Below are 68,705 nucleotides of genomic sequence, written 5' to 3'. Positions count from 1 at the left end.
TCAGGAGGAAGGGGTTGGAGGATCTCTGAGAATGTGAGGCCCACCTGAAGTCCACAGATCAGGGCTACATAGAAAAACCCTGTCTTGAAACAAACAAACAAACAAACAAACAAACAAAAAGGAATAAGGCAGAGTGATAAACAGCCTTCTGCATGCATGTGCAGAGGCACACACACATGCACACTCAGAAAGATAAGGAAAACCCACACAGACATGGGAAGCCAACTGGTACATTTCCCCAGTTCTCCGAGATGGGCATCTTGGCTGGATGAACTCCTTTACCTAGCCTGATGTGCCTGTGCATGTAATCACAACCATCTTCCTTTCCACCTGCTTTCCTGTCATCAAGGGGCTTCCTTCCTCCCTGCCTCCTTTGAGGCCAGCTAGATCTGGGCGATGCTCTGATGGTCTTCACCTTTGACCACTCCAATTCTTCCAAGGAGTACTGACAAGCTGACAAGTTATTCTTCTTAACAATTCCCTGTCACATCTCCCACCCGCCCCCAGCAAAAGCCGTCTTCATCTGCATAGGTGAGCATATATTATCAGCTCTCCCCTACTTCATATGCGGGTTTTTTCCCCCCACAAATCAGACTAGTGGCACTTGGGAGAACAATGAGATAAACAGTCGTGAATCATACCGGAAATCTAAACCAAGCTGCAGCAATGGTAAGGACCCTGGAAAGCAAAGAAGTTAAAAACAAAATAAAACTGCCACTATAACAAAAAGATCTTTCTTTGGAATGGTTATCTGATTGTAGAGTAAGGAGTAAGGGAGAGTTTAAAAACTGTCAGACGAACAAGGTCTTGAATCAATGGGCCAGCAAGTCAGTCATTTGGAATGGAATGGGATGGAACAGAAAAGAATGAATTAGAACAGAGCCTGAATAGATCTGCGTCATGTGAGATTGGTAAGCGGCTCTCTTTAAACTTATGATTCACAAATCTATCTTCAGGCACAGAATATACACATAAAACATATTTCTCAGTCTAGAATGCGTCACAAAGTTTAAAAGCCATAATGGGCAATCTATAGTCTGAAATAGGAGGGGGGTAACAGCCGGCAAAAAGTGCAAGGTCACTGGGACCTGCGGCCGCCAAGGATGGGCCGCGACGGAGGACAGAGCTGGATGGCCATGCACCGGGTGGACACGGTTCAAGGAAGATGGGCGAATATGTGGTCCCGGATTTAGTGGTGTTAAGATCGGCACAGGGGTCGGGTGGGTTGATGGTGAGATCAGGTAGAAAGGAGGCGCACCGTGGATGTCCGACAAAGAAGCACCCCAAGCCCGAGCTACAGAGCTGCGGCCCCTCCCCAGCACCGGGCGCGACCCCAGGATAGCCGGACCAGGCATCGCTCCGCTGGTCCGACCCTCCCGCCCGTAGGGGCCCGTCCTCACCGACCGCAGCGGGCCCTGCCTCTCCCGCGGGTGAGCCACCCGGTCCTTCCTGTGAGTGTCCACCAACGCAGGCGCCGGCCTAGCAGCCGGAGCTGCTCTAGGAACCACGACCCCGCCGCCCGCTCCCGCTGCCAACTGCCCCCTGGGGAGCGAGCCCGTGCCCGCGCGCGCGCCCCCGCGAGACACCGGCTAGGAAAGCCTAGACACTACTAGTGAGCATGCGCATCAGAGGCGCGGAGCCATTCCGGAGGCGGATACCACTTCTCCGGGTCTTCTGTGTGCAGTGTCAACTTGACACCCTAGCCACTCAGCACCAGGGGCGGGTCTACTAACATGAAGAAGGCGGGACAAATCAAGGTCCCGCTACTGCATCCGGGGTGGCGGGGCGACAGGTGAATTTGTAGCAGGGATGCGGTCTGGGTGTCATCACTAAAAGGATGCCAGCGGTATTGATAGAGGGCAGGACCTTTTATAGGATTTGGCTGCATTCTTACCAAGTTGTAATGTTGGCTTAAGTGAGCCTTTAGGTTTGTGACCTTAAGAACTTTTGTTTTTACGTTTTAAATATATTTATTTATGTTTTTTATTTACTTATTTATTTTTTGAGACAGGGTTTCTCTGGGTAGTCCTGGTTTTAAAAACATACTTCTGACATGTTTCAAGTGTATATTTTAGGTATTTAGGTGTTCTGTCTGCATGTGTATTTGTGCACCATGTGCATTTCTGGTGCCTGTGGAGACCAGAAGAGGGCATAGGATCTCCTGGAACTGGGGTTGCCCAGAGTTGTGAACCACCATGTGGGTGTTGGATATCTGCCTGGGTCCTTTGGAAGAACAGTCCGATGGTCTTCATAACTGAGCCATCTCTTCAGTTCCCAAGAATATTCTTATGCAGCACGTTGAAGCCACTAAATATCCCCCACTCCCAATCCAGGACAATCTGAGATTTGAAATAGTGACAATAACAGATCGCAAATGTAAATAAGAATCAAGGAGTTTGATTTATTTGTGTGGCAAATTCAAGTCCATCCTCAGCTACATAGTGAATGCAAGGCAAGCCTGGGCTACATGAGACCCTGGATCTCAAAAACAACACTATAGGTGAATAAGTAAGATGAAGAAAAAGTAAAGGGATTGTTGTTGTTGCTGTTGGCTTTGTTTTGTTTTTCAGAATGTAAAAGCTGAGAGAGAGAGAGAAAGAGAGAGAGAAATGGGAAGCCCGGTGTGGAGGGGCAAGCCTGTAAGCTCATAATTGCAGAGACAGAGGCAGGAGAATGAGGCCATCCTGGGCTACACAGTGACTCCTGGGAAGCTGATTCTACATAGAATGTCTCCATAAACAATGTTAGAAAGATGGCTTAGGCAGTGGCTCTCAACCTTCCTAATGCTGCAACCCTTTAATACAGTTCCTCGAGCCGGGCGGTGGTGGCGCACGCCTGTAATCCCAGCACTCTGGGAGGCAGAGACAGGCAGATTTCTAAGTTCGAGACCAGCCTGGTCTACAGAGTGAGTTCCAGGACAGCCAGAGCTACACAGAGAAACCCTGTCTCGAAAATACCAAATCCAAAAAACCAAAACCAAAACCAGACAAAAACACAGTTCCTAGTGCTGTGGTGACCCCCAGTCATAAGATTATTTTCGTCACTACTTCATAATGGTAATATTGCTAGTTATGAATCATAATGTAAGTATTTTTGGAGATAGCGGTTTGTTGAGGGAGTTGTGACCCACAGGTTGATCTTGCAGACAACAAAATTCAGTTAGGGGATCCGATACCCTCTTTGGGCCTCCTCTACAATCAGGCATGTACATGTTATCGACACATACGTGCATGCAAATGCTCATACACATAAAATAACCTGTCTCAACTAACTAATAAATAAATAAGTAAATAAATAGACAGAGACAGACAGACAGATCTTTGTAAACAAAGTTGAGTGTGGTGGCCACATCTGCAATCCCATCCCTTGAGGACTTTGAGACAATCTGAACACAGAACAGTGCCAGTTTGGCCCGGCATGATGGCCCACACTCACGCCTAGCTACTTGGGAGTTAAAGGAAGAACAATCAGGAGTTGGAGGACACAAGGGGCCCTGTTTCAAAAGCCAAGGTTTAAGAACAGGGATGGTGATAGCTCACCTGCGGCCCCACTCTTTGGGGGGGGGGGCAGAAGCAGGAGAATCTCTCCCTCAGGGAGGACGCTTGCTCCGCCTTGTACCTTTCTTGCTGAGCGGTCCTGGGATTAGCAGGCTTCCACATTTGCCTTGCTGTCCCTTCACCTCAGAGTTGACGAAACACCAGCTTCATGCAACACCCCCCACCCACAGGTCTGCTGTTACCCACTCGTCTATTCCGTACGTGAGCAGAGCCATAAGGCATCTGCAATGTGGTCACTCAAATCTGGGCTCTCGGCTCTCCCTCCCGTGCACTCTGTGCTCCTTAGGATCTTCACACTGAGAAATTCAGTAGCCCAGACAGACAGAGATCCCTTCCCTGGTAGCGTTAGTTTATGTAGTGTGGGAATGGGGCAGGAGGTGGAGGCAATAAATCTTATATACCATAAGGTGGAAGAAGCCGCGTGGGCTTAAGGAGCCCTTGCTCTGGCGGTCTGCAGCGCAGAAGCGACTGACAGCGGTAATCCAGGACCGCACTCCAGGGGGCGCTCACGACCCACGCACTTTGGAGAGGCTGGAAGGTACAAGCGAGCGAGCGCACCTCCATCTCTGTGGTCACCAGAACAACTGTGAGACAGAGTCTCTGCAGTGGAGATCCAAGTGTATTGGAAAAAGCCTGTGTGTATGTGTGTGTGCGTGTGCGTGCGCGCGTGCGCGTGCGCGTGTGTCTGTGATATCTCTTGGGCTACCTTGCACTCTTGTGAGGATTCTGTGCGCATCTTTGACAAGTCAGGTGCAGCTCATCCTTCCTCTGTGGTGCCTGTAGGGACGAGCCTGGGGCTCTGTGCCTGGGAGCCACCCACCTGAGGGTCTTCTAGAGGGCAGCCTTAGGTCAGGAAGGACAGTGGCTCATGGCAACCACGGAGAATTCTTTTTTTTTTTTAAATAGATTTAACTCTTTTTTTAAAAAATATTTATTTATTTATTATATGTAAGTACACTGTAGCTGTCTTCAGACGCCAGAAGAGGGTGTCAGATCTCTTTACGGATGGCTGTGAGCCACCATGTGGATGCTGGGGTTTGAACTCATGACCTTTGGAAGAGCAGTCGGTGCTCTTACCAGCTGAGCCATCTCCCCAGCCCTTTTTTTTTTTTTAAGATTTTTTTTTTTAAATGTATTTATTTCATGTATGTGAGTACACTGTTGCTGTCTTCAGACACACCAGAAGAGGGCATCAGATCCCATTACAGATGGTTGTGAGCCACCATGTGGTTGCTGGGAATTGAACTCATGAGCTCTGGAAGAGCAGTCAGTGCTCTTAACCACTGAGCCATCTCCCCAGCCCCCAAAGATTTTATTTATTATAGGTAAGTACACTGTAGCTGTCTTCAGACACTCCAGAAGAGGGAGTCAGATCTTGTTAGGGATGGTTGTGAGCCACCATGTGGTTGCTGGGATTTGAACTCAGGACCTTTGGAAGAGCAGTTGGTGCTCTTAACCGCTGAGCCATCTCTCCAGCCCCCATGGAGAATTCTGACAGAGGGAATCTGAGGCCCCTTGTGGAGGGAAGGGTCAGGCAGGAGGTCGGGTTGTCCTGGGTCCAGGGAAGGAGCTCTTAGTGCCACATTTCAGGCGACCAGCAGCACAAAGACAGACTAGAGAGCCACTATGAGTTGTGAGGAGAGCTCATTTTCCAGGCCAACGGGAGCCCGACCATGACTCGAGGAGTTGGAGGCCTCAAGAGAGCTCAGGTCTAAGAGCTGAGGCCGGGCAAGCTCAGGTCTAAGAGCTGAGGCCGGGCAAGTTGGGGATAGGAAGGGAAGTCGGAAAGGACCCAAAGTTCTAGCCTACCTCAGCCTAGCAGAGGTGGCAGATGCTGACAGTCCTTGAACTTGGAAGGCAGAGGCCAGCCTGGCCTACAGAGGGAGTTCTCTGAATGAGAAATCCTATCTGGAAAAAACAAAAATAAAAACTACCCATGGTGGGAAATAGCACATAGCTTATTTTATTTTCTCTCTTTTTTTTTCTTACTTATAAAAGTAATGTATGCAGCAGCAGTTGCCAAGGTTATGGGGAAGTGCTGGGGGCCTTGGGGAGCACAACGGTCTCTTCAGTCTCTTCTGGACTTGAAGAAGACACCCCTGATCCTCCATTGTCCTCTGGACCATCTGTATCTGGAAGAAAGACAAACAGGTCAGCTTGGTGACAGAACAAAGGAGGGCTGGCGAAGGCTGGCCCTCGGCTCCCACTCTTCCTCTGTAAGCTGGGGGCCACTCTCACCCGAGCTTCTTAGGGGTCAGTAAAGGGCCAGATGTGTTTGCTAACTGACTTAGAGAACTGCCACAATGAGGACACTGTTTGTAAAAAGCCACAAGTTCATTTCTAGGAAACAGCTGAGCAGGAAGTGACTGGATAGATAGCCAATACCTGGCCAGGGGTGGGGCAGAGACAGGGACAGGACAGACGCTGTCCACTGATCAAGAGCACCTGCCCTGCACAGCCCTGAAAGGGTGCTATCCTTCCTTTGTGTGTCATCTGGAGAAGTGAGCTTTGTTCCAGTTCTCACAGAAGCCACAGCACTGCGGAGCCTGAATTTACTCAAGAAGCAAGGCAAGGTCTCCCGTGGCTGGAAGGGCCCTGCATGATGTCTCTATACCCAACTCTCGGGGGGGGGGGGGGGAATGGGGGAGATCGGTTTCCGAGCCCGAGTCAGCACCCACCCCTCTCCTTCTGTGCAGGTAGCCTCGGGGTAGTGAGGCTATCACCCTCTCGTGGGGCTCGAAGACCCCTTCCTCCTGCCCCTGTGCTGGTGAGAACCAGGTGTGGGCACAGGGTGCGCCCAGGGCAGGGCTGACTAGTGGGAGCACTCATAAAGAGCTAGCTCACCAAGGTCCTCCTGGATTCCCTCACACTGCTGATGCTGTGGGCGGGAGGCTGGGGATTCTTGTGGTCCCCAAGGAACCCCATGGTTGTCGCTATGGGCACTCCATCTTGGCTTGCCTGAGACCTTAGCCCCAATGGTGGGTATGGGCAGTGTGGCTGTGAAACTCTATGACCTCAGGCCCGTCCCATTAAGTCTCTCCCACTGCAGCAGGATCCCTTACAGCCCAGCTGACTGATGGTGGGTAGCACAGGGCCCCCTCCTTCCTCTTGCTGGTTGAGTGCATAGCTGAACCTCCAGGGGCCTCCTGTGCAAAGGCAGAACATGGAAGCCCAGGACTACAGCTTTTCTCATCCCCAGCATCTCAGGGCCTGACAGGCGCCGCTTCTGTTGGGAAGAGATCAGTTCATTTGTCTGCCACTGAGTAACCCTAAAGGTGTGTTCTAGTTACAGCATCTCCCGCCCCAAGCCTGGGGGAGAGGGGGAACTGCTAAAGACTGACCTCCAGCCACCCTTATAGGTAAAAGTCATGCAAATGGACAAGAGAGACAATGACAGAGATGTTCACACGGACAACAGCCACACAGAGAACACACAGAGGAATGGATACAACGTGTGTGTATACACACACACACACACACACACACACACACAGGTTAAGGAGCCCCCAACTTCACCCGGGGTGGTGTCTTGTATCCTCTGTGGGCCTCCAGGTGCTATGGGCTTAGGGCTCTCCTAGCTCCAGTGACTTTGGGGACTGAGTACTGGCACTTCTATGTATAAGAACATCCTGTGGCCATCACCTCTGCTTTCTTTCCCCACCTCAGCCCCACCCACAAGTGTCCCCACGCTTGGCCACTTGCTGGTTTTCCCCACTCCCTTGAATGCTCAGAGGATACCCGCCAGCCTCTTTTGCTTGTCCCCACCCAATCTGCTTCCTGACACCGTGCTCCTCCAAGGGAGACCTGAGAAGACCTCGGGGTCCCAAGAACTGGACATGGGGTTAGCCTGAGCTGGGCGTAGAGAAAGAGGGTTTGTTTTCACCCCCACCGCCCACCCAGCCACACTGGAGGAAGGGGCACAGCCACGGTGGAGTAGCCAGTAAGGAGTGAGGCTAAAGCTGCCCGTCACCTCCCCTCATCACCTCCCCTCATCACCTCCCCTCATCAAGCCACTGCAAAGCAAGAGGAGAGGGTCTGAGTTCTCCCAGTAAGCCCCATGGCCTCATCGACCTGCAACTTGGAAGAATATTCCTCTGCTGCCTCCTGACAGTTCCCTGGAGCTCTGTTCTGTCCTTTGTGGAGGCTTTAGTATAGGTGAGGCTGGGGCAGGAGAGAGGGGGCAGGGGTGAGGAGTCCCTATAGCTCCTGTTGGCCGGGAGTCCTCAGGCCCAGTGAACAGAGATGCAAGTCTACAAACGTGAGTAAACTGACTGAAGAAACTGAAGGCACTTTTTGTTACTGGCTATGAAATGCTTGTGGAACATGCGGATGGCGGCCCTCCAGCCTCTGGGAACACCCATAGGTAGCCAAGACCTTGAGGGTGGTTCACAGCCTCCAGCATGCAGTGCACCGCAGCAGGCCTCCTCAGCCTCTGACACTCCCATGATGGAGCGAGGCAAGCACGCCACGCAGAGGGGACGCGTCATGAACCCAAAGGGGCAAAGACACTTGGCAAGCCTAGAAGGGGTGAAGCCAGGGCCCGGGGCTCGCCAGGGAACACCCAGCCGGCACCTGCTCGCTGTGCCCCCCACTTCCCACCTGTGCTCAGGGAAGTAGAGGAACAGGTGTCTTTGAGGGAGGCAGCGCCAGCGGCGAGAGCCTCACCCACCAGCGCGACAAGAGCCTCACCCGGGTTCGGCTTGCAGCGCTTCTGCTCGGGCTCCGGGGGAGTTGCTTCAATGGCCCGCTGAGCCTCAGGATGAGTCTTGAGGAGGGCCTTAGCCAAGGTGGCTGGGCCCGGCACTCCCAGGGACATGATGCAGTGCACTCCTCTGCGCTTGGCCCCAGCCACTTTGGCGCTGTCTTTGGAGGCTGTGAGCAGGACCAGCTTGGAGAATTTTCTGGGCTTCTTGGGGGCTGCTGGGACCACGTCTGTGCCAGGCTGGGGAGTTGGCTCCTGGCTGGCCTTCATGCTCTCACCCTCCTGCTCACTGGGCTGGGGCTGGGGCATCCCGGGACCAACAGCCTGGCCCCCGGGCCACGCACGCTCTGCCCTGGCAGATAGACCTCGTCTCCTCCTCCTCCTCCCTGGCCAGGAACCTGGGAGTCCAGAGGCTCCGTCCTAAGGGAGGAGGCAAAGCAGTCAGCAGAGGAGGATGGGGTCCTTCCAGATGGATCTGGGGTAACAGCTGGAACGAGGGACTCACTCCTAACCTACTGTCTTGGATGTGCATGAACTCATTCCCCTGCCCCCGTAGCAATATATTTAACATCTAAAAACATGTAAGATAGACTTATTCACAAGGTAATTTCCCCATTAGTCCATTACTCAAAAGAAAAGGGTCTCTTGCACACCATTAAATGCCAGAAGATAAAAACGCGAGCTGGGCTTGGGGGCAGCTCAGTGGTGGGGCTCAAGCACAGTGACCAGGCCCTGCTAGAGCCCCAGAACTTCAAAAGCAGCCAAGCAGCACGTGAATAAGATCAATACAAATCGTTAGAATAAAACTAGGCATATGAAAATTTAGGAGCAGGTATAGCAGCACACACCTTCAATTCCAGCATTTAGGAAAAAGAGGCAGGCAGATATCTGAGTGCCAGGCCAGGCTGATCTATATAGGGAGTTCAAGGACAGCCAGGACTATTTGACACAACTTTGTTTTTTGTTTTTTTTTAAATCCTACTTTTAGGCTGGAGATATAATTCACAGCACTTATCTAGCATCCTAGGGGTCAATCCACAGCCCGGGGATGGGGAGGAGATCTTGTTTCAGACTTACAGACACAACATGCGTTGACAAAGAAAGAAGTGACCCAGAGAGCTGGCGGTATGGCTCAGTGAGTAATGTCTTGATGTGCAAACATAAGGAGCCAAATCTGGATACCCAGCAATCACATGGAAAGCCCAGTGTGACAGCCTCTAGAGCCCCAGTGCATGGGGGAGGGGAAGAGTCAGGCAGACCCCAAGGGATAGTTTCCCTGCCAGTCTACCCCAAACAGTGAGTTCTAGGTTCAAGACCAAGTGGAGGTAGAGGAAGATACTCACATGCTAAGGAGAGCACATCCAAGAGCACATAGACACATGCACTTTGCACGTATACACACACTACACCACACATGTGTAGACCCAACAGAGCAGCCCAGACATCCCTTGGATGAAGTGGTATGATGAGGGGTCAGGCACTCTGCCCCACTGGCCTTCCTGCCCAATCCAGCACAAAGAAGCCTGAGCCAGGAAGGAGATCTGAATTCAGTCTTGACCTTCGTTTCTGGAACCCAATGGCCTCCCTCCCAAGAATCACCATCATCCAGCTCAGCAGTGTAAGAGCACTGACTGTTCTTCCAGAGGTCCTGAGTTCAAATTCCACAACCACATGGTGACTCACAACCATTTGTAATGAGATCCCATGCCCTTTTCTTGGGGGGGTCTGAAGACAGCAACAATGTACTCATATGTATAAAATAAATAAATAAATCTTTAAAAAAAAATAAGAATTCTAGCAAGCAGAATTCTAAAGAGTTTGCTCCTTCCTAAGATGGACCTTAGGTCCCTTGTCACCTTGTGACTTCTTGCCAAGGAATCAGGAATGCTAAGAATAGTAGGTGCAAGCCGGGCGGTGGTGGGGCATGCCTGTAATCCCAGCACTCTGCAAGGCAGAGACAGGCGGATTTCTGAGTTCGAGGCCAGCCTGGTCTACAGAGTGAGTTCCAGGACAGCCAGGGCTATACAGAGAAACCCTGCCTCAAAAAAACCAAATCAAAAAAAAAATGGTAAGTGCAGGGGGGGCATATAGCACACTGAGGGATCGAAATCAACATTATCTGTGATGAGTCACACCTGTGTTGTACTAGGATAAAGCCCTTCACCTCTGTGGGACCCTAGGAAATCTCAACCCCACATTACAGGCTGTTTTGCAAAATGTCTGGCTAAAGCTCTTCAGATCTGCCAAGACTGCAAACTCTGCCTGTGGTCCTGGACGGATTTGGGGTGATGGTGAGAATGAGAGATCTCACCTTCACTATCACCCTGGATTGTTTTTAAAAGAGTTATCTCTATAATTTTTATGTTTATTATGTGTGCCTGTGAGAGTGAATGCCTCGTGGACAGGCACCCTCTGTGGAAGAGGGGGTCAGATCCCCTGGAGCTCAAGTTACAGGAAGTCGTTAGCTGCCCAACACGGATGCCGGACCCAACGTGGGGCTTCTGAGAGAGTGGCCAGTGCTCTTTCCACTGCTGCGTCGTCAGTCCAGACGCTCATCTTCTCAATCTGCAGCCTAAAAACTCACTTTTAGCAGCAGCCACATGTTTAACATTCAAAAGATAAGATCCATTTACTCAACAAGGTAATTTTTGAATTATTATTACTAGTCTAATACCCAGAGAAAAGGGATCAAAGTCCAGACTTCTCACTATGAGGCGGAGGCAGGAGGATCAGGAGTTCAAGACCAGCCTGAACTACATGAGACTCTGGCTATAAATAAATGCATATATACGTAAAATACATACATATATACATACATACATGAAACCAGGTTTGGTGGCTCACACCCAAAATCCCATCACTCAGAAGAGTGAAGCAGCCCAGTCGTCATGCATTTCGACTTCCATTAAAAAAAAAAAAAGAAAAAAGAAAAAAGAAAAAAGAAAAAAGTGGCTGAGGAGACAGCTTCTGTCTGTGGATAAACAGTTCTGTGGGCAAGACCATGTGTTGCACGACATGAGTCCAAATTCCCACTACCTATGCAAAAGCCAGGCCTGGCTGAACATGTCTGAAACCTAGCACTGGGAAGTAGAGGCATTCAGATCCCTGGAGCTTGCTGGCCGACCAATCTGCTTACCTGAAATGGTGAGCTACTGGTTCAAGTGAGCCACTCTGTCTCAAGGGAACGAGGTGGAGGGGGGAATGTGGGACACACACATTCACTATCCTCTGGCCTCTGCATGTGCGCAGAGGCGTTGCACATCTACACACACACACACACACACATACGTGCACACACACACAAATCCCCTTCCTCCAGCAAAGAGAAGCGAAGCAAGAGTAGGTGTAACCCAGTTGAGAGCCTGCCCACACTCACTCCCCAGCCTTGCAAAGTGCAGCAGTTCCCATGGCTGGGTCATGACTATGGATACCCAGAAAAGCAAAAACAACTCAAGACCCAAGAGCACACAATGAGCAGGAGTCGTTCACACCTCTTCGGGTCTGTGAGGGGCAGGTGCCATGGCGCACACCTATAATCTCAGAAGTAGGAGGATTTGGATTCAAGTCAAACCTACATCGAAATGGCTTAACAGCAGGTAATAGTGCTTTCTACCACGCCTCAAGCCCTGAGTTCCATCCCAGGATCCACATCATAGGAGAGAGCCAACTCTCACAAGTGGGCCTCTGACTACCACACTACCACAGGGCACATGCACACACTCATTCCAAAAAAAGAAAGAAAGAAAGAAAGAAAGAAAGAAAGAAAGAAAGAAAGAAAGAAAGAAAGAAAGAAAGAAAGAAGAAAGAAGGAAGGAAGGAAGGAAGGAAAGAAGGAAGAAAGAAATCAAACAAAAGAAACAGGGTTGCATAGATAGCTCAGTGGTCAGCTGCTCCCTCTCTTCCAGAGAACAGGATTTCGGTTCCCAGCACCCACATCAGGCAGCTCACACAACCACCTGTCCACCTCAGAGGACACGATGCCCTACCTGGCCTTCGCAGGTACCACACACATGTGGCACACAGACACACAAAACAATTTGTGAGGAAAAAAAAAAGGATAAAGAAAAAAATGTGGAAATGGGATGACACAAAGAATAGGAAGGATAAAGCTAGAGGCAGGGCACATTATTTGAGGAGGGGTTTGAAGTCCATGCCATCCATCAAACGAGGTAGGGTTCTAGAAGCTGCAAAATGTTTCTCTCCCAAAGCCTCAGGAATGAAGACAGCCCTGCTGTATAACACCCACATCTGACTTCTAGCCTCTAAAATATACGACAAAAATGTGTCATTCTAAGTCACTAGATTGGTGGTGATTGTTGTTTCGGTGGCCATAGAATGGTTAAAAGTCCAAACTCTTACTGATGAGACTCTGCAGGCTTGGGACTTCTATCTCGGGGTGATCGACAGAATTACCTTCATAAAGATGAGAATGAAACATATCCTAACAGGAAGGACAGACCCCTTCCCCTCTCTGGGCTGGTTTGATCTGTGTAATAGGAGATGCTGGCATCAGATGAAGGGTAAGGTCTTTGAACTCAGGTTACTAACAGCTGCAGCCAGCCACTGTCCCACACAGTCCTGGAGAACTGTAATTGGACTTCCTAAGGGACGGTATGACACTCGGGTGCGCGGGTCACATCCCACAGGGAGACAGAAGAAAATGGCAGTAACCCTCCCAAAAGCTCAAGAACTGTATTATATGCAGATTATAGCAGCGGTTCGCCAGTGCTGCTTCCCTCCAATGTCTCAGTCCCTGGAGCATCTCCCCAGCTCCCAGCCCTCAAATTCTGCCACTGGGACAAGGACCCCCCCCCCCCAGCTCATACGCAACAAAACTGCAGAAGATAAGGATGGGCATGTACCAGGAGGAGTGGACTGGGGTAGGGGCGCATTGGAGGGGGTGTCCCAGATTGGGGGTGTCCAGGGGTGATGTGGGTTTATGAAAAGGAAGCATGGAGAAAGGAAGAGGCTCGCTGATGGCCGACAAGAAAGCGGCCTGAATCTGGGGGTCGGGGTGGGGAGTAGAGCCAGGGACCCTTCTGCGCACGGGGGTCCCGCATCCCGGGACCGCTAGGCTGGGAGTCGCTTCTCGAGCCAGGACCCTCCCGCCCGCTGGGGGCCCGTCCTCACCGACGGCAGCAGGCCCTGCCTCTCGGACGACGGAGCCGTGGCGGGTCCCTCAGCCTCAGAGCTTTGGGCCCCCGCCTTGGCTCCCGCCGTCACCTCAAGCTAGGGTCACGGGGCGAGCATGCGCAGTATAGCCATGAGGGGCCCCATTCCTTTGTGGAATTCCGCCCATCCGGATATTACCTTCGCAGCGAGTTGAACGCCCGATGAATAGGCGTGAGGGGCGGGGCCATTACCCGCGAGGGGCGGAGCCAGTAGGAAGGGAGCAACCTGGGTTTAGGATCCCCGGTAGGGTTTACTGACGTCTTTCCACTTACTTCCCCCAGTATTTGACTCTGACTCCCCGCGGAGGAAGCTAGGATGTTTATTTAAAGGCTTTTGTCTGTCCCTTCGAGGAAGCTAACGGGATTATTCAGACAAGCATTCCTAACTGCGCAGCGTCCTTTGTCGTTAGCCCAGCCCTCGCCCATTGGTCCAGCCCTCGCCCATTGGTCCAGCATTTATCATTTGTTCAGGCTTCGCCCATTGTTGTAGTCACCGCCTGCTGAAATAGACCTGGTTCAATGACTTTGTCCCAGCGACCTTGTGCTGTGGGTGGGAGCCAGGATGGCTCGGGACGTTGCTTTCTTTCTGTACTTTGCGTGCTCGCGCATCCTAGCATCCCGACGTTGCTGTCCCTCACGCATCTGCGGAAAGGCTCCCCCCCTTTCCTCCCACACGGCCCTGGCTCCGCAGATCCTTGGGTCCCACCCTCCTTTCAGGCTCCTTTACCTCCATGGCCCCATCCTTTCTCTCGAGTCCACGTCATTTCCTGGGCATTCTCTAGTAACTCAACGGCCTTCATGAATTACATCATTTGCAATCAATCATAGTCTTGGTCGTTTCTAAAATTATTATGTTATAATAATATATATTATCACATATATGTTATAATATAATTGTATATTATATATAATCTTCATATATAAATCACTGATGTAAAGCCTCTGTCTCAAAAGAACAAAACAAGGGGTCCAGTGAGGTGGCTGCCCTTTAGACAGCTGGGCTCGACCAGAAGGCTCGGTCTATACAGCACTTGCTGTCAAGCCTGGCCTACCTAGGCCCCACATAAAGGTGGAAGGAGAGAAACGACTTCACAAAGTTGTCTTCTGATCTCCACACACAAACCTATGACCACACATAATAATTAAGGGCTGGAGAGATGGCTCCTTGGTTAAGGTGCTGTTCTTTGCAGCACCTATAGCCGCTTGCTAGGATCCAGACCCCTTGGAATATAACTCCAGTTTCAGGGGATCTGACGCCCTCTTCTGGTCTCCGTACATCCAAGCAAAACACCCAAACACAAATATAAGTAAGTATTAAATAAATATTGTAGAAGCTATTTTCAAAACATGGAACCAATAAAGATCGTGTATTAAAAGAAAAAAAAAAAAACTATGTAAGCCGGGCAGTGATGGTGCATGCCTTTAGTCCCAGAACTTGGAAATCAGAGGCAGGTGGATTTCTGAGTTCTAGGCCAGCCTGAGTTCCAGGACAGCCAGGGCTACACAGAGAAACCCTGTCTTGCAAAACAAACACAAAAAACAAAACAAAAAACAAAAAACAAACCTATTTAAACACACAAAGTAGCACATGACTGTACTCTCAGAGATAGAGATTTCAAAGGCAGTTTTAACAACATAGAAAGTTATTAGAGGGAATAATGTTTATGTACATTTTATATTTTTTCAATAGTATCTCACTATGTAGCTCTTGAACTCATAACAGTTCTCCTGCCTCAGCATCCCAATTTTGACCAATGGCTGGGTCTGGGTCAAATGTTTCCGGGTTCTTGGTTCTTTTACAGGGAACTGACATACAGACATAGATTTACAAAAGTAGCAAGGTGCCGGGCGGTGGTGGCGCACGCCTGTAATCCCAGCACTCTGGGAGGCAGAGGCAGGCGGATTTCTGAGTTCTAGGCCAGCCTGGTCTACAGAGTGAGTTCCAGGACAGCCAGGGCTACACAGAGAAACCCTGTCTCGAAAAAAAAAAAATAACCAACCAACCAAACAAAAGTAGCAAGGAAGCGGGGCGTGGTGGCACACGCCTGTAATCCCAGCACTTGGGAGGCAGAGGCAGGCGGATTTCTGAGTTCGAGGCCAGCCTGGGCTACAGAGTGAGTTCCAGGACAGCCAGGGCTTCACAGAGAAACCCTGTCTCGAAAAAACCAAAAACAAAAACAAAACACTATGCACTGACTGTTCTTCCAGAGGCCCTGAGTTCAATTCTTAGCAACCATAACAGTCCCTCACAACTATCTGTGATGGGATCTGATGCCCTCTTCTGGTGTTTTTTAGAGACAGGGTTCCACCTGCCTTTGCCTCCCAAGTGCTGGGATTAAAGGGGTGTGCCACCACTGCCCGGTTTAAATAAATAAATCTTAAAAAGGGGGGGGGGGCGCTCTGGCAGGACCTGGCAGGTCATATCTCGGGGTTATTGGCAGGGAAGTAGACATAATAACATAGACGGTACCTTCTGCCCAGCTCTAGTGCTTTAAAGGTTTATTATGAATATAAAGGTTGTGTATCTTTTATCTGGGAACTCAATGACCTAAGGCAGGGTAGAAACCCCCAATTGAGAGTAATTATTACCAACAACATTGTACACTCCAGAAGATTCCCTCTCAGAGGGATTCAATTACATTCACTTCGGTGTCTACTGTCAGGCACACTGTGCAGGACCATAATGCTCTTGGCCTTTTCTCTCTCTGGCTATGCCTGCCTTGGGCTCCCAGATGCCTAGAGCGACACGGTTTTGTTATCTTTACAATGTTTTCTTGGTTTTTTTTTTTAAAAGATTTATTTATTTATTATATGTAAGTACACTGTAGCTATTTTCAGACACACCTGCAGAGGACATCAGATCTCATTACGGATGGCTGTGAGCCGCCATGTGGTTGCTGGGATTTGAACTCAGGACCTTTGGAAGAGCAGTCAGTGCTCTTAACCGCTGAGCCATCTCTCCAGTTCCAAGGATTTGGTTTTTTTTTTTTTTTTTTTTTTTTTTGAGACAGGGTTTCTCTGTATAGCCCTGGCTGTCCTGGAACTCACTCTGTAGGCCAGGCTGGCCTCGAACTCAGAAATCCGCCTGCCTCTGCCTCCCAAGTGCTGGGATTACAGGCGTGTGCCACCACCGCCCGGCTCTTGGTTGTTTTAATAGGATCTCCCTGAGACTCCCATACTGGCCTTGAACTTGTGATCTTCCTGCTCCACCTCCCAAATTGCTAGGGTTATACACCCCTGAGTCCTTATTGACACACTTATGGGAAAGGATTTGGGGCCTTCAGTTTTGACTGGAGATAGAACCAGGAAAAACCCTCCCAACCCTGACAGTCAGGGGAGTGTGGAGGCTTCAGGACAAAACATTACCACATGTTGTCAGTGTCCAGCAGAAGAGGATTTTAACCCCGCCCAGGAGCTAAGGCCATGGAAAGTCTCAATAGTCTTCAAACTGGGCTGAGGGGGTGGGGGGTGGGGATCTGCTATGAAGGCAAGTTGAAGCCAAGGGTCAACTGAGCCTGCTTGGACTGAATGCCATGGTGGCATCCCTCCCTGAGCCCCCATGACAAAGAAGCCAGCCTGGCACAGGAGTTCCTCAGAAACGAGAAAAGTCTACGTATAACTAAGCCTTTAGTTTTCGTTTGTCTTCCTGAGACAGGGTCTCCTCTCTACCCTCCCAGGTGTGTGATTACAGCGCTGGCTTAGTCACTGTTCTAGTGCCGTAAAAGTACACAGGACTGAGCCAACTCTTCTAAAAGAAAGCATAGAACTGGCTTCCTGTCTCAGAGGGTTAGTCTATTAGCATCATGCAGAGAGCATGGTGACACAGATGGTGTTGGAATAAGTAGAGATGAGAGCTACGTGCTGATCCACAGGCAGACACACACATACACACACACACACACACACACACACACACATATATATAGAGAGAGAGAGAGAAGAGAAGAGAAGAGAAGAGAAGAGAAGAGAAGAGAAGAGAAGAGAAGAGAAGAGAAGAGAAGAGACAGACTGGACCCCAAAGCCCACCCCCAGTAACACATTTCCTTTGCCAAGCCCATAACTCCTAATCCTAATCATTTCAAAGAGTTCCACCCCCTGGTGACCCAGAAGCCTATGGGGCCCATTCTCAGTCACACTACCACAAACACCATTGTCTGTGTGTGTGTGTGTGTGTCTGTGTGTGTGTATTAAACACAAGATTTAGGTGTGGTTGGCAAGAACTCTATCAGCCATCTGTTCTTTTTTAAAATGTTCTTTGCTTTTAGTTCATTAGACATATATCTCATGTTGCCCTGGCTGGTCTGACAATCTTGTAGCAGAGGCTGATCTTGAACTCCTGATTCTCCTGTTTCTGCCTCCCACGTACTGAGAGCACACATCTGCACCACCTGTGGAACACCATCTATTGGTCTGCAACTCTGGGTTATCCAGCACGGCATGGGACTTTCCAAGCTCCCAGCTCAGCTTCCGGAGTTTACACCATGAGATTACAGCCCCTACTGGCTTTACTGCTTTTGTTTGGTTGGTTAGTCAGTTGTTTTGTTTTGTTTGAGACAGGGTCTCACTGTGTAGCCCTGGCTGTCTTGGATTTCACTCTGTAGACCAGGCTGGCCTTTAACTTATGGAATCCACCGGCCTCTGCCTCTGCCTCTGCCTCTGCCTCTGCCTCTTCTCTGCCAGAAGCAGGCAGATCTCTGACTCTGAGACCAGTCTAGTCTACAAAGAGTTGTAGGCCAGTAAGGCAACTGAGTGAGACAGGGTTTTCAATAACAACGACAACAACAACAAAAATATTTAAGGGTCAGCAAGATGGCCTAGTGGATAAGAGCACTTATTGATAAACCTGACTGGAGTCTGATCTCCTGGACCCATGTGGTGGAAGAAGAGAGACTCCAGTTCTCAAAAGCTGTCTTCTGTTCTATACACAGAGGCCACGGTATTCAGGAACACACACACACACACACACATACACAGGCTGCATTTTTAAAAGAACATGTGCCATGGTTGTCAGTCCTTTTTTTTTTTTTTTTTTAAAAGGTAACTTATATAAAGAGAAGTAAATAATTGTAAAATAAATAATAAAGCAATGAATTAAAAACTCACATTTTTATATGAATTGAATCGTACAAGATTGTATTCCCTTGGGTGAGATGGCTCAGCGGTTAAGAGCACTGGCTGCTCTCCCTAAAGGTCCTGAGTTCAATTCCCACCAACCCCATGGTGGCTCACAACCATCTGCAATGTGATCTGACCCCCTCTTCTGGTGAATCTGAAGACAACTACAGTGTACTCATATACATAAAATAAATAAATAAATCTTTAAAAAAAAAAAAAACACCATATTCCCAGTCAGTCAGGAGTCTGGGGCAAGAGAATTACAGGTCCACAGTCAAAGAGGAGACATCTAGTGATACTGTGTCAAAATAAAAAGGGGTTGTTGCAGTTGTTGTTTTAAAAAGGCTGGACATGGTGGCATGAATGAAAATTAGCACCAGAACACTCCCAGGCATGCTGGAGAAGAAGGTTTTCATTGTAGATATTGAAGAAGAGAACAGTCACAGGCATCTGGAAAGATCCAGACTGAACCCGGCCATGAGAGGAGAGACAGGGACAGGAGAGAAGAGAGGGGGAGAACCGAGAAGCCAGAAGGATGAAGACCAAGAGAGTGCGTGGGCAAAATGACTGGGCTTTATTGGAATGAGAAGATGGCGGAAGGGCGGGGCCAGGAAGGGAGGCTCAGGGACTGGAGGGGTTAGGGTAGGACATGGCGAAGAGCGCTCAGAGAAGCCAGGACTCTAACCGAGGCTGGGTTTGCTGAGGAGGCTTGACCGCCAGCATCCTCTTTGATACGTAACAGGAACTTCAATTGGCCATTTGTCCTGTCATCGCAGTATTTAGCAGGTTAAGAAGGATAAGGCCAGCTTCCACTTAGCGAGTTTGAGGCCAGCCTGGACTGCGTGAAATTCTGCACCCAAGCACAAACAAAAAGCACATCCCAGTGGTAAAGTATTAACACCCTTAGCTTCATGAGACCCTGTCTAAAAACAAAATCCAAAAAGCAAAAATAATAATATAATATTAACAGTATGTTTGTGTGGAAAAATTAAGGCAACAGTATTTTATCCACCACCTCCCCCTCCGCCCCATTTCTATTTCTATTTCCTCCTTTGTCGCATGGCCTGTCACAGTGTTATTCTAGTATGGTGATTCACTCCTATAGTCCTAGCACTTGGGAGGCAAAGACAGGAGGAGTGTGAGGCCAGTCTGGATTTCTAGCAAGCAGCAGAGCAGCCTGGACACAGTCTCAAAAAAAGAAAACAAAACAAGCGACTGTGAGGGTCTCCGGAACACGCAGCCTGATGCTCCCGCTCGCATGGCGGCGCACAGGCAGCTGGAGCAGCTGCGCCTTTGTTCTGAGCGCCCAGGTCCGCTCGCTATTTGAGAGCCTAGGGCCACCCTGCTCCGGCCGGCGACCTGGTCCGTGAGGCGGCTGCAGGGGACCTGGCCTCCCGCTATCGTTGGAGGAGGAGCAGCAGCGGTGGCTCGCTACACTGTTCTCAGCTGGAATCCATGGGCCTGAAGGATTTTCGAGAAGAGGTGGCTTGGCTATCCTGGGAAGGACAGGAGGCTACTTCCTGGAGACAGGCCCTGGGAGGCAGGGTCTCCCATGACTAATCCCATGCGGGCAAAGTACCTCTTGGTTGTCATAGTGTCAGCCAGCTACCTGGAACAGGAATCCGGCATTTTCACAGCCTGTTGTTGCAACCAGTGTGAGTCCACCGAGGAAGAGCAGGCTCACACACAACAAGGTACTTGGAATGGGTTTCTTTCCGGTGGGCAGAAAGGAATGACAGAGTTAGTCCCCAAGGCTCAAGAGAGTGTCAGGCTGCGCTGTGCGTCCTTCACACACACACACACACACACACACACACACACACACACACACACGCGGCCACATTGACTTTTAAACCTCGGCATCCGCAGGACCCATACACCGGAGCTCTGAGAACCAGCCTGCTCCCGGGGGAGGGCCCAGCCTGACCTGCACCAATCAGGTGACATCTTTAGGAGGAGCGAGGACCAAGCCTGAGCTTACCAGTTCCCGCAGTGCAGAACACCGTTCTCTGAGCATAACGGCCTTTGTCATCATTTTTTTTTTTAAGATTTACTTTTTATCGATTTGCAGGTGTGCACAAGTGCACATGCCCACAGAGGCCAGAGGAGCTAGATCCCCCTGGGGCTAGCATTGTAGGAAGTTGTTACTGGGAATCAAACTCTGGCCCCAGCTGTATATGGTCTCCGTGTCTCGGAAGGGAGGCTGTGCAGCTGGAAGAAGGTTAGCTGAGGTGGAGAGCCTCTTCTACACCACTGGAAAGTCAGTGTCGAGGTTGGGTGAGATGTTTCTGTAATGGAGCTGTGTTAGGGTCACCCATGAGGAACCCCTCATTCATATCCTGTAGATAAGCTTAGTAAACAAACTGGTTCAAAACAAACTGCTTGGTAGAACTGTTACTTTAGCCTCTCATTGGTGCCTATTTGGGGCAAGTAAATTTTGTTTTTGTCTCCTCAGGAAAGTACCTGAAACACTTCCTGTCTCTGATCATTGTCCTTCCAACACGCTGTAGTGCAACTCAAGTCTATAATCAAGGAAAAGGAGGGGAGGGCCGAACCCACCAGGTGGACAGTAGACAGGTATGTGCTGCTACAGCTTCGTCCCCACTTGTTTTGTTCCTGAGCATTACTGAGACACGTACGTATGTGCACATACATGGTACGTATGTGCACATACATGAGCAAGCACACGCTGGAAGTCAACCTTGGGTACCGTTCCTCAGGTGCCACCCACTTTGTTTTTATTTTTAAATTTACATTTGTTTATTTTGTATATATAAGCATGTGGAGGTCAGAGGACAATTTGTGGGAGTCAGTTCTTCCCTTCCCATGAGGGTCCCTGAAATTGAACTCAGGCCTCCAAGTTTCTTAGCAGATGTCCTGCCCACTGAGCCATATTGCCCGCCCTGCTTGCCTTTTGAGGCTCTCACTGGGATCTGAAGCTTGCTGAATGGGCCTGACTGGCTGCTTATTAGGCCCCAGAGACCCACGGTCTTGACCTTCCAACTGCTGAAGTTACAAGCGGGCGCCGTCATGTCTGGCTTTTTGTTTTTTACCTGGGTTTCGAAGCTTGAACTCGGGGCTTCTCAGTCAGCAAGCACTTTACTGGCTGAGCTGTTCCCCCAGCCTCCCCTTCTCCTTTTGGTAAAGGCATTAGTCATGGATTAAGGGTCTTCTCAAGACCCTTAATTATATACGTTTATATACATATATATGTTTTTCGTAATTATATCTACAAAGCCTGTTATCTCAGGCTAGACTACATGTCTGGGTGGACATGACATTTTGAGCAAGATTCCTCAAATTGCTGTACTGCATGACGCAACTTTTCAAATGAAAATTGAAAACACAATTTGGAGGCTGTAGGGAGGCTGAAGAGAAAGCCATCATCACTTGGGGCCAGTGTGGGTGTGAGGGTGGTGGCAGCTGAGAGCCACAGAGAGACAGGGTGAGGGACAGATGCCTATCTTCTGGTCCCTGTAATGTTATGACCCATCCAAGCAGGGCTGACAGGAACATATTTGGGGAGAAGGTTATGTATCACATTTAAAACAAATGTTATTTATTGTTATTATTGTCTTTTGCAATGATGTGTGTGTGTAGGGGGGAGGTGCTACAATGTGTGTATGGAGGCCAGAGGACAGCCTGTGGGTTGGGTCTCTCCATCCACCGTGGGGTCCTAAGGATCAAACTCAGATGGTCAGGCTTAGAAAGAAAGCAGGATCCCACCAGTCCCTCCCTCTCCCTTTTTTTTGTTTAATAAAGAAAAAGGGGCTAAGAGGTCCTGGGATGTAGGTCAGTGGAGCACAGGAATATACAAGGTCTGGGTTTAGTCTCCACCACACTTCTCCCAAGTAAGGACAAAGGACCTGAAGAGATTGTCTTCAAAGATGAGAAAATCTCCAACTTTCACATGCTGTATGCTGATTTCATTAGTTCTGGGGGACTGTCAATCAAAACTGCCAACGACGGTAGTGTGGGGATGGCTCGTCAGCTTGGAGTCCTTGCTGCTCTTCCGGACGGACCCAGACTTCCTCTGTCACCCACATTTGGTTCTCAGAGGTTAGGATGTAGAGCCTTCTTCTGGCCTCCAAGGGCACCAGACACATTCATGGTAAATAGACACACATGTAGGCAAAGCACTCATAATATAAAATCAAAACGAAACATTGTGGCCAGGCTGTGGTGGCGCAGGCCTGTAATCCCAGCACTCTGGGAGGCAGAGGCAGACAGATTTCTGAGTTCGAGGCCAGCCTGGTCTACAGAGTGAGTTCCAGGATAGCCAGGGCTACACAGAGAAACCCTGTCTCGAAAAAAACAAAAAACAAAAAACAAAAAACAAAAAAACCCGAAACATTGTAGTAGCTCATAGGCTGGGGAGGTGGCTCAGGAGAGCTCAAGTGCCCAGTGTGAACATGGTCCTGATGTTCAGCCTGAGAGGAGGGGCGGTGATTATATCATTTATACCTACAGGAATGGCTATTATAAAAACACAGACATAGGGGGCTGGAGAGATGGCTCAGTGGTTAGTTAAGAGCACTGACTACTCTTCCAGAGGTCCTGAGTTCAATTCCTAGCAACCACATGGTGGCTCACAACCATCTGTAATGAGATCTGACGCCCTCTCTTCTGGTGTGTCTGAAGATAGCAATGGTATACTAACATATATAAAATAAATAAATGAATCTTTTTTAAAAAACACCAGGTGGTGGTAGTGCTGTAATCCCAGCACTCTGAGAGGCAGAGGCAGGAGGATTTCTGACTTCGAGGCCAGTCTGGTCTACAAAGTGAGTTCCAGGACAGCCAGCGCTATACAGAGAAACCCTGTCTCGAGCCACCCCCCCCCAAAAAAAAAACATAAAAATTATCACGTGTGCCAAGTCTCCTCTTAGATTTAAGAAATGAAAACCAGAGCAAAATGTAGTATCACACACACTGTAATCCCTGTACTTGGTAGGCTGAAGCTGGAGGATTGTTGTGTATTTGAGGCCAGTCTGGACTAGAAAGTAAGACCCTGTCACAAAAACAAAAACAAGAACAAACAAAACAAACAAAAAACCCAACCAACCAATCAAGAAGGTTCTGTATATTTTTACCATCAAAACCCTACACCAAAAATTTAGCATACTAACAAAAATTCAAAAGCATCACAACTCCTTCTGTTGGAGAGGCTCTAGACAAGCAGCCCATTCATATTCCGATAGTGGGGACTGAAAGGAACCTTGTGTCACTAATAAACGCTGTGTTTGCTTCCTGGATGGCCTGCCCCCTTCAAGAGGGTCACTCCAATGTTGGCTTGTGCTTTTCCATGACCTTGTGCGTGTTAGATGGGTTCTACCACAGAGCCGGGTTCTACCACAGAGCAGAGCCTCCAGTCCTGTGGGGTTGCTTGGAAACAGCTGCAGTCATTTCTCCTCACACAAGCTCTTCGTGTACTGCCTACCATGATGCTCTGCAGCCAATGAGTGGGGAGGGGGTGGGGGGGACATGGCGGGGGGGACACTCATCAGAATTAGCACAGCGCCGCCTGGAGTCTCAGCCTCTAAATCTATGATTTGAACAAACAGTGAGTTTGCTTCGAGCATTTCATAGTCCTAAGGAAACGGGAACTAAGAGACCCCCACGATGTGTCTTCTTTTGCTTGTTTATTTATATGATGTGCCCAATGTAAAATGTATTCAGAAGGCAAATCTGAATACCCGTTTATTCATCCGTACTAAGGTTCCTTTACCTCTAGCCCTCTGAGAGGTGGAGGTGGAGGTGGGTAAGCATACTTAGATCACCAGCACAGTGACACCTCCAGTTCTGATATTGCCAGGTTTGGCAATATCCTTCCACCTCTGCATCTGTAACTCTCTTCCTCAAGTATAAGAAACCTAGTTTCCATCTTCCCAATATACTTCTACTTTGCTAGAAATATAAGAAGTGGCGTCAGGATTGTACTCAATGCTGGCAGGGGCAGGAGGAAATGCTTATGAATTAGAGTTCCATATTTGCTTTTGCTTTCTTTTTTTTTCTTTCTTAAGGCTGAGGACATACACTCAAAATACCATATTTGAAATTTGCTCCATAGAGATTGGTGTGTACCAGTGTGTCAAACTGCACACAGATATTTGTACAGATCACTGCCTTCCCACTTTTCATTCTTTCCTTGGGGATTGAAGCTCCGGGCAGCCGTGTGCTGATTCCGATGAGGGCCTCCAGCATGGGCTGGCAGCACACGAAGAACATGTGTGAGAGGGAGAAATGGCCTCTAAAAATGGAGTCTAGAGAGAAGCTGGGCTCCATGATCCCTTCTGAGGATCCACCTGCGGCTGACTTATAAATCTCCTTCTAGAGAAGGTGAGATGAGACAAGTGTTTAAAAACATTTGCCATGGGAGCTGGAGAGATGGCTCAGTGGTTAAGAGCACTGACTGCTCTTCTGAAGGTCCTGAGTTCAAATCCCAGCAACCACATGGTGGCTCACCACCATCCGTAATGAGATCTGATGCCTTCTTCTGGCGTGTCTGAAGACAGCTACAGTGTACTTACATATAATAAATAAATAAATCTTTAAAAAACAAACAAACATTTGCCATTAAGTCAGATGCCCTGGATTTCATCCCCAGGACTCAAGTGGTTAATGTTGCCCTCTGATCTCCACACGCATGCATAATCACACACACTCTAAATAAGTAGGTGTGAAGAAATCAAGACAAAATAGGAAACTGGTACTGAGCCTGACACCTGAGTTTGATCTCCTCAGACCCAAATGGTGAGGAAGAGAAATATCTGCAAATACATGGCACTCGTGTGCCTCCACACATACACACACACTAAAGAAAATGAATAAAAAATCCTAAGCTGCTTTTTTCCCCCCTGAGACAGGGGCTTCCTATGTAGTTCAGGCTAAATTCAAACCTTTGTGACCCAGGTTATGCTGGACTTAGAGCCCTCCTGCCTCAGAGCCCTGAGTGCTGGGGTTATCTTTGTGCCACCCTGGGCTATGCTTTTTACTTCTTTTTCTTTCGTTTAAGATTTTTTTTTATGAGTACACTGTAGCTGCCTTCAGACACAGCAGAAGAGGGCGTCAGATCTCATTACAGATGGTTGTGAGCCACAATGTGGTTGCTGGGAATTGAACTCAGGACCTCTGGAAGAGCAGTCAGTGTTCTTAACCACTGAGCCATCTCGCCAGCCCCATTTCTTTTGTTTTAAAAACAGTATCTTATTCTGTAGTCCAAGCTTATCTGGAACTTACTATGCAGACACACCTGGCTTTGAACTCATGGCACTGCAACCATCCTGTGCCCTGCCTCAAGGATGTGGAGATTACTGGAGTGAGCCTACATATATCTACACCTCAACTTTTGAAGATCCTGTCACATCTGGGCTGGAGCCTCCAGTCCATGAGTCTCTGGGGGAACTCATTTAAACTACGTCCAAACCAACCCTAAGGGCAAACTAGAAACCTCATGGCAAAGAAACTTGGTTGAGAGCTTGGTGCGTAGTGAATGCTCATGCCTGATCTCCGTACTTGGGAAGCTGAGGCAGGAGGATCTCCGGCCATATAGTGGGTTCCAGATAAGCCTAGACTATAGAATGAAACCCTGTCTAGAACAAAAACCAAAGGGGAAAAAGAAGGAAACCTGGTTGATACTTGTCACTAAGTGATTTAGAGTTCATGGGAAGCATATGATTAAAGTGACGTGGTAGCGGCCTTTCAGTTATCTTCTTGCCTAAAGCGTGTAGTGTGAATATAACCTTACCATATACACCAGACAAAACAACCAAAAGAAATTCTACTAATAAATGGTCGATATTCTTTTTCTCTTTTTTTCCATTTTGAGATAACACGAGGTCTTGAGACACAGCCCTGGCTGGTTTGAAACTTGTTGCATAGACCAGACAACCTCCAATTTGTGTGTTCTTCCTGCCTCTGGCTGTGAAGTGCTGAGGTTATATTACAAAATGTATTCATGTCAATGCCATGAATTGAACAGTAGAATTTTTTTTTTCTAGACAGGGTTTCTCTGTATAGCTCTGGCTGTCCTGGGACTCACTCTGTAGACCAGGCTGGCCTCGAACTCAGAAATAGGCCTGCCTCTGCCTCTCAAGTGCTGGGATTAAAGGCGTGAACCACCACTGCCCATCTTAGAATTTTTTTTTAATGAATATAATCTTCATTTACATTTCAAATGCTAAAACCTTTCCCAGTTTCCCCGCCCCCAAAACCCCAACCCCTTCTTCCACCCCCTGCCTCCAAGTGTATGCCTCTCCACCTGACCCACTCCCCCACCCAACCCAAATCAGAATTTTACACTTTAAACTAATTGAAAAGACATGACAACAGAGCTGGGGGCTTAACTGTGTGTGTGAGTAATTTGGAAGGTAGCAACAGGGGGATTAAGAGTTTCAGGCAACTCTTGGCTGCATAGAAGGACTTTGCCCCCCCCCCCCCAAAACAAAAGAACAACAAAAAGAACATTACATACTGGGCATGGTGGCACACACTTAGGAGAGGGAGACACGAGAGAGAGAGAGAGAGAGAGAGAGAGAGAGAGAGAGAGAGAGAGAGAGAGAGAGAGAGAGAGAGGAGCTATAATCCTAGCATATTTATGCTATCATGGTCTACATATTAGACATATAAGCCAGTCAAAGTTACAAAGTGAGACTGTGTCTCAGAAGAGCCAGCCATGGTGGCACATACTTTTAATTCAGTACCCAGGAGGCAGAGGCAGGTAGATCTCTGTGAGTTCCAGGCCAGCCTGTTCTGCAGAACAAGTTCCAGGCCAGTCAGGGATATACAGTGAGACCTTGTCTCAAAAACAAAGCTCGGCGGATAAAGTATTTGCCTTGCAAATAGGAGAAACCAAGTTTGAATGCCAGAACTTGTGTGAAAAAACATTAGGGGACAGTGGTGCGTATGTGTAATCCCAGAACTGGGAGGCAGGGACAGGCAGATTTTTAGGGGACAGTGGTGCGTATTTGTAATCCCAGAACTGGGGGGCAGGGACAGGCAGATTTTTAGAGCTCACTGGCTTCCCAGCCTGGACTACTGGGTGTTCAGGTCAGCAAAAGACCCTGTCTCAAAAGAGGTAGCTCTTGTCCTGTTTTGTTCTGTGGTAAGCTAGTGCTGGCTTGATCCCTGGAACCTACGTAGTGAAAGAAGAGAGCTACTCCTATAAGTTCTCTGACCTCCACAGTATACTGTGGCAGATATATGAACAAAATAAACATGATGATTAGTTTTACGATTTTTTTGAGTCAAGGTCTCGTTACACCATTTGCTGGCCTGGAACTCCTTGTGTAGATCAGGTTGGCCTTGAACTCATACAGAGTTGCCTGTATGAGTTCATAATACCTTCCTCGTGCAGGGATTAAAGTCATCAGCCGTCACACTCAGCAACTCAGTGTGTGTGTGTGTGTGTGTGTGTGTTCGTTCCCTGGGCTCCATACAGACATGCACACATGTACTAGCACATACCTATGAACACGAGTGTGCATGCACACTTTAAAAAAAGTCATGACTGAGTATGACACATGGGTGATGCATGTGTGTATGACTTCTTGAGAAGAACAAATATCTATTTACCCTGATTAGGGCACCAGTGACGGGCCAAATAAATGAGTCCACCCAAATCTAGTTTGGTGCCCAAGTGATTTATTGGTGTCACAGGAAGATGGGTGAGGACTCACGGAGTGCTGGTGCCCTGGGCAGCTGTGCCCCAGCCTGCCCGTTCCAGGGTGGGGGAGGACACGTGACAGTTGCATGGCTAGATCCCCTGCCCCATTTGTAGGCAAATCCACCAGAGACTTTCCTCTTGCCTAGCAATCGTTCCCTGCCTATGTACCTTGGAGGTGGACTTACAAGCCCTGTACATTTTGTTAGGTCTTGAGTCTTAAGCACCTCCCACAAAAGAGGATGGTTTAACTCAGAAGAAATAATTAAACAGCCCAAGTGGTTCAGAGCATGCTTCTAAAAAATATATGATATATATATATAAAACATCTCTTTCTCTCTCTATATATTATATATGTTCTGATATATGATATATATGATATATATAACATATATTTCTTATAACACACATATACATATATATTTGTATATATATTTGATATTATCAGAACATATATATACATATATATATATATTTGATGTTATCAGAAAAAATAAAGTCTCATAAATAAAGATTTATATGCAAAAAAAAATCAATGAAGGTTTCTCCAGAGAAGAATAATCTGTATAATCTTTGTAACCGAGGACTGTTGTGCTCCTCCGAGGTGGACACCCCTCCCCCCCCCCCCCACAGTGCTCCTCAACTTTGTTCCTAGATCTTTTTTTTTTGTTGTTGTTGTTGTTGTTGTTTTTTTTTTTCTTTTTTGAGACAGGATTTCTCTGTGTAGTCCTGGCTGTCCTGGAACTCACTCTGTAGACCAGGCTGGCCTTGAACTCAGAAATCCTCCTGCCTCTGTCTCCCAAGTGCTGGGATTACAGGCGTGAGCCACCACGCCCGGCTTGTTCCTAGATCTTAAAGCCACTAAACGGCACTGTTCTATAGCAGTGTCACCAAGTTGGGTCTGTTCTTGTATGTCAGCGCACTGCCCTTCACCAGCAACAGATCTTTGACTGTATTTCTTACTCTTGCTCTGTCTTATTGTTCAATAGCCACCGCTTCATCCCTCCACCATATTAACCACTGCAACTGTGGACTAGCCTCTGGTAAGCTGTTTTGAATAGCCCAGTTATTTAGAATTTCACATAAATTGAGTGCATCCTATATGAAATCACAGCCTCTTTAAACAGGTTTAGCTCTGTCATTTCAATAGGACTCCATCCTGTTGCATCACAACTTTGTTCCCCACCATTAGCAGGCATTGCTGTAGGAATCCTGGGAAACCTGCTGGTGATCTCATGACCCAGGGCCACCTCTCCTCTACTTCTGGCCGTGTAGTTGGTTTGAGTTTAACCCTTCTGTTGAAATGGGCAGTGTCATCAGACTGTCCTCCTGTTTTTTCAATGTTTTTTCTGACCTGACCACCCTCCAGAGAAGATTCTTTCCCTTTTTCCTCCTGCAGGAAACTTGCTTCAGTCTCCACCACAGCCTCTCCAGCTGCACCGCCAACTCTGCAACCTTTTCAGAAGAGAGAGGAGAGCCACCCTTTTTGTTTTCCCCTTTCAGCCGTGTTTTGCTTGTCAGGCTCCTCCATTTCCACCTGAAAATTTTCCAACTGCTCAGCCAGGCTTTTTCAACCCTTTTTGAAATAAAATATATGAAGAAAGAAAGAAAGAGAGAAAGAAAGAAAGAGCCCAGAAAATCCCCCTAGGAGCAAACTGGGGATATCCCAGTGGTAGTAACTATAATATATTTTTTGCTGGACTCTTGAAAAAAAAAAAAACCCAATCCATTCCTTTGTCCCCTGACATTTCCTCTATGACAGTTGAAATCAAATTTCCCATGTTTATTCTTAACTTTGAAGCCTCCACATTAGGAGCCACTTGTAGCTGGTCTTTGCTACTTTGTGGTTCTCCTTTTCCCCACCCTTTATCCCCCTCACCCTGGTTTCACCTACTATCCCCCTGGGAGCAGATAGGATCGAAAGGAGGGGGGAGGGAAGGAAGGGAGGGAGAGATAGATATATTTTTGTTTTGTTTTGTTTTTTGTTTTTTGAGACAGGGTTTCTCTGTATAGCCCTGGCTGTCCTAGAACTCACTCTGTAGACCAGGCTGGCCTCGAACTCAGAAATCCGCCTGTCTCTGCCTCCCAAGTGCTGGGATTAAAGGCATGCGCCACCACTGCCTGGATGAGAGAGAGAGAGAGAGAGAGAGAGAGAGAGAGAGAGAGAGAGAGAGAAGAGAGAGAGAGAGAGAGAGAGAGAGAGAGAGAGAGAGAGAGAGAGAGAGAGAGATTCTTTTGTTTCTTCTTTGATCAAGGCTAATAACAAACCTCAACCAGACTGCCCCCCACACACACACACCCTGAAGACCAGCAATCACTAACCATGCTTCTTGGGGGCTCTAGTATTTTTATATACCCTCTGAAAAGTTCCCAGAATTACAAATGTCACACAATCCTAGAAACTATCTGCAGCTGGCAAAACCATACCTCTGCCAGAGCCCCAGGCAAATCACAGTCAGCCGCTGCAGGCAGTCCGAAGCAGCCAGCATCTTCACAGCTGGGATTAAAACAAAAAGTATACATATTTGTGTTTTTTAAAGAAACCAAGATTCCAGAACTCTTACCAGAACTCTTACCAAATCTGTAGAGTATAACAATGCCTCTATGTTATTCACCTACATATTTATTTCATGTTTCATGTGTTTAGGGGCTTGGGGTTGGTGTCATGCCACACATTAGGAAGTCAGAGGACAACTTTGCAGAAGTTGGTTCTGTTCTCCCACCTTACAGGTTAGGCTTAGTTCCTTTCCTAGCTGAGACTATTGTGTTAGCCCTACATTCCTGCTGCTATTGTTGAGAAAGGGCTCAAGCAGGCCTTGAATTCACAGGGATTTTTCCGTCTCAATCTCTTGAATTCTGGGATTACAGACAGGCACCAGCATGCCCAGCTTTCAATGCTAATTTGATTTTGAAAGTCACACTGTGAACATGTAGAAGAACTCACTGTTGTCATGGACAAAGAACATTTTCTTCATGGGGTTGTCACAAACATTTTTTGGGTTTTTTTTTTTTTTTTGGATTTGTTTTTTTCGAGACAAGGTTTCTCTGTATAGCCCTGGCTGTCCTGGAACTCACTCTGTAGACCAGGCTGGTCTTGAACTCAGAAATCTGCCTGCCTCTGCCTCCCAGAGTGCTGGGATTATAGGCGTGCACCACCACGGCCCGGCTGTCACAAACATTTAATACACTAATTCAGATACAAATAGGAGAAATTTAGATGAGAATTTCCCTTACAGGAACATTCTATATAGAAGTGATACAATCTTTAAAGAAGCCACCACCCCTTTACTTTCAACCTAAAACACCTTAACTCCAAAGGTGTGCCCAGCAACAGGGTTAGCACAATTCTAGAGCACAGAAATGAAACCAAGATTCCTACCCAGATGGTGGTTTTCACAATCTTGGAATTCCAGTACCTGAGTATATCCTTTTGTTGGTAAATTGAAAAGAATCAACAATACCAGATTTAATTTGTTATACTCAAGACTGCAGAGAGCTTGGTACTATCTGTTAAGGCCACCCGACATTAGCTTGAAGGTACAAGGCCAGCTTCCTACAGCTCTGCTTACCAGGAGACCACTTTTTAATCAGCCCTAGAAAAAGGGACTTTTAAAAATTAATGGGAGTAGCCTGGAGGGATGGCTCAGTAAGACCTTGTTCGTTCAGAGGAGCTAAGTTTGGTTCCAGCACCCGCCTAAGCTGCCTTAACAAGCCCCTTAACTCTATCTCCAGGAGATCCAATGCCTCACTTCTTTAGGAACTGCGTTCTTGGGCACCCTGAACAGACAAACATACATACACTTGATTATTAACACAGTAAGTTAGAAGGAGGCGGAGAAGACGAAGACGAAAATGATGAGCAGGCAGTGTGCTCAGTGGTGGAGCTCTTGCTACCAAGTATGAGGCATGGGATAAACTCCCAGAACCACGTTATAGGGTCCAGGAATTGTACTCCTGACACATTCCTTCACACACATGGTGCAGATTCTATAGACGAAAAGTAACCACTTAAGTTTCTTAACCAAAGGTAGTCTGCAAGTCCCCCTTCAGCTAGGTCTATAGAGGTGAAAACTGTAGACACCACGGGAGAAGGGTTTGACTTTTGCTTTAGAATTTGGGCCAGAAGCCGGGTTCAAGTGGTTCCAGAGCTGTCAGGTGGCATGTGGCTTGACTCTGAAGCACCTCTTCCTGAGAGGAAGACTCGGTGCTGTGGGACCTCGTACTCGTTAAAAAAACACCGCGGTCACCGCGAAAAGGTAAAGCGGCTGAGCCACTGCCGCCCAGCACAGGCACACAAAATGGCGACCCTTCCTGGTGGAGGCGTTGTGCGATCTTTTTAGTCTTTCAAAACCGAACTACAACTCCCAGAACTCTGTGCGCGGAAGGAGCGCGTCAGAGCTACTCTCGGCTGTCCTGGGTTGCGGTTCCCATGCCCCTCCCCCATCCTACAGAAATGTTTTTTCAGCAAACGTTGCAGCTTCGGTGCGGGGCCACGCCTTTCCCCGCAGTGCCCGACGGGACTCGGGGTTTTTCGACTTCGCAGTCGAATGTCCCTTGCGCCCAAGAAAACTATGCTTCCCTGTGAGGCTTTAACGCCTGCGCACACGCACTACCGTTCCCAGAGGGCTCAGCGGCTCTCGTGATTGCGTGCTGACGCACTAGGTCGTGCTGACGCGCAACGCTGCCCAGGCGGGGTGCGAGTGGCGCAGTCGAAGCCCGCTGCGGCCCCTGAGGAAGCGAGGAGGCGTCGGCGGCGGCTGAGGCGGGCGGACCGGCGAGGCGGCGGCTTTAGGCTCCGAGGGATTCGAAAGCTTAAGCAGCAGCTGCGGCAGGACCTCTCTGTCTCAGAGGCGGCGGCCGGAGGCGGCGGCGGCCGGTGAGAGAAAGGGAGCGCGCTAGCTGGGTGGGGGAGGGGCGGCGGGCTCGGCTGGAGGCCAGAGCGCGGGGAGAACGGCCCAGGCCGCCGCGCGCACGCGTGCTCGTCGCCTCGGCCGGCGCGGAGCCTTCTCTTACCTTCCTCCCCTCCCCCTCCCGCGGTTCCCGTCGCGCGCGGCCTCCAACTCCCCCTCCCCTCCCCCACATGACAACGGCGCGCGCGGCCGCCTGTTCTCGTCCGCGCGCCCCCGATGAGACAGCAGTGCGCGAGGCTCCGATTCTCGCCCTTGCTCTACCTGGGGCTGAGGAGGCCATCATTCCGCGGCCGCCCTCTTCCGTCTTTTAGGTGGCGGGGAGGGGGCGGCAGCCGGAGCCTCGGGCCTCCCGGTAGCTCCACTCGATCGACCCTGGCGTGGGTCCCCGGCCTCTGCTAGGGGCCCGGGAAACGGCCAGAGCCGCACAGCCTGCGGGGCGCCGCGCGGCCCCCTCCCCCACCCTCAAGGCCGAAAATAGGCAGGGCTGCCCTGTGGGCGCCGGGAGGAGGCCTTGAACTTGCGGAGGCCGGGATTGAATCGGTTCGTCCTTGGTGGTATCAGCGGCTATGAGTGTGTGTGAGGTGGCGGGGGTGGGGGAGGAATCCCCGATTAGAAAGTAAGAGAAATCGCGAAAGTATTGCGTCCGCGTGCTTAAGGAAGACCAGTGTGCTCCTTCCAACCCTGCTATCTTATTTATTTTTTACTTTTTGGTTTCACGAGTTCGGACCTCAAACTAGTCTTGGTTGTCCTGGCATTTACTGTGTAGATCAGGCTGGCATTGAACTCGAGAGAGATGCCTGCCTCTGTGGGATGAAAGGTATGAGACACCATGTCTGGCTCCTAACCTGCTTTTAAAAAACGTCTCCTCAAATATTAAAGCTAGGGAGCCTTTTGGAGCGTTTCGATGGGGAAAAAATTCTTGACTTAATAGCCTGACTTGTGTCAGCCTTTACTTGGGGATGAAATTCTTCCATGCTGTTTGCATTTTACAGTTTTTTTAAGATACCTGTGAATTAAGGATTCAAAAGGAAACGATTGCATTTTCTCCGTGAGAGTGGAGCTTGGGCTAGGTCTCTTCCTGGATTAATACTGTAGCTTGCATGTTTCATGGTTAATAGTGTCTCAGCTCTGAGTTCTTTATATTTTTACTTAACGTCCTTTTCCTTGATCATTACTGTATTCTTTTAGTTCACTAAATTTCTATCTCTTTTGGCATTCTGATAAATTTTCCTTCTTGCCATCTGATCTTTGAAAGGCTTGTTTTGGGCACCTGTTTTAAAACTGCTTCCTGGATTTGGTAGTTGTGGTTTCCCTTTACTGTTTTGACCACCGTTTTTTGGATCCTGGGATGTAAATTCCCCCTCCCCCTTTAGTTCTTCCCTGAAAATTCTCCAAAATTGTGATTTTGATACACTGTGCTTAGCTTTCATTCTTCAGGTAGGGTGTGGGAGGATTTTTGTGTGAAATGGTGAAAGTATGAGTAAATGGTTAGAAGGACTGTTAGAATCTTTTTGCAAAGGACACAAGATGAGAAAGCAATATAAGCCCTAGATTTAGAGCGAGGAAGGAAGGATTGGTTTCTTTATTTCAAGACTATTAAGAGTGGTTACTGGAAGGTACTACAGAAACATTAGATTTTTTTGGCTGTAAAAAGGTTTTGCATTTCCTAGATTTAGCCTTATCTGTTATTCTTGACTCTCCTAGATTTACCTTTCTTGCTTTTAGTTTTCTCTTGTGTTAGCTGTTGAGATTGAGTAGAATTTAGATTAGGCCTGAGGATGGCATAGGGCAAAAATGTGCATCTGGGTATTTGCTTTAATTCAACATCTTTTATTTTTTTCTACACTTTGGTCACATGTCCCCACGCCCACCCCCAGACTAGGATTTTTCTATGTAGCCTTGGAAGTACATATTGGCCTAGAACTCAACCTATCTTTGCCTCCCAAGTACTGGGACTAAAGGCAGTGCCACCAGAACCTGGCTACTTCAGCGTTTTTTGCTGTTTTTTGTTGTTTTGCTTTAATCTGGGCATTGATCTGGTACTACTTAAGGAATTTCATCCAGCTCCATCTCTTCCATCTGCTTTTACTAACCTCTGCTTTCCCCTGTGTGTGTGTGTGTGTGTTGATGCTAGTTTTCTTACCCATGTTTGAGAACCTATTTTGGAGAAAATATGTTGGAGGGAAAAAAAGTAAAACATACAGTGATAAGGGAATAGAGAATGTGTAATACAGCTGAGCTTGAAACAACATGAGAAGGTCAGAACCTTACAGGAAAACAGTGTTAAATTGGAGAGTAAAGTAGGACATAGAAAAAAATGAAGTGCCAGAACAGGGATTGATTGATTGATTGAAAATTAACACTTTTATATTAAAGGTATGGAATTTGAACATTTCTAGGTACTTGTAGAGAAAGTATGAGGACAGTTGGAATAGAAAGAATTTGTGTTTAGACTGAATTGAAAACGTAGTATTTAACAAGAGCTAGCCAGACTTGGAGGAGCTGTAAGCCATGTGATAAATCTTACTGGGAAGGAAACTAAAATATTAAAATCACTGTAGTTGGTGGGAATCAAAAGAGATGGCTCACGTTCCCCATGTGAAGTATAAACTTACATGTCCATGATTTCTGTGTTTCTGATGTGCTTGCTTGCCTGTAGCTTGGGTATGAGACTGCATAGGACACTTGGTGTATGTTAACTAGCCAGTTTACATATTTAGATACCTAGGACTGTTTAATCCATTTTGTGTTTGTTCAAGTTAGCTTAAATATTTATTTTATTGGAGGAGGCTTTGAAGATGGACTTAGGCTTTTATTAGGTGATTCTGATCTGTGGTGTTTGTTGTGCTATTTGGAGGACTTGGTTACCAGTAGTAGTTACAGTCAGAGTGTTTGGTGAAGATACTATTTGTGTGTATTGTGGCTAAAGAATAAAGAGAGATTGGAGAGAAACCAGAATCTTTTCTTAGAGTAGAGAAAGGAAATATAAGTAGAAAGAAGGATGGCTTAGAATTTGAAAGTACATTGTGAAAAGGGGCTTAAAGGTAGATGGTGAGTGGAAAGGATGAAGTGTGGGGAGGATAAAGGGAGGGATTTGTTTGTAGACTAGTGGAATGAGGAAACATTTTGCTAGTGGAGATGGCAGTGTGAGACTAAGTGTTGAACTAAGGGCTAAGTAAGAGAGCCAGGGATGTGGGAGATGTGGTAAGTAGTTAGATTGGAGTCAGGAGCCTGACTGGTGTCTCCCCGCTCCCCCTCAGGAGCGGTGGTGCCCCCTGGGCACAGGGCCATGTACAACGGGATCGGGCTGCCGACGCCCCGGGGCAGCGGCACCAACGGCTACGTTCAGCGCAACCTGTCCCTGGTGCGGGGCCGCCGTGGTGAGCGGCCTGACTACAAGGGAGAGGAGGAACTGCGGCGCCTGGAGGCTGCCCTGGTGAAGCGACCTAATCCTGACATCCTGGACCACGAGCGCAAGCGGCGCGTGGAGCTGCGATGCCTCGAGCTGGAGGAGATGATGGAAGAGCAGGGGTGAGGGAATGGGTGGGGTGAAGCCAAGCACTGACTGAGTGCTTAGTTTGGGTGTTAGGTGGGATATGTGTAAAGAAACTAGAGCTGGTTGAAAGTCTTAAAGAGGAGTTGTAAGGAAGAAAGAGAGCTTGAAGAATTGAGAAGAGGCATGGGTCAGTTCTTAGTGGGATGTCAAGGAAACTTTCTGGAGTATTAATAGCAGTGTAAGGGGGTGTGAATTACTTAGCTGAATTTATGAAGGGGAAGGGGAACATGAATGAACGAAAATGTGCTGTGTGGGGAAAGGAACATAAGGTAGAAGAGCTAGGTAACCTGATAGGTGTTGTTATTGGTAGGAAGAGAAAGGTAGGTGGATTGAAGGATTGCGGCTGTGGAAGGTGGCAAAGGCAGAAGATCGGAATTGAAAGAGAATTTGAATAGAGGATATCATGAGTTGTCAGAGAAGTGAAAATTTTGGAAAAGGAGCACATTCAGGCAGAAAACTGTTTAGAGCAGTGGTTTTCAAACTGAAGCAGTGGTATCCTTTTATACATTTTTGTCTTCCTTGAAGTCCCAGGAAATAAAAGATCTATTCTTGTTGAAGTTGAGAAGGAACACTGGGAACTCTACCAGCAAGCCGTCCTCTCTTGGCACTTGAATTGTGTAGCATGTTTAAAATCCACTGTTCTAGAGAGCATAGTGTAGAGAAGGAAGGAATGTCTTAGAGAAAGATCAGGAAAACTTAAGGAACTATTTGAGTGACAGTACAAAGTAACGTGTGCATGGAGAAGGAAAAAGGACCCTGTTGGGAAAGGAAGCAACTAACAGTTGGGACTTGGTAACTCCTGTCATGCTCTTAACCTTGAAGGGATTTATCCTTCAGGTACGAAGAACAGCAAATTCAGGAAAAAGTGGCGACCTTTCGACTCATGTTGCTGGAAAAGGATGTGAACCCTGGGGGCAAGGAAGAAACCCCAGGGCAGAGGCCAGTGTGAGTGTTGTTCTCTTTGTTCCTCTTTTGGGATCAGTGCAGTTACAGCTACTGCTGCCTTTTCTCTTTACCTGGGTAGGACTCAGTTTTGCCTTCATTTTCCTTAGTCCTTATACTAGCTGTTTGATTCTTCCTCATAACTGAGTTCTAAATTAGGGCTCTGATCTTTGCTCTTTTCAGGGTAACTGAGACCCATCAGTTGGCAGAATTGAATGAGAAGAAGAATGAACGACTCCGTGCTGCTTTTGGCATCAGTGATTCCTATGTGGATGGCAGTTCTTTTGATCCTCAGCGACGTGCTCGAGAAGCTAAGCAAACAGCTCCTGAGCCTCCTAAACCATACAGGTACTCAGGAGAAAAGCCTGAATCTGCTTTCTGGATTAAAAATACTCTATTATATATTGTTACTAGAAGACTATTTTCAAGCTTTATTTTTATTTGTTTGTTTGTTTTTTGAGATAGTCTCACTATGTAGCTCTGGCTGTCTCTGGAACTATGTAGAACAGGCTGGCCTTTAAATCACAGAGATTTAACTGTGAGATAACAGATTAACTGTGATCTAAGCTGTTGAGATTAATGACATTAATTTGCCACGACTCCTAGCTTATTTGGGGTCAGTTTTTTTTTAAATATGTATGTATGCTTTTGTACCATGTCCCTGGTGCCCCTGAAGGCCAGAAGAGGGCATTGGATTCCTTGGTGCTAGAGTAACTGATGGTTCAGAGTCTCCTTAGTGCTGGGAATGGACACCTAGAAAAAAGCAGCCAGTGCTCTTAACTGCTTATCCATCCCTCCAGCCCCTGTTTTTATTTTTTTTTTTTCAAAAAATTATTTAAGCTGGATGTTATGCATGACTTGATCCCAGTACTCCAGTTCCAGTAGAGCCAGGGTTACATAGTAAGACCCTGTATCAAAACAAACAGTAAAACTAGGTGACAACATGACTTTAATCTTAACATTTTGGGGGCAGAGGCAAGAGGATCTCTGTGGGTTGAGGCCATCTTGCTCTGCAATAGGTATTTCAGGGACAGTCAGGGCTATGTAGTGAGACCTACCTTAAAATGCAGATGCACACATGCACACACACACACATCCAGGACCTACATCTTCCCCCAAGACAGGATTTCTCTCTGGCTGTCCTGGCACTCACTCTGTAGACTAGGCTGTTCTTAAACTCAAGAGATCCACCTGCCTCTGCCTTCCTAGTATTGGGATCAAGGGTGTGTATCGCCGTTACCTGGCAAATTTAAATCCTTTTAATTCCGAAGTTTTCTTTTTTTAAAGATTTATTTATTACCATATGTAAGTACACTGTAACTGTCATCAGGCACATCAGAAGAGGGCGTCAGATCTCATTACGAATGGTTGTGAGCCACCATGTGGTTGCTGGGATTTGAACTCAGAACCTCTGGAAGAGCAGTCAGTGCCTTAACCGCTGAGCCATCTCTCCAGCCCAGTTCTGAAGTTTTCAAGCACAAAAAAATTGGCATGTCCTAAGGTGAAAGTTACCAGTGAACTGTTGCAAGTATATTCATTGGGGTAGGGTAGTATATTTATTCATTTGAATAGTTTTTTGTTTTATGTATGAGTGCTTTCTGTGCATACAGAGCTTGTATGCCAGAAGAGGGCATCAGATTCCATTACTGTGAGCCATCTTGTGTGTGCTGACAATTGAACTCAGGATCTCTGGAGCCATCTCTCCAGCCTCTAGGGTGAAATGTTTTAAAGAAATTTGTTTTGCTTGGTACCTAGAATCTCTTGTCTTTTCTTAGCCTTGTTCGTGAGACCAGCAGTTCTCGTTCACCAACTCCAAAGCAAAAGAAGAAGAAAAAGAAGAAAGATAGAGGACGGTAAGTTGGTTGGAAAGTTATACTAGTATCCAAGGGGTACTACCTGTTGTTGGACTTCTGGAAGTTGAGTTTGCTTTCAGGTAGCAGAGAATCAAATTGCAGTGGCAGTTGAAGGGGACAGAATTACATTTTAGGTTTCAGCTGAGGAGAAATGTGTGTACTTAGTGGGAAATGATGGACTCTGTAACCCAGCCAAAAAAGGTAGCAGTCTTTTAGGTTTGATTTTTTTTTTTTTTTTAAAATGTTTATTGATGGAATGTGAAAGTGAATTAAGTGTGGCTGTTGATGATACTAGATTTTTTTTCTGGTGCTTTTGAAGCATTTTTGAGAATTATAGGTGTGACAGAAAGAAAGCCAAGTAGAATGACTTGCTTCTGAACCCATTTTAGCAGGTCAGAGAGCAGTTCTCCTCGACGAGAGAGGAAGAAGAGTTCAAAGAAGAAGAAGCACAGGTATGAGGTGAAAAGTTCTTTTTGCTGTTTTGTTTCTTAAAATGACAGGGTATTTCCATAGTATTGGCTGTCCTAGAATTCAAAATATAGATCAGGCTGGCCTCTAACTTGGCAGAGATGTCTACCTCTGCTGATTAAAGACCTACACCACCAGCCAGGCGGTGGTGGCGCAAGTCTAATCCCAGCACTCTGGGAGGCAGCCTGGTCTACAGAGTGAGTTCCAGGACAGCTAGAGCTATACAGAGAAACCTTGTCTCAAAAAACAAAACAAAACAAAACAAAAACAACAACAAAAAAAGACCTACACCACCACCTCTGGCTAAGGTGGAAGTACTTGGGGATGATTGGAGGTAGCTCTTAAGTTGAAGGGTAGGTGTGGGTTAATGATTTTCTGTATTTTTTTCACAAACAGGTCAGAATCTGAGTCCAAGAAACGAAAACACAGGTAAGAAAGCTTGTTGGTTCTTAGGGGAGACATAGTGGCACATGGGAGTGGTGAGTTACTGTTCGATGACTTTTACACTATATTTGGTCTGTAAGATGTGTCTGTCTCCCTCCCCCACCCGTCTCTTGTTTTCAGTAGAGCACAATCTTTAACCTACTTGTTTTAATACTCGGGCTGTTATTTCCATTTCACTTCTATTCAGATTTTATTACTAATTTAGAAATAACTTTTTAAACATTTCCTTCTTTTCTAGGTCTCCTACTCCAAAGAGCAAACGTAAATCAAAGGACAAGAAGAGGAAACGGTAAGTGTAAATGGCCCCTTGGGGAAGGCTTGGAATCAATTGTGCCATTGACTGACTGATAGTTAAGGACTGATATTTGGGGTGTTGAAGAAGAAAACGCAAAAACTAAAATTGAGTGGGTTCTCTGGCTCAGAGAGCGAAGGCCCTTTCTACCAAACCTAAAGACCAGAGTTTTTGGTTTTGTTTTTTGTTTTTTTTCTTCGAGACAGGGTTTCTCTGTGTAGTCCTGGCTGTCCTGGAACTCACTCTGTGGACCAGGCTGGCCTCGAACTCAGAAATCCCCCTGCCTCTGTCTCCCAAGTGCTGGGATTAAAGGCGTGCGCCACCACCGCCCAGCATAAGACCAGAGTTTTATCCCTGGGACTTAGGTAGTAGAAGGGGAGAATGAACTCCTATAACTTGTCTTCTGACTTCTTTCTACATGCTAACTTACTAAATGTAATTTTTCAAAAAACTTTAATATTTTTTGACAGAGGGGTCTTTTTATGTAGTTCTATTATAGAAACCATGCTGTAGATGAAGCTGGCCTCCCCCGTAGATTGAAATGACTCTGCCTCCCAAGTCCTGAGATTAAAGGCAGGGTCCACCATGCCCAGCCAATTTTGTTTTTAAAAAGTTTGGAGGATTCATGCTAGGTATGACAGTCTCCTGAGCTTTGTGGTGGTTTTCCTTTAGGTCTCGAAGTACAACACCAGCTCCTAAGAGCCGGCGAGCTCATCGGTCAACTTCTGCTGACTCTGCTTCTTCCTCTGATACTTCCCGTAGTCGGTAAGGGGTAGTCCAGGAGGAATGGAGGGAGAGGGGAATGATGGGTTAATCAATTTAATATTTATTGAGCGCCCACGGTGTGCTAGGCGCTGCACAGACCATTCCGAAGACACGGTCCCTGCCCTCTAGGAGCTGACAGGCTAAAGCAACAGGATGGACAGACATATACATTTCCCCTTGTCTTTTTTATTTTATTTTATTTTTATTTTTTGTTTGTTATGATGTATATGGACTGCCAGAATAGGGCGGGGGTGGTTTGCTGGTGTGGTGGTGTCTGGGGGAGGAAGGAGTCCTTACCCTGGCTTCCTTAATCGGGGAAGGCTTCCTGAAGGAGGTGGGCTCAGAGGTGAGTTGTGAATGAAGTGGGTAGGGAAGGGCCTGGGTGGAAGGTTTGGGTATGTTGGAGGGTGGTGAATAATGGGGTAGAGGGACTTATATTATTTGGGATTATCCCTGGGAAGAGATAGAACAAAAAAGGACTTGTATATTATGTATTTTTGAAAATGAATTGAGTTGTGTGACCAAGAAGGTATTTTTGTTTATTGTTTTGTTTTGTTTTTTTTTGTTTTTGTTTTTGTTTTGGAAAAAGGTTTTACTTATAGAAAAGTGGATTGCCAATTGGGGGTGGAGGGGGTTTTCTAGTCTTCCTTGAGCTGATTTTCCTGGTTTCCCCTGCCCTCCATTAACTCACAGGTCTCGAAGTGCTGCTGCTAAAACTCATACAACAGCCTTGACTGGGCAAAGTCCTCCCCTTGCTTCAGGGCATCAAGGGGAGGGAGATGCACCTTCTATTGAACCAGGTGCCACCAACATACAACAGCCTAGTAGCCCAGCTCCCTCTACAAAGCAAGCTAGCAGTCCTTATGAAGACAAAGATAAGAAGGAGGTATGTTCTGAGTTGGTAGGTGTTTATTGGGTTGCAGAGATTTACTCAGGGATGTGCCTTAAATGGGCAAGTGTGGTAAATAGTGTAGAGTAGCTTATTAAGACAAAATCGTGTCCTTTAGATTATGGTCAGGTTTGAGATCAAGGTTGGCAAGCAGCTATAGACAGCAATAAGAGTGTGTGTGGGTGTGTATGAGTGGATTGGGTGGTGGCTTCAGAGAAACAGACCAATAGTGTAAGCAAGAGAAAGGAGAATTCTCTGAATTAGAATTCAGCAACATGGACAAGTTTAGTGGTGCATGATGTCCATCTATAAACATTCTATAAACAATTGCTGAGAAATAGTCCTAATCCTATGTTTTTCATTCAGTTTACACATCTGAAAGTACTTAGGAGTTATGACCTACTAAATTGTGAAGTTTTCAGAATGAAACTTCAGTGGATATTAGTAGGTTTTATATCAATAATTTGTTTATATCCATACAATGAAACAAAAGGTTTTATTTTTTTTGAAACCAGAGCATTTATTTTATGACTGATTGAAATCATCAAGGTGAACTGGATGCTGCAACAGCTAAGGCTGCCCTCTTGGGTTGAGATGTTGTTCCTTCAAAGAATTCATGTCTGAATCTGTGATAAACAATTTTAGGCGCCTCATCCACCCAGGAATGGTAGTACTTTGTCTCACTTAGTCTTTGGACTCCAGTTAATACTTCTTGTGTTTGGCCGAGTACCCCCACATCTGCCACTAGTCAAAGTTCAAGGTGGTAGTAGGCGCCTTACTGCTACTTGTGACAAAGGATGACATTTTCTTTTGTCATCTTGCTGCTATCCAACAAGGTCTTTTAAAAATTACTTTAACTTTACTATTTAAAGTATCTGTATTCTCCCCTCCCCCCCTCCCCCTGGCCACAGGGTTTCTCTGTATAGTCCTGGCTGTCCTGGAACTCACTCTTGTAGATCAGGCTGGCCTCTTGGCTGACCTCAAACTCAGAAATCTGCCTGCATCTGTATCCCAAGTGCTGGGATTAAAGGAGTGTGCCACCACCGCCCGACCTCTATTTCCTTTTTATTGTATACTTGTCATGAGTTAAGTTTTTCAGTCTTTTAATTTGATGCCACCAATCTGAAAAGAAGGAATGATCTTTTTAGTAGTTACTGTTTTATATCCTTTATTCTAGTTCTGTGGATGATTGTTTCTACTGGTTTTGTTAATTATTGTAACTTATCTTCCATATGGTGTCTCATTTAAAGATAAGTTACAAATTTGGTCATCTTAGAAAACTTAGCTGCTTGCTATGGTGTTTATGATGTTTTCTCTAATTAAGGTGTTTTTATGGTTTGGCCTCTTCCTGTGAATTAATTTTGTATGTATGAGGAGGAGCCAAATGTGTTAGTATGTTTGGGGGGTCAAAGGACAAACTATATATGTGTTCTGTGGATTGAACTCTAGTTACCAGGCTTATGTTGCAAATGCCATCTCATTGGCTGTTAGTATTTTTGTTTTTGAGACAGGGTCTTCATACCTGGGTATCCTACAACTCACTACATAGTTGAGGTTGGCCTTGAACTCACAGAGCTCCACCTGCCTCTGCCTCCCGAGTACTGGGATTAAAGGCTTATACGGCCATGCCAGGCCCCTCTTGGTAAATTTTAACACAAATCATACTCCTTTAAAACCTTGTTCCCATTTGTGATATTTTAATTTACATATTTGGGTGTACAGTTATTGTCACCCAAATTTCTTTGTTTTTGTCTAATTTTTTGGGTGGTGTGGTAGTGTTCATTTGTAACCCATACATACTGCCAGACTCACTTGAAAAGAAAAAAAATGGAATGGAGATAACATATACTGAATAAATTTAAGAGAACTGCACAAAGGGAAAAAAATTTAGAAGGAAGATAATAAAAAACTGGGAAATGACTCTGTAGGCAAGTAATTGGTATGCTAATATGAGGACTGAATGCCCATGTGTAACTTCAGTATGCAAAATGCAGGTAGGGCTATCTGTAAGATGGACAGGTGGTATTTTGTTGGTAATGCATTGTCTTAATTTTTTTCTCTTTTCTCTGAATTATTATTTGAGGTTAAAGATTGTCTATATGGTCAGGTTTCCCCCCTGCTACTTATTTTCTCATTGTAAATGCATTTATTTTGTGTGTGTGCAAACGATAGGTGCACATGTACAGGTCATAGAACAACTTTGAAGAGTAGGTTTTCTCTTTGCCACTACATGGCCCCAATGGTTTGTAGCCCACTAAGCTATCTTACTTGCTCCCCACTAAGCATTGCCTATTGTTGTGTTACTGAGTGTTAACTATAGGTAGGGAAAGGTTGGTGTAAGAGGTATATATAGAGTAAAATTTTATTAAAAACTGTTCATATCTTGTGGGTGATAATTAAGTTTTGGTATTTTATTAGTATTCCTACTTTTCTTTTCACTCTTAGAAATCTGCAATTCGACCTAGTCCCTCTCCGGAAAGGAGCAGCACAGGGCCAGAACTACCTGCCCCCACCCCGCTCCTTGTTGAGCAACATGACGACTCCCCAAGACCCCTTGCAGCAATCCCGTCCAGTCAGGAGCCAGTTAACCCCTCATCTGAGGCTTCCCCAACCCGGGGCTGTTCACCAACTAAGTCTCCTGAGAAACCTCCCCAGTCATCTTCCTCAGAGAGCTGCCCACCATCCCCTCAACCTACCAAAGTTTCTCGTCACGCCAGCTCTTCTCCTGAAAGTCTTAAACCCACACCAGCTCCCGGGTCCCGGCGAGAGATTTCTTCTTCACCCACATCTAAAAATCGCTCACATGGCAGAGCAAAGCGGGATAAATCTCATTCTCATACCCCATCTCATAGAGCAGTGAGGTCTCGTAGCCCTGCCACTAAGAGGGGACGATCTCGATCTAGAACCCCCACCAAGAGAGGTCACTCCAGGTCCCGGTCTCCTCAGTGGCGAAGGTCACGATCTGCACAGAGGTGGGGAAAATCTAGAAGTCCCCAGAGGCGAGGCCGATCAAGGTCTCCGCAGAGGCCAGGCTGGTCCAGGAGCAGAAATACCCAGAGAAGAGGCAGGTCTAGGTCCGCACGGCGAGGCAGATCACATTCTAGATCTCCAGCCACTAGAGGCAGATCCCGGTCTAGAACACCAGCCAGAAGGGGGGGTAGGTCTCGGTCTAGAACACCTGCCAGGAGGAGATCACGATCCAGAACACCTGCCAGACGTAGGTCTCGGTCCAGAACACCAGCTCGCAGGGGCAGATCTAGATCGAGAACACCAGCTCGGCGCAGGTCTAGGACACGATCACCAGTTCGAAGGAGGTCTCGAAGTAGATCCCAAGCTAGGAGAAGTGGTAGGTCTAGGTCCAGAACACCAGCCAGGAGAAGCGGAAGGTCAAGGTCTAGAACACCAGCCAGGAGAGGGAGGTCACGGTCTAGAACGCCAGCCAGAAGAAGCGGTCGATCACGGTCTAGAACACCAGCCAGGAGAGGGAGGTCACGGTCCAGAACACCAGCCCGACGACGATCTCGCAGTAGAAGTCTTGTGAGACGTGGGAGATCTCACTCTAGAACACCACAAAGAAGAGGACGATCTGGCTCATCCTCAGAGAGGAAGAACAAATCTAGAACATCTCAGAGGAGAAGCAGATCCAATTCAAGCCCAGATATGAAAAAGTCTCATGTTTCCTCAAGACGGAGCAGGTCTCTTTCTTCACCACGATCCAAAGCAAAATCTTTGAGGCGAAGCCTTTCAGGTTCCTCTCCATGTCCTAAACAAAAGTCACAGACACCGACCAGACGAAGTCGTTCTGGTTCTTCACCACCCAAACAGAAGTCAAAAACACCACCAAGACAGAGTCATTCAAATTCTCCTCAGCCTAAAGTAAAATCTGGAACACCACCAAGACCGGGGTCTGTAACAAACATGCAGGCTGATGAATGTGCTGCAACACCACAGAGACAGAGCCATTCTGAATCATCACCTGATGGTGAGGGGAAATCAAGGACCCCTTCAAGACAAAGCTGCTCTGGGTCTTCTCCTCAACTGAAATCTAGCACACCTCCAAGACAGAGCCCATCTAGGTCATCATCTCCACAACCCAAAGTGAAGACAGTAATATCACCAAGACGAAGAAGCCATTCTAGCTCCTCTTCTCCAAGTCCTAGTAGAGTAACATCTAGGACACCTCAGAGGAAAAGCAGATCAGTATCTCCCTGCCCCAAGGTTGACTCTAGACATAGCCGGTCTAGATCCTCCTCACCAGATACCAAAATGGAACTGGGAACACCACTGAGACACTCAGGATCTACGTCGCCTTATCCAAAAAGCATGCTCCAGACTCCACCAGATCAAAATCTTTCTGAATCAAAGTCACCTTGTCCCCAAAAGTCTAGGGATTCACCACCAACAGGAAGCTCTGGATCTTTTTCTCTCTGTCCAGGTGTAACACCTAGTAATATATCACCAGGAGAGAGCTGTTTTAGCTCCTCATTTGTGCAACAGAAAGGACACACTCAAACTTGGCCAGATACTTCAAGTCCAGAAGTTATGCAGACACACTTGGAATCTCCATCGCTGCAGAGCAAATCTCAAACATCTCCTAAGGGTAGCCTTTCCAGATCTTCATCTCCAGTCACTGAGCTGACAGCCAGATCACCAGTAAAACAAGATAAAAGTGAAATAGCAACAGATCCAAAGCTGAAGTCAGGAGTGTCTCCTGAGCAGAGTATAACTAAACCTGACTCTAGCCTATATCCTTTAGTAGACTCTAAATCTCTTCTGGTACAGAGCAGATTGGAGCCTTCTGAATCAAAAGAGAGACTAAGCTTAATTCAAGAGGATGTTGCATCATCTTGTATACCAAGAGACAAATTTAGTCCCATACAGGATAAGCCTGAGTCTTACACAGTACTGAAAGACTCACCTAGAGTACTATTAAAAGAAAGAAGTGGAGCTGGGTCACCTCCAGGCACAAGAGACCAAAAATGTTTGTTACCTAATTCAAGTCAAGATGAATTAATGGAAGTAGAAAAATCTGAGCAACCTATAAGCCAAGTTCTACCCAGTTTATCTCCAGAACATAAAGAAATGCCTGCAAGTAATGTTGAGTCATCTCCTGAAATAGAAGAAAGGCCTGCTGTATTGTCTGCTCTTGACCAAAGCCAGTTACAGCCTTCAAAAGCAGCAGAAATCCCTGCAGTGGCTTCATGTTGGGGTGGGCCACAAGTTTCTCCAGAACATAAAGAACTGTCTCATTCTCCCCCCAGGGAGAATAGTTTTGAGTCATCTTTAGAGTTTAGAAACTCAGGCCCCGTTTCAGAAGTAAATACTGGATTTTCTCCTGAGGTTAAAGAAGAATTGAATGGACCATTCCTTAATCAAACAGAGGTAGATCCATCTCTGGACACGAAAGAACAGTCAACGAGGTCCTCCAGGCGCAGCAGTTCTGAGTTATCCCCAGAAGTAGTGGAAAAGGTAGGAATATTTTCAAATCAGAGTGTATCTTCACCTGTACTTGAGACTGTACAACAAAGAACACCTTCAAGAGAGAGAAGTAGTTCTGCATCTTCTCCTGAACTGAAAGATGGTTTACCTAGAACTCCATCTAGGAGAAGCCGATCTGGGTCTTCTCCACGACTTAGAGATGGGTCTGGGACTCCTTCTAGGCATAGCCTATCTGGGTCCTCTCCTGGGATCAAAGATACACCTCAAACCCCATCCAGGGGACGAAGTGAATGTGACTCTTCTCCAGAACCAAAAGCATTGCCTCAGACTCCTAGAGACCGAAGTCATTCTCCATCATCCCCAGAACGCAACAACAAGAGTGTCACCCCTCAGAGAGAAAGAAGTGGGTCAGAATCATCAGTAGAACAAAAAACTGTGGCTAGGACCTCTCCCGGGCAAAGAAGCCGATCTGGGTCTTCCCAAGAGCTTGATGGAAAACCCAGTGCATCCCCACAGGAAAGAAGTGAGTCAGACTCTTCTCCAGATTCTAAACCCAAGACTCGAACTCCTCTCAGACAGAGGAGTCACTCTGCATCATCTCCAGAGGTTGACAGCAAATCTAGGCACTCTCCCAGGCTCAGTAGGTCTGGCTCATCTCCTGAAATTAAAGATAAGCCGAGAGCGCTGCAGAGGGCTCAGAGTGGTACTGATTCTTCTCCTGAACACAAGATACCTGCTCCTCGGGCCCTGCCCAGGCGTAGTAGATCAGGTTCATCAAGCAAAGAGAGAGGCCCTTCCCCTGAAGGAAGCAGTAGTTCTGAGTCTTCTCCAGAACACGCCCCCAAATCCAGAACTGCTAGAAGAGGCTCCAGATCCTCAATAGAGCCAAAGACAAAGTCTCGCACACCACCTCGACGCCGGAGTTCTCGATCATCTCCTGAGCTAACCAGGAAGACTAGAGTCTCTCGTAGAAGCCGGTCTGCCTCCTCATCACCAGAAACCCGCTCCAGAACCCCACCAAGACGCAGAAGAAGCCCTTCAGTATCTTCACCAGAGCCAACTGAAAAGTCAAGGTCTTCACGGAGGAGGCGCTCAGTTTCTTCTCCCCGTACCAAGACAACTTCAAGGAGGGGCCGGTCTCCATCACCAAAACCTCGTGGACTGCAAAGGTCCCGATCCCGCTCACGTAGAGAAAAAACAAGAACAACCCGACGCCGAGATAGATCTGGATCATCTCAGTCAACATCGCGAAGAAGACAGAGGAGCCGGTCTAGGTCACGGGTTACTCGGAGACGGAGGGGTGGCTCTGGTTACCATTCAAGATCACCTACCAGACAGGAGAGTTCTCGAACCTCCTCTAGACGCAGAAGAGGCCGCTCCCGGACACCCTTGACCAGTCGCAAACGATCTCGTTCACGTACATCACCAGCTCCTTGGAAGCGCTCTAGATCTCGGGCCTCACCAGCTACTCATCGGCGATCCAGGTCCAGAACACCGCTGATCAGCCGACGTCGGTCCAGATCTCGCACTTCACCTGTGAGTAGGAGACGGTCAAGGTCAGTGAATAGGCGTAGATCTCGATCAAGAGCATCCCCAGTGAGTCGAAGGCGATCCAGGTCCAGAACACCACCAGTAACTCGTCGTCGTTCGAGGTCCAGGACACCAACAACTCGCCGTCGCTCTCGTTCTAGGACTCCTCCAGTGACTCGCAGAAGGTCCAGGTCTAGGACTCCACCAGTAACCAGGAGGCGATCCAGAAGCAGAACTTCACCTGTTACTAGAAGAAGATCAAGATCCAGGACATCTCCAGTCACCCGGAGAAGATCAAGGTCTCGAACATCTCCAGTTACCCGTAGGCGTTCTCGTTCGCGTACCTCTCCAGTGACAAGACGCCGGTCCAGGTCTCGAACTCCTCCAGTGATTCGGAGACGCTCTAGGTCTCGGACACCCCTGTTGCCACGCAAGCGCTCTCGAAGCCGCTCACCACTTGCTATTCGCCGCCGTTCTAGGTCTCGTACCCCTAGGGCAGCTCGAGGCAAGCGGTCCTTAACAAGATCTCCTCCAGCCATCCGTAGGCGGTCTGCATCTGGAAGTAGTTCTGATCGTTCACGGTCTGCCACTCCTCCAGCAACAAGGAATCATTCTGGATCTCGGACACCTCCTGTAGCACTCAGTGGCTCTAGAATGAGTTGCTTTAGTCGTCCTAGCATGTCACCAACTCCTCTTGACCGATGTAGATCACCTGGAATGCTTGAACCCCTTGGAAGTGCTAGAACACCCATGTCTGTGTTACAGCAAACTGGTGGCTCCATGATGGATGGTCCAGGTCCTCGGATTCCTGATCACCCAAGATCATCTGTTCCAGAAAACCATGCTCAGTCTAGAATTGCACTTGCCTTGACAGCCATCAGTCTTGGCACTGCCCGGCCACCTCCGTCCATGTCTGCTGCTGGCCTTGCTGCAAGAATGTCCCAGGTTCCAGCTCCTGTACCTCTCATGAGCCTTAGAACAGCCCCAGCTGCCAACCTTGCCAGCAGGATTCCAGCAGCATCTGCAGCAGCTATGAACCTTGCTAGTGCTAGGACATCTGCTATTCCAGCATCTGTGAACCTTGCTGACTCCCGAACACCAGCTGCTGCAGCAGCCATGAACTTAGCCAGCCCTAGAACAGCAGTTGCTCCTTCAGCTGTGAACCTAGCAGATCCTCGAACCCCTGCAGCTTCAGCTGTGAACCTAGCAGGAGCTAGAACGCCAGCTGCATTAGCAGCTTTGAGTCTCTCAGGCTCTGGGACACCTCCAACTGCTGCAAATTATCCTTCCAGTTCCAGAACACCCCAGGCTCCAACTCCCCCAAACCTGGTGGGCCCTCGATCTGGTCATGGCACAGCGCCTGTGAATATTGCTGGCTCTAGAACCCCTGCAGCCTTGGCTCCCACAAATCTCTCTAGTTCCAGGATGGCTCCAGCATTGTCTGGTGCAAATCTCACCAGTCCCAGGGTGCCCCTTTCTGCTTATGAGCGTGTCAGTGGCAGAACCTCACCTTTATTGCTTGATCGAGCCAGGTCCAGAACACCACCATCTGCCCCAAGCCAGTCTAGAATGACCTCTGAGCGTGAGCGAGCTCCTTCCCCTGCTTCAAGAATGGGCCAGGCTCCCTCGCAATCTCTTCTCCCCCCTGCACAAGATAGGCCTCGGTCCCCCGTGCCATCTGCTTTTTCAGACCAATCTCGTTCAGTTGCCCAGACCACTCCTGTAGCAGGGTCTCAGTCCCTTTCATCTGGGACTGTAGCGAAGTCCACATCCTCTGCTAGTGACCACAATGGCATGCTTTCTGGTCCTGCCCCTGGGGTGTCCCATGCTGAAGGTGGGGAGCCACCTGCCTCTACTGGGGCCCAGCAGCCTTCTGCATTGGCTGCTCTGCAACCAGCTAAGGAACGTCGGAGCTCTTCCTCCTCTTCATCATCATCTAGCTCCTCCTCCTCCTCATCTTCATCATCGTCATCCTCTTCTTCCTCTGGCTCCAGTTCTAGTGACTCAGAGGGCTCCAGCCTTCCTGCTCAACCTGAGGTGGCATTGAAAAGGTGAGGGAATTAAGGGATCTAGGGAGAAGGGACTTATAATGAGGGGGGTTGTCGGGAGGGAGAAATACTGTCAAAAGGACTTGACTGAGAAAGTACGGGGCACCTTGGCCTTCAAGCTGGGAGTAGAAAGAATGTTGGGTGGGGGCTTTGTGGGGAGGAATGGGACAGGTAAAAGTCTCCAAAGGTTAATTCTCCAGAGGATAATGATAAGTTTTCCATCTCTACAGAGGACAGAACTAGAGGAAATGGACTTAATTTTACAGCAGGAGGGATGGCAGTTAGACCTCAAGAGGAACTCCCTGGGCTGGAAGGATCTTCAGAGGTCATCCCATCCCTCTCCCTGCCTCCAGGCAGGACGGCCCCTCCCCAGCCAACCTGCACTCACAGGGGCCTCCCCAAGCTGCGGCTCTCCAAGGAAGGAGATCACCCAGCTTCAGCTTCCACATCTGAGTCCAGGGGCCTTAATCCTTCAGGGACATTCTTGAGGTTTAACCTTGATCCCTTGTGCTTCGGGCCCCAGCCTGTTGCTTGTGTTAGCAGAGGTTTGGTCAGCTCTGTGCCACTGCTCCAGAGAAGTGCTCACTGGCCTGCCTTCCGTGGTTTCCCAGGGCCTTTCTTAGGCACCCCTCCCCCACTGCCGTTCCTCCAGGCCAAGGAAGGTAGGGTTGGGGTTGGGGCATCTTGTCTCCTTGTGACACCTTTCTTCTCTCACAGGGTTCCCAGTCCCACCCCAGTCCCAAAGGAGGCTGTTAGAGAGGGTCGTCCTCAGGAACCAACCCCAGCCAAAAGGAAGAGGCGCTCTAGCAGCTCCAGTTCCAGCTCCTCCTCCTCCTCCTCCTCTTCTTCCTCCTCTTCCTCCTCTTCCTCCTCTTCCTCCTCCTCTTCTTCCTCTTCCTCCTCCTCTTCCTCCTCTTCTTCCTCCTCCCCCTCCCCTGCTAAGCCTGGCCCTCAGGCATTACCCAAACCTGCAAGCCCCAAGAAGCCACCCCCTGGCGAGAGGAGGTGAGTGCTTTCTTGCCTTTTGTGGAAGGGGGGTTGGGGTGAGTTCTCCAGGAAAGGGACCCTGGGTGAGGTTCCTGCTGGGGTGCCTCGTGTGGACGTCTGTGTCTGTCTGTACGGGAGGAGTGCCGGACTCCTCCCGTCCTCCCAGAGTGTTGTGTTCTGGTCAAGGGCTGCACTATCCAACTGAGGTGTCCCAGGCCATATCTGGGAAGTCACAGGATTCTTCCTCCCTCTCCCCTCCCCTGACAAGCAGCCTGGTCCCAGAGATTCTAGCTCTAAGTCTCCCCATTGCTGCTGCAGGGCTCTGGTCTGGCCACCGTCATCTTCTCCCGACTCTGTCCACAGCCTCCTCCCTGTCTCCCTGCCTCCACGCCATTCTCTACCACACGTAGCCAGAGGGATCTTTCTAAAACGCACATCTGGTTACTTCCCTTCACTCCACAAATCCTTCCGGAACGCCCTGTGGCCTGCAGGATAAAGTGCCACCTCTGCGGGAATGGCGTGTGAGGCTCTTCACCAGCTGCCCTTGCCCGCCCTGTGCTCCTTCTGCCCGCCCCCCACACATGCCCCGTTCTTCGGTCATACCCAGCGCCTTGCAGTCTTAAGGAGAGCCCCATGCCTTTGGACATGCTGTTCCTTCTGCCTGGGATTTCCTTGTCTGCCTGGTGAACTCGTTCTGCAAGACTGCATTCAAACAGCACCTCCGAGAAGACTGCCCTGCCATTTCCCTGTCCTGCCCAGGTCCCCATCCTTGCTCTGGATCCCCAGGCCCACGCATATCCATCCTGCTGGGCTGTTTCCTATGTAGGGGGCCAGTGTGCCTTCATTGTTAACCTTTACTACCAAACAAAATTCTTCCAAGGGCAGGGACTCTTTTATCTTTGCATCCCCCGCTGCACCCTGTGCCCTGTCCACTGGGGCACTCGGTGGATGGTGTGCGGGCGGATGGGTGAGTGCGGACAAAGGTGGGTCTGAGGCTGGCCCTGTGTGGTGTGAGGTTTGGTGGTCAGGACCTGGGTGGGTGGTCCTGAATGCTTGGCTGGTGGGTTTGAGAGGATGTGGTGCTATAGAGGCCTACTCTGCTCCCTAGGTCTCGCAGTCCCCGGAAGCCTATAGACTCCCTCCGGGATTCTCGATCCCTCAGCTACTCACCTGTTGAGCGCAGACAGCCCTCGCCCCAACCCTCACCAAGGGATCAACAGAGGTAGGGCCTATCTATAGCAAGTGCTGACAACCTCATTGTTGGTTGCTCATTTAGCCACCATTAATTTGTAGGCAAAACTTAAGTTTTTTGGTACTGTTCTGGGATCTAATTTCTCTTCTCTTGTAGCAGTGAGCGAGTTTCCTGGAGAGGCCAGCGAGGGGACAGTCATTCTCCTGGCCACAAGAGAAGGAAGGAGACACCTAGTCCCCGGTCTAATCGTCACCGCTCCTCCAGGTGTGTCTCCTTGGAAGTCTGGCTCTTCTGAGAGCTAGAAGTCAGCTGGGACAGGGAGATTTGTAGTGACCCAAAAAGCCAAACTTGATGACAAGTTTTCTCTGTTCCAGGTCTCCATAATCTGGATTCCACACCTCATACTCTGGAAACATGAGTATTCCTCAGTTTTTCCCAGAAGAATCATGGGAGGAGTCTTTGTATGCCTTCCCTTGAGCCTTGGCAGCATCTTGAGGGGAGATCTTCTTCCCCCTCCCCCCCTTTTTTTTTGTTCCTGTGAAATGTTGATCTCTGTGAGTTTTTCCTGGTTCATGTGTTTTGGGGGGTTGGAGTGGGAGGGAGTGTGTTTAGGGAGGGAGGGGCACAGCTCAGGACATCTAGGCCTCAGATTGTGATGATCCAGGGAGCTAGAATTCTTGGGTGACTGATGGTTTGACTTGGTGACTTGGTAAGTCTTGAAAGTTGGTTGGCCCTGCTGCATCCCCTGACAAGGTTGTGAGACCCTCTCCCCCCAACTTTGTTTCTTAAGACATTTTGGTTTTTTTAAATCTGTACAGCAAAAGCAACTTTTCTGTCAAATAAAAATGAGAAATGCAGTAATTGGTCTGTAGCTTTACTTGTGGCAAGAACCCTGTGAACAAGAGGGAACAGAACAGCCAGGTAGACAGCCAAATCTTTTTTTTATTGGGGGAATGGGTTTCTAGGGGGTAGGCCTGGGGCCCTCACTGCACAGCTTGTTCATTGGCACTGCCTCCAGAATCCTGTGGCTTCATCACATCTGGAAGCTCTGGAGGGCTGGAGAAGGGCTCTATGCGCAGAGCTTCAAAGGCTTCATCTGTGGAAGGGAAAAGAGCTATAGAGATCATTCACTGGTAGCAACTTTTCATTATCAAGGCCATAACCCACCTTGGTTGGCAGACTTACTTGTAATTGCTACAGACCCCAAGACCCTCCACCAAAGTGACTGACTGTTACGAATACTTTGTTACAAGGATACAAGGAAAACCTTTACACTTTTGGGTAAGGATATCTGCTGCTGTTACTCAGTGGAGTTCAATTTAAATGTCACTTTAGAGTACTTAAGCCTGAGCTCTGCTTTGGGAATACTACATATTACCATTGTTGATTGCTTATTTTGAGGCAGGATCATATACCTACCCTGGCCTCAAATTTGCTAATGTAGCCACAGCGGGGATTACAGGCATATGTCATACCTAGATTCTTTAAATGCTGGGCTGGGGAAATCAGACCCCGCCCCACCCCAGCTTCATGCCTGTCTGGCAAGTAATCTTTATCACCTCAGAATTCTTTAGGTCTATTTGTTTCCAGTGCCCATGATCATACAAAACAAATGACCCCCCACTTCTTGTCTTTTCTCCTGTGCTTGTTTGTGTCCACCTGTTAACTCCTGACTGGCCCTCAATGCTACTGGTTGGTAAAAACTAGGAAAGAAGAGAGGAAAGAGCTGGGGCTTGATCAAGAAGTCAAGGATAGGGCTGGAGAGAGAGAAGATGGCTAGCTCAGTGGTTACGAGCACTGCTCTTCCAAAGGTCCTGAGTTCAAATCCCAGAAACCACATGGTGGCTCACAACTATCCATGAGGTCTGATGCCCTCTTCTGGGGTGTACTTACATAAAGTAATCTTTAAAAAAAAAAAAGAGACAAGGTGCTGTGTGAGTGCTTAGACCCAGGTGCTTTCTATTAAGAGCAAATGCCAGTGGTATAAAGTTAAACTGACCATCAGCCAAGCGGTGGTGGTACACACATTTAATCTTAGCACTAAGGCAGGTGGAACTCCAAGATGCTGGGCAGCCAAGGCTGCACGAGATGGGAGGAGATCAAAACAAACTTGACCCATCACTTATTAAACCTACAGATCTTCAGTGATAGTTCTCATTCCTGCTACTGGTCTAGTTAAAATGCCATTTGCCAAACCTTCCTAATAGCAGTTAGTGAAGGATAAAGCAAGCATCTCAACACTAACTGCTATTAGGAAGGTTTGGCAAATGGACATTTGAGTGGCAGAGGCAGTGAAGGCAACCTAATTAGGTGCAGAAACCTAATGGTGTCACCTGCTTCCAGAAGTGCTTCTGCAAATCCTGTCATTAACTCAATCTATTTGCCAGACGGGTAATAAAGCCTTTGGTCTAGAGTCTCGTCCATGTCTAATGTGGTAACAGGAGTTGTGAAAACACAAGTCACTGCCCTTAGCTTTGACATAGCTATAAAATTATGTTAGCCTCCAGGATCTTAGATTCTGCTTGGAGAAAAAGGCTGATAATGAGAGACCACAACCTTAGCTTAAGAAGCAGACAAACTGTATTTTAACCTCAAGAGCTCATGCAAAAGGGAACCTATCTGGCTTGTGCATCTTCACCAGCCCTGTAAGTGTCTCAATGCCAACTCACAGGCTGTTACCTTGCAGCAGATAACTTTCAGGATGATAAAAGGATTTTTGCAGTAAGCTGTTTTGGGAGCCTGTGGAGATGGGAATTCTAGGCTGGATGGGGCAGAGACAATTGGCTATACTTAAATATAGCTTGGTGACCTGAGATGTACTTAAAAACAAAAAGGATAACTAGAAGTATACTTCCCCATCTTAGCCTCTTGTCAGAGTGCTTTGCTTTCATGTATGTGTGCCCTGTGTGCCAATGAAGATCAAAGGCACTGGATTTTCTGGAACCAAAATTATGGACAGTTGTATACTGCTATGTGGGAACCGGGAAGTTCCCAGGTCTCCTGCAAGAGCCAGTATTCTTAATTGCTGAGCCATTTTTCTACATTTTCTCCATATATACACAGTCCCTGGGTCCACAGCTGTGAAAACAAGTCCCAGGATCATCCCCATTTAAATTCTCAGAGGTGCCAGGCGGTGGTGTGCACCTGTAATCCCAGCACTCCTCATGGGAGGCAGAGGCAGGTGGATTTCTGAGTTCAAGGTCAGCCTGGTCTACAGAGGACAGCCAAGGCTACACTCAGAAACCCTGTCTCGAAAAAAACCAAATCCAAAATAAATAAATAAATAAATAAACAAACAAATAAATAAATAAAACCCTCAGAGGCAAAGGATAAAATTATTAAATCTCTACTGCCCTCCAGCCAGGGTCTATACATTACCCTGGCTGTCCTGGAACTCCCCTCTGTAGGCCAAGTTGGCCTCAATATAGGATTATGCACTACTGCGTAACTGGTATACACTACTGGTATAACGGGATCTAATTTCCCCAGCTAGCTTCACTTGTCCTTAAAATCTGGCACAATATGTTTGGTTGTGGTGGCACACACCTTTAATCTCAGCACTGGGAGTTGGGAGGCAGAGGCAGGTGGATCTCTGAGTTAGAAATGATATGCTAAACAGAGCCTGGCATGGTATCTGGCTCCAGCCAAGTAAGTGCATTATAGTCTGCTTGTCATCCATAACACTGCATTGTCCCAGCTTCAAAGTCTGCAAGGTGAAGACAATGGCTTCACAGGACTACTGTGAAAAGATTAGGTGAATTGGGTTCAGTGGTGAATACTTTTAATCCCACTTGGAAGGCAGAGCAAATTCCAGGTCAGCCAGGACTAAACTCTGTCTAAAAACAGAAAACCAAACTATATAAACTCTTGTCTAAAAAGTTAATAAAAAAGATGAGGTGGGACAAGGCCAAGTACTCATAAATTCTGGTAAATATGGCTGGTACCAGGTACTTGCACGCCATCTTTAATTTCCACACCTGTTTGTGTTCCAATATTTTACAATGATTTATGTGTATGGGCCTTTTATCTGCATGTAAGTTTGCTCTGTGTACACGCCTGGCACTTGAAGACACTGAAGAAGGCTTCAGTCCCCTCCCCCCCAGCCCCCCTCCCCCCACCCCCCCCCCACCCCCCCGACATAGAATTACAGTTCTGACCTAGAATGGAGCCCAACTCCTCAGGAAAAGTTGCCCTTAAATTGCTCAGGTTTGTGTCTCCAATTCCTATGGCTTTGTTTTTTAACAAGGAAACAAATACCTCACATCTTTGTGGACTAAAAAGGCATTCCCTGAAAGCCCAGAAGAACAGTATAGGCTTCCACAGTTTCTCTTCTTTGGATGTTACCAGATGCTAGCTACCATCCAGATTATCCAACTTACCTGCTCGGAAGGCCAGGCCCACTGTGGCTGGGGCCTGTGGCCGTGCGGTCTGACTAGTGAAGCCACACTCGCCCAGAGTTTTTCCATCATCAAGGAGCTGGTCGTCCTGAAGAGAGAAGCAGGGTTAAGGGAGAGGTCCTAAAGGAACAGGTCCCAAAGACAGCCTGTTGGTCAAGAACTTAAGGAGAATCATTTCCCTAAGTATAAAACACATATTCCAGGACTACATCTAAGAATTTCCAAATCTTGCTGCACTGATGGCTTACAGCAGTTAAAAGCTCTGGCAGAGAATCCCAAGGACATTTTCTAGTACCCATACAGTTTGGTTCACAATTCCATGAGATATGACGATCCCTTTGGCCTCCAAAGCACCTGGACTTTGTGGGAGCAGATACCACACCAAAAAGATAAATAAAACTCATGGGGTTCTGCATTCTGGCTTTTCCAAGCTCTCTAGATAAATCTAACTTGAAAAGATAGTTGGATTGTTTTGGAGAAAAGATCTCATACAGTATTTTGTTCTTGAAAATCTGATCCTCCTACATCTACCTCCCAAATAGGATTATTGCCCGGTTTTTCCAGACCGGTAATCTAACCTAGGCTTCCATGCTGGCTATGTTAACACCCAATAGAGCTACATCTCTTGACTCCTATCAAGTCCCCCCACCCCTTTCTTTTAAAATCAACCTTATCTTTAAAATGGGAATTACTGGAATTCCCAACTCACTGGTCAGCCAGAAGTTTTTTTTGTTTTGTTTTGGTTTTTTGGAGACAGGGTTTCTCTGTGTAGCCCTGGCTGTCCTGGAACTCACTCTGTACATCAGGCTGACCTCGAACTCAGAAATCCACCTGCCACTGCCTCTCAGAGTGCTGGGATTACAGGCGTGCGCTACCACCGCCCAGCAGCCAGAAGTTTTAATAACCTGGAGAGGCACAGAAACCAGCACTAAGAGCACTACGTGGTTCCTAGAACAGCAGGAGGATCTTTCAAGAAAAACCTAGTGGGTACCGGAGAGAAAAACTCTTTAGAGACAGGAATCCAGGCTCTAATCTGGAGCAAAAGGTTAGCTCCCGTTTGCAGCTGGGACTAGCTCAATGCACTTAGGTTACTGACGTCGTGCTTCTGGGGAGCCTGAGTGGGATTTGGGGCATGAGGATCCAACTTCACAGCCCAGCTTACTGAAAACTGGAGCCGGCTTCTGAAGTAAAAAGGTGAGCTTGAATGCGAGGAGGTTCTAGAACATCGGGAGACTGGCGAGGGTAAACACTGGTTCACTGGTGGGATCTTGACCTATCTTCTAGACAACACTTGCATTTCTCGAGTTCGATCCCACCGTCTGACAGTGGGCTCCCGGCAGGCCGAAGGTGGCCTAGCCAGGAACAAACCCTGGCTCTACCACGACCTTCGGCTGCGTTAAGATTATCCAGGCCTCGGTTTCCCCAACCGTTGAGCGAGGCGGCCTGGCAGGGCGGGGCGGCTGCCCGAGGACCCAATGCTGCCGGCCCTTCCGCACCATCAAGAGACCCCCACCCCCCCTGCTAAGTGCCCTGCCTGGCCCCCACGCGCGCAACCGCCACGCCCGCTCGCCGCACCTTGTACAGCCGCTGCTCCTCTGGCGGCCGCTTGAGGATGCCCTCGACGATGCGCTTCAGTTCGAACACCGTGCTCGACTCCTTGGCGTCCGTAAAGATGGTGGTCTTGTGGCGCCGGATCATGAGAAACACGTCCTGAGGACGGCGGGCCCGCGTCAGCGCTAGCCCGCGGCCCCCGGCGTGGCCCCGGAGCCCCCGCCGCCCCCGGCCCCGCGCCCCTCCCCCCCGCGCCCGCTCACCATCCCGGCGGCTGCTTCTGGCTCGACGCGCCGGCGCGGCCGCGCTCCGCCCCTTCCCGGCAGGCCAAGCGTGACCCAGCATCCTCTGCGCGGCCCCGCCCGCCCCGCCCCTCTCATCCCGCAGCCCCTCCCACGCCGTCGCCGCCATCTTAAGCGATCCGGAAGCCACTTCCTGTGCGCGGCAGCCATCTCGGTGTCTGGGTGGTTATATGTTGTGGCCCTCGCGGGTCCGTGACGCAAGCTTGGCTTGCTTTGGGGCGTGGAGAGTGAGTCACGGAGAGCTATTTATATACATCTGCCATAAAAATTTTTATCTGAGTGTTTTATCAACATTTATGCCTGTGCACCAGTTAAATGCAATGCTTGGGGAGGCCAGAAGAGGGCGTCGGGTCCTCTGGACATGTGGGGTACTGGAAATAGAACCTAGCCAACTCCTGCAAGAGCAGCCAATCCTTGTAAACATTGAGCCATCTATCCAGCCCACATTTATTTATGGGTCAAGCTCATGCAGGGATTGTGAGGGGGTAACTTTACAGCCATTTTGAGATGGTGTACAATTTTGGGCCACTTTGTATTCTCATTCAGCTTCAGGCTTGGGACTAAGGGTTTGTTAAATCCAGTTCAGCCATGCTTTGGGGCCCGTCAGAAGCTAGAAAACAGATGCTTTTAGAGACTGGTGCTGTAGTTATTAGAGTCAACCCTAACTAGCTAGACTTGGCCACCTGGTCCCAGTACACCAACTAAAAAGTGTTAATAGTGAAAAGCAGAGATAGGTTTACTTAATGTGGCCATAGGAAGTCCAGTGACTCTCCCAAGTCTACTGTGGAGTTCTTGAAAGGGGTTTAAACTGAAATGGAACAAATAAGCAGTATCTGTCCTACAAGATGGCCTGATGAGCTGTGACATGTTTCAGGTCAAGTTGAGACTCCTGGGAAGATCCTGGTTACTTGGGGACCATTGTTTTTAACAGTCTTGAGAAGGCTAGGCTGATTCCATAACAGACTTCAAATTGGCAGTAAAGGAGACTTTACTAAAACTAGGTCTAAAAATTGGGCAAGTCCAGGCAAGTCAATTACTACTAAAAAACACACACAAACCCTAGACTCCAACCTTGACACTCAGGTAATGGACTGTTCCAACGACCCGGCCTGAGGCAAGGACAATGGGTCAGCAACAATTTCCAGACATCCTCAGCTACTTCCTGAGTAACAGTTCCCAGACCTTCACAGCGTGTTTCTAGTTCTCACTCCCCGGTAATGGAACTCCAAAGAGATGTAGCCAGCAGATTAACATAGAGGTCACCTATGTGCTCTCTAATTAGGAATTCCCTAAATGTGCTTTAAATCAACCCTTCAAGCTCACTTGGGGGTCTCTATCTTGGTAATGGGACTTCTGCAGAATAAAACACTCTTTGCATTTACATACTATTTGAGCCCTGGGTATCATTCTTTGGAAAATCATGGACCCTTGCAGTCTGATAGCCAAAGAGGGGTGGGGAACACAGGGACAGTGACTCTTTGGATTATCTTCATTCCTTTCACTATCTCAGGTACATTTCCGGGGATTGAAGAAAACAGAATAGTGTTCCCTCCATCCAGGAGCCTAGGTCAATAGCTCACCTTCCCTCCTAGATTCAGTTCCCAGGAGGGTCTGTGGACTTGATTCTTCAGGCCTCTTTTTTTTTTCCATTTTTTTTATTCGATATATTTTTATTTACATTTCAAATGATTTCCCCTTTCCTAGCCCCCCCCTCCCCGATCTTCAGGCCTCTTGAACATTGATTTGTGCCATCCTAAACTATAAGACAAATGGGTGGTCCTAAACTCCATACAGCTCTGAAGTTGTAGGATCCGGGAGAATGGTCTGTCTGAGTTTGTTAGGGAAGTAGGAACTGAGGGCTAACTAGCTCTGTTTGAGGCTGGCCTTGAACTCAGGAGCCACCACACCTACCTAGAGTGAGCTTTGCTCATTCTCATCTTATTGGAATACTACATTCTCTGCTAGAGGCATTACCTCCCTATTTAAAAAAATTTTTCTTTTGCCGGGCCTGGTGGCGCATGCCTGTAATCCCAGCAATTGGGAGGCAGAGGCAGGAGGATTTCTGAGTTCAAGGCCAGCCTGGTCTACAGAGGGAGTTCCAGGACAGCCAGGACCACACAGAGAAACCCTGTCTCAAAAAAAAAAAAGATTATTTTAAACATTTATTTTATGTATGTGAGTACACTGTCGCTGTTCTCTGCCACACCAGAAGTATATATGACAACTTCCTGTTCTTTTTTTTTTTTTTTTTTTTTTTTTTTTTTTTTTTTTTTTAGACAAGGTCTCACTATGTAGTCCTGGCTGGTTTGGAATTCCCCATATAGTATAAAGTGGCCTTGATTTACAGAAATCTTCTTGCCCCACCCATTCTATGTTTTAAACATGCCTTGAGACCGAAAAGATGCCTGGGCCCCTAAATTGCAGAAATGACTGTTCTTGTAGAGTTCAGTTCCCAATGTTCACAGCAGGTGTCTAACAACTGCCTGCAACTCCAGCTCCAGGGGATGTGATGGCGCCCTTCTGTGGGCTCCCGCACTCGTGTGCGTAGATATGGACACACTTGCACACATAATGAAAAGGAAAACAGGAGGAAGACAGCTTTAGTCCCAGTACTTGGGAGGCCGGAGGAGGTGAATCTCTGTGAGTTCAAGGCCAGCCTGGTCTACGTAGTTGCAGGCCAGCCAAGGTGACAAGGTAAGACACTGTCTCATAGTTTTCTTTCAAAAAAGTGCAGCTATGAAGCATGACCTCAAAGCTGTGCATATGCAAGAACCCACCTCTTCATGTGATGACAAGTCTTCCTGGTATTAACTTTGGTGAGTCTTCCAATAAATTCCCCTTCCTCTTTTTTTCCCCTTGAGACTGTCTAAGGGAAGCTCTCCAGGGCTCTCACCCACTACAAGCAGTCAAGGTCGCTCCTTTCCTGACTCGGTTCACTTACCATGTGGACCACCATGCTGCTGGCCTGACTCGAATTAGACTGGTGACTAACTAAACTTGCTCCTGAGGTGACCCTGCATCTCTGGCCAGTTAACCTAATCCAGGCCTAATTTTCTTTAATGAGAGACTAGGGGGCTGGAGAGATGGCTCAGCGGTTAAGAGCACTGACTGCTTTTTCTAGAGGTCCTGAGTTCAATTCCCAGCAATCACATGGTGACTCACAACCATCTGTAATGGGATCTGATGCCCCCCTCTTCTGGCGTACAGGTGTATACACCGACAGAGCAACTCACATTAAAATATATATATATATATATATATATATATATATATATATATATATATATATATAAGAGAGAATAGGATTGGAGTTTTAGACTTGTAGTTAGTAGGTTTGCTTAGCATACATGAGGCTTTGGGTTCAATACAGAGATTTGGAGAATTAAGGAGTCTGTGAGGTTTTTCTTTTTGTCTTCAGACAGGGTCTCAAGTAGCCCAGGCTGGCTTTAAACTTTCTACGTGGCTGAAGATGACCTTGAACTTCTGACCCTCCTGTGTCTACCTCCTAAGTGCTGGGATTGTAGAGGTGTGTATCATCATGCCCAGTTTTGTGGGGTTCTGGAGATCAAACCTAGGGCTTTATGTACTCCAGGAAAGCACTCCAGCAACTGAAGAACAACTGCAGTATTTATCTTAGTATTATAAAGCCTCTCTGAGCGTTAGCACTCAATATCTATTTCCTGAGGTAACACTAATTTGTTATTTGAGCTACTGGCCTCCGGCTCCTTGGGAACCCTGTGAAATCTCTCTCCCTTGTGTGCAGCCGTCCTCACTGCAGTCCTCCTAGCCTCCAAGTCTCCCATCCTGTCAGCTAGCGGATCAGGCCTGCAGTGAAGGGCTGTGGCCAGTGGGCTGATAGCTAGCTATATAGCTGATAGCTTCTGATAGCTTCTGCAGGGTGGTCACAGCCTGGATCTGGCCTTGCTGTCACACAAGTTGCCACAGACAGTAGAGACCTGAGATCTGTGCTTCACTAGTAACATGCACTGGCAATCCACAAATGGGTTAAGAAGCCAAACAAGGTGGAGAAAGCAACGGGATACCCTGAGAAGCAGACTGCTTAGGGATGAGCCCTGGCCACACCCTGCCAGCTGTGACTTGACTCAGGTGTGAATTTGGGCACCGCTTTTCTCACTTGGCAAACGGGAAAACCAAGTCTTTGATGAAGCGGGGTGGTGAGCCTCCTCCCTCCCCTCATTCAAGCACATATCACAGGAGCGGTGGTGTGGTTAACTGATCCTAGCTCTCTCTGCTTCTAGAATCTCTTTGGCTACCTGGTCAGTCACACCTAAGAATCACTGGGCTGTCTGTCCCCAGGTTGTTCTCTTTCGGGTTTCCTCATGCACTACCCTCTGAGGCTTCTGGGCGGATTGCTTGTTGGACTCAGGCAAGGATGATGGTGGTGGTAGGTGACAGAGAAGGGCATGAGCTGATACACTACGGTAACATCGTGAGCAGGCAGGGTTTTCTCGGCAGGAGCTCTGGGCTCCTGCTGTAGATGTGCACGTGGTCATGTGTAGGTGGCCCTGCAACAGTTATGTGCTTCCTGAGAACCCTTGCCCCTTATCACCCCCCTGGGCCTGCTCTGTGACTCAGTGGGCCGTTCTCAGCCTGGGCAGGAAAAGCAGCCAGGAGCCCTGCTCCTACACGGCCTCTTCCCCGGAGCCTGTGAGCACCTAGTGCAGTCCACTGGATTCCTCGCACACAGGATAAGACAGAAGAGGAGGCTGGGGAAGAATCCGACGCGCTCAGGCCTCTGCTCATGCTTCACCACATTTCTGCCTCCTCACTGCTAAGCTCTTGAGAGAAGGCGTTCCCTGGGTCCCGCACGCTTTCCCTTCTCAGACGCTCCAGGAGCTCACCTCTCTCCATCCATGTGAGTAGTGCTGGGCTTCCTTGGCCCGGGATGTGACGTACGGACCGCTAGCCAGTTTGCCCTCTGGCATGTCTCCATCACCGTTAGGTAAACTATCTATCTATCTATCTATCTATCTATCTATCTATCTATCTATCTATCTATCTCTATATCTATATCTCTATATCTCTATATCTATATCTCTATATCTATATCTTTATATATATATCTATATATTTATATATCTATAAATCTATCTATATATAGATTAGATTTTATGGCCATGTAATAGATTGCCACAAAGGTAGCAGCTTAAAACAACATTTATTAAATCGAGAACTCTGTGGATCAAAAGCGTGGGCAGCTCAGCTGCGTCCTCTGTTGAGGGCATCAGCAGCGCGAAGCTAAGGGGTGAGAAGGTGGGGGGAAATTGTATCCAGACTCTGGGGCGTTGGCAGAGTGAGGTTCCCAGTACCCACAGACTTCTCACCTCCCCCCCACCCCCCACTGCTGCATGCTGCCAGTGCCTTGTGGTCCCTCACAGTGCCTGGCCCCCAACCTTCAAGGTCAGCCAAGGAAATTCTCCCTGGTGTAGAGTTCTTCTTATGCTTTAAATCTGACTTCCTCCAGGAAACACAGGGCACACAAGCCAGATGAGCCAAGTCCTAGCCAAAAGGAGAGAGAGGAGGGTGAGTGCAGGGGACTCCCAGAAATTCCCCTGTGACAGAAGGTGGGCCTGGTGGAGGAGAGGACGGAAGGGGGTAGGCAGAGAGATGGGCTCTTCGCATCTCAGCTTCGTGGAAGAAGGAGGGGAGTGTGGGAGGGGCCAGGAAGCTCCAGATTCACATTATCAGACCCACCAGCATCAGAGGCTCAGGCGAGCCTGGATCCAGGGACTATACTTGGCCACGTTGGTATAGACACCTGGACGATTGGGCAGGGCACAACCCTTGCCCCAGCTCACCACACCCACCAGGACCCAGCGACCGGACTCCATACACGTCAGGGGTCCTCCAGAGTCACCCTGCAGGAAGAAGGTGATCTCAGGTCATGGCTTTCTCTCAAGGCCACTTTCCTAGGTCCAGTTCCTGTGGTAGCTTTAGGTTGGGGGCCTGCGACCTCCTCTGTCCTGGATTCTAGGGAGGTAAGTGGCCCGGGGAACCGATTTCAGAGAGCGAGGGTGAGCAGACACACCTGGCACGCATCCTTGTGACCTCTGCGGTAGCCAGCACACAAGTTCCCTGGTAGCACTATGCGCTCATCCTGGGGCACATTGGCGCCCACGTGGTAGAGGCGGTCACAGGCTCGAGAGTCCAGCAGTGGCACCCTCACTCCTTGCAAGGGCCTCCCCTTTGGGAGTGGCACTGAGGGAAGAGGGACAGATCTGAGACTCAGGAGACAGCTTGAAGTGGGGGCTCAATGGAAAACGATGAGCGGGAGGGTCTGGTTTGCAAACCAGGACTCCTTGAGTCTGATAGAAGAGAGGTTTGGCTTATGTGACTCTGGATTTCACACTGGGATTGTGAAAGACCAGGATTCAAAGTCAAATGGAGGAGAAAGGGCTGTCTGGTGGCCTCATAACCTGACGATATGCTTTACCTCCTGGGCTGAGGCTACCCCAGCCAGTGACCCAGCATGGAGACCCTGGTGGTGGATGAGACCCTGGTGCAGGCAGGCAGACAGGCTGGATGCGGGCGCTCAGCGACACTGGGTGACGCAGCTGTAACAGTGCCAGGTCCCCACGGGCCTCATCCTCGGAGTAGTCAGGAGGCAGCAGCACCCGCAGCACAGGCACCAAGAGCTCATGGGATGACGCGACGTCCAGACTCAGTGCTCCCAGGAGCACACTGTACTCTGACGGCAATACCCGTCTGCAGAACAGACATGAGGGGTGTGTGTGTGTGTGTGGGGGGGGGGGGGGTGGGACTGCTGACAAAACCTGGACCGTGGGCCTGTCAGGAGCCGGCACTGCCCACCCCTCCCCAAGCAGCACTTCCGCTTGTCTTTCCCGGAGCTGGAATAGTGAGGAATATTGACCTGGGGAAGCAGTGACCTGCCGTCAACACCCACTGGGGTGCAATGAGTGAGCCTCCGCACACGTGGGCGCCGCGGTGCTGAATGCTCGTCTGCCACGGCCATTCTCCGTCCTGGGCGTCCCGGCCCCCCACGATCCGGTTGGACATGCGGGGCTGCCCGCAAGCTGTGACGGGACAGGAGGGCGCTGAGGCTTGGCTGGGACTTGGGGTCTGGGAAGTAGGTGTAGGAAGGGGGACAGGGCCGAGGGGAGAAGGAAGGGGTTGCCCACCTTCCTTACCTGCACACTCTTGCATCCTGGTTCCTGCAGGAAGAAGCAGGCAAGGACTAGATTAGGGATTTGGTGCCAGGTAACAGAGCCTGGGTCGGCGATTAGATTAGGTAGAAGGTGGAACATATTTGTTACACTGACCTCACGCCAAGCTTCTGTGCCATTGGTCGCCTCCATCACCCTCCCCAGAGCACTGGGGGGTGGGAGGTGGGCCTTAAGCACTACACACATACAGCATACACACTCAGATTTGGAGACCCTAAGGACAGTGCCAGAGAGTCTCTGTGCCTCGGAATAAAGATCAGGTGACCCACAATGCTCTAGAGGCGCCAGGCTCTGGGAGAGGTGAGTAACTTGTAGTTGAAGTCCCTGCGGAAGCACCCCTAACCCTCACCCCCACTCACCTAACACCAACAGGAGCAGGATCTGGAGGTGGGAAGCACCCCTCATTGTGTCTTCAGGACTGGCCTGGGTACAGGTAGCCTGGACTCTGGTCTGGAAGTGGCAGGGAGCAGAGAGGAGCATTCTCGGCTAGGGGGCAGGTCCTACCCAACCCTGTACCTCTGTGGCTGTTTTGTCAGCCATTAATTTCTGTTTGGTCCTGGAGCCGTCACTGAAGCCCAGACTCCACACCTCTACCTGTGACTTAACCTCCATGTGACCAACTCAGACCAACCATACCCAGCCTCAGATCCGGGCACCTTAGGCCTCTGTAGGAACCCTGGAGCCTCCCCCTCCTCCCCATCTTTCATTCCCTGGCACCCCTTGGATCCAGCTCTCACCCTTGAAGCCTGGTGTCCTCTCTGATGGGGTTAGGGAAGGGCCTGGGGGCTTAAAAGACAGGAGGTGGAGGCCCAGGTAATTATCAAGGTCAAGGCGGAGCTGTGGCCGCACCTGAACAGCTTTAAACAAAGATGCTTTGAGCAGAACTTAAGAGGTGCAGGAAAAGGACACCAGGCGCTGAGAGGTGGGGTGGGGAGGGGTCGGGGGAGCTGCGGTTAGGCCAGGAAGCTCCAGAAGAGCCTTGGCAGCTCATCTCTAAACCCGATCCTGCCGCCTTGAGGCCAGCTGCTGGGGCTTCTGAGCTCTATTGTTCCTCTCAGTAATCCCGGCTCAGCCATGGCAGCTGACCTCGGAAGCTCAGACCCCAGACCCACGCTCCAGATCCCGGGCCTGCAGCCGACTGCACATGGAACCCAACCTGGCCAGTGCCTTCTGGATTTTAGGTCAGTATGAGCTTGGAGTGGAGAGTGACCAATTTCAAGTTGCCACAACACCTTGGCCACAAGCCGCACTCTGCACCATCAGGGGGAATAGTGGACTCTTTGGTTTAAGGGTGGCCAGGATAGACAGATCAAGGAACACTAGAAGTGAGCTGATACCAGTGACTTTGGATCTATAAAACTATAAGATAAAAGATCTCTTTTCTTTATAAAGTTAACCTGCTTCTGGTATTTCGTTATAGTCATGAAAAGCCAATAAAGGAGAGGATACATTCATTCTAAGAGTTTCCAGTGGGCAGAACTGTGCTCAGTACAGAGCTGGCATTGAAGAACTGGGCTTAAGAAGAGGCTGAGCAAGACAACAGGCTGAAGGCAAGACAGAGAGGCACAGCGGCGAGGGCTCTGCTGCGGTTCAGTGCTCGGACACAGGGAGGAAGCCAGCCTTCAGACTTGGCTTCTGCTGTCCACAGCCAAAGATCAAACTTAAAACCCACACCTAGGGCTCGAGAGCGTGGCCAGGATGACAGAGTGCTTCCATACATGCCAAAGCC

At 48.3% G+C, this 68,705-nt stretch overlaps 5 protein-coding genes across 15 annotated transcripts in view; 1 reads left to right on the top strand and 4 right to left on the bottom strand.

Moving 5' to 3' along the window:
• Nucleotides 1–1,599, bottom strand: part of Flywch1 (FLYWCH-type zinc finger 1) — a 20,839-nt gene extending 19,240 nt beyond the window's left edge. The window contains exon 1 of the mRNA XM_052194865.1: nt 1,401–1,599. The gene's annotated coding sequence lies outside the window, so the exon portion shown is untranslated. The remainder of the gene's footprint in view (nt 1–1,400) is intronic.
• Nucleotides 1,600–5,502: 3,903 nt separating this feature from the next.
• On the bottom strand, nt 5,503–13,607 carry Flywch2 (FLYWCH family member 2). 3 transcript variants are annotated; one of them, XM_052195279.1, is made up of 3 exons: nt 13,570–13,607; nt 8,247–8,679; nt 5,503–5,689 (listed from the first exon to the last, which is right to left on the bottom strand). In XM_052195279.1, exons 2-3 carry the CDS (start codon nt 8,566–8,568, stop codon nt 5,583–5,585), a joined length of 429 nt encoding a protein of 142 aa, XP_052051239.1. In that variant the 5' UTR covers nt 8,569–8,679; nt 13,570–13,607; the 3' UTR covers nt 5,503–5,582. The 3 variants fall into 3 exon arrangements, with proteins under 3 accessions (XP_052051239.1, XP_052051238.1, XP_052051240.1); XM_052195278.1 differs by lacking the exon at nt 13,570–13,607 and adding an exon at nt 13,390–13,494; XM_052195280.1 differs by lacking the exon at nt 13,570–13,607 and adding an exon at nt 13,390–13,494 and having other exon boundaries at nt 5,503–5,683.
• Nucleotides 13,608–32,873: 19,266 nt separating this feature from the next.
• Srrm2 (serine/arginine repetitive matrix 2) lies at nt 32,874–54,378 on the top strand. 8 transcript variants are annotated; one of them, XM_052196670.1, is made up of 15 exons: nt 32,877–33,082; nt 36,377–36,647; nt 37,510–37,617; nt 37,798–37,962; nt 39,390–39,467; nt 39,857–39,919; nt 40,332–40,364; nt 40,618–40,668; nt 41,344–41,436; nt 42,130–42,322; nt 44,771–51,345; nt 52,060–52,347; nt 53,438–53,551; nt 53,681–53,785; nt 53,896–54,378. In XM_052196670.1, exons 2-15 carry the CDS (start codon nt 36,406–36,408, stop codon nt 53,903–53,905), a joined length of 8,118 nt encoding a protein of 2,705 aa, XP_052052630.1. In that variant the 5' UTR covers nt 32,877–33,082; nt 36,377–36,405; the 3' UTR covers nt 53,906–54,378. The 8 variants fall into 8 exon arrangements, 7 of the variants coding, with proteins under 7 accessions (XP_052052636.1, XP_052052631.1, XP_052052630.1 ...); XM_052196669.1 differs by having other exon boundaries at nt 53,678–53,785; XM_052196673.1 differs by lacking the exon at nt 36,377–36,647 and having other exon boundaries at nt 53,678–53,785.
• A 65-nt stretch (nt 54,379–54,443) lies between these two features.
• On the bottom strand, nt 54,444–59,807 carry Elob (elongin B). 2 transcript variants are annotated; one of them, XM_052196677.1, is made up of 4 exons: nt 59,733–59,807; nt 59,494–59,628; nt 57,901–58,006; nt 54,444–54,635 (listed from the first exon to the last, which is right to left on the bottom strand). In XM_052196677.1, exons 1-4 carry the CDS (start codon nt 59,733–59,735, stop codon nt 54,505–54,507), a joined length of 375 nt encoding a protein of 124 aa, XP_052052637.1. In that variant the 5' UTR covers nt 59,736–59,807; the 3' UTR covers nt 54,444–54,504. The 2 variants fall into 2 exon arrangements, with proteins under 2 accessions (XP_052052637.1, XP_052052638.1); XM_052196678.1 differs by having other exon boundaries at nt 54,444–54,617.
• Nucleotides 59,808–65,491: 5,684 nt separating this feature from the next.
• On the bottom strand, nt 65,492–67,381 carry LOC127695335 (serine protease 33). The gene is made up of 6 exons (XM_052197393.1): nt 67,336–67,381; nt 66,941–66,964; nt 66,664–66,826; nt 66,226–66,497; nt 65,821–65,990; nt 65,492–65,650 (listed from the first exon to the last, which is right to left on the bottom strand). The coding sequence occupies exons 1-6, from the start codon at nt 67,379–67,381 to the stop codon at nt 65,492–65,494; spliced, it is 834 nt and encodes a 277-aa protein (XP_052053353.1).
• Nucleotides 67,382–68,705: the final 1,324 nt, after the last annotated feature.

This window comes from Apodemus sylvaticus, chromosome 10, assembly GCF_947179515.1.
Source record: "Apodemus sylvaticus chromosome 10, mApoSyl1.1, whole genome shotgun sequence".
NCBI classification, from domain to species: Eukaryota; Metazoa; Chordata; class Mammalia; order Rodentia; family Muridae; genus Apodemus; species Apodemus sylvaticus.
The sequence above is the reverse complement of the archived record's forward strand: the minus strand, read 5'-3'. Positions and strand labels throughout refer to the sequence as shown.

What these genes read in the sequence shown, in the direction of transcription:
- Flywch2 (XM_052195279.1), bottom strand. Translation starts at nt 8,568, where the DNA reads ATGCCCCAGCCCCAGCCCAGTGAGCAGGAGGGTGAGAGCATGAAGGCC. An exon ending in GCGCTGCAAGCCGAACCCGG is followed by an intron (nt 5,690 to 8,246) that starts GTGAGGCTCTTG and finishes TCTTTCTTCCAG; the next exon opens with ATACAGATGGTCCAGAGGAC.
- Srrm2 (XM_052196669.1), top strand. Translation starts at nt 36,406, where the DNA reads ATGTACAACGGGATCGGGCTGCCGACGCCCCGGGGCAGCGGCACCAAC. An exon ending in GAGCCTCCTAAACCATACAG is followed by an intron (nt 37,963 to 39,389) that starts GTACTCAGGAGA and finishes GTCTTTTCTTAG; the next exon opens with CCTTGTTCGTGAGACCAGCA. An exon ending in AAGAAGAAAGATAGAGGACG is followed by an intron (nt 39,468 to 39,856) that starts GTAAGTTGGTTG and finishes AACCCATTTTAG; the next exon opens with CAGGTCAGAGAGCAGTTCTC.
- Elob (XM_052196677.1), bottom strand. An exon ending in AGGAGCAGCGGCTGTACAAG is followed by an intron (nt 58,007 to 59,493) that starts GTGCGGCGAGCG and finishes TTCTCTCTTCAG; the next exon opens with GACGACCAGCTCCTTGATGA. An exon ending in GGGCCTGGCCTTCCGAGCAG is followed by an intron (nt 54,636 to 57,900) that starts GTAAGTTGGATA and finishes TGATCTCTATAG; the next exon opens with CTCTTTTCCCTTCCACAGAT.
- LOC127695335 (XM_052197393.1), bottom strand. Translation starts at nt 67,381, where the DNA reads ATGAGGGGTGCTTCCCACCTCCAGATCCTGCTCCTGTTGGTGTTAG. An exon ending in GGGTAGCCTCAGCCCAGGAG is followed by an intron (nt 65,991 to 66,225) that starts GTAAAGCATATC and finishes CTCTTCCCTCAG; the next exon opens with TGCCACTCCCAAAGGGGAGG. An exon ending in GTCACAAGGATGCGTGCCAG is followed by an intron (nt 65,651 to 65,820) that starts GTGTGTCTGCTC and finishes TTCTTCCTGCAG; the next exon opens with GGTGACTCTGGAGGACCCCT.